The sequence below is a fragment of the Anas acuta genome, chromosome 3 (genome assembly GCF_963932015.1).
Source record: "Anas acuta chromosome 3, bAnaAcu1.1, whole genome shotgun sequence".
Taxonomy (NCBI): Eukaryota; Metazoa; Chordata; class Aves; order Anseriformes; family Anatidae; genus Anas; species Anas acuta.
The window spans coordinates 85,112,166-85,184,254 of record NC_088981.1 but is presented as its reverse complement, the minus strand read 5'-3'; positions in this window follow the sequence as shown (position 1 = coordinate 85,184,254).

Here is a 72,089-nt window from a genome sequence, read left to right as displayed (position 1 = left end):
TTTTTTAATATAGCAATGCTTGAGGTTTAAACATGTACTCTAGCTATTTGTCTAGGTGTTTTTACCATGCCAAACTTGCAGAATTTTCTCAGCTGTTAGCTGAGGAGAAGCACTGTGGAATGACAAAGAGTAAGATGTAGAGAGAGAAAGAAGGATTGAGAGATCAGAGGTCAGAGTGCATGTTGTATATATAATTTCCTTTTGGAATTATCTGAGAAGGAGAGGAACAAGAAGCCAGCACCTCTTATTATCTAGCAATCTCACTATTCAGATATAACATCTCTGAGGAGTACAAGTTTCAACAGTGCTTCCACCCACTTTTTGTATCACTCATTAGTCAGCAAGAGTAATCTCCTGACTTTGGTGCACTACATCTCCTCCTTCAGTATGATTCTAATAGGAAAATAAGCTTTTATTGACTCCCCAAGGCTAAGATTTTGTGCCCCCTTTACTAGTTAACTCTCTGAAATAAATAAGGAAGAGATACTAGCTGTTTTAAGTCAGGTTTATTTTATATGTAGAATTTCATTGTTCATGATACCATTGACAATACCTTAAAGGTCCAATCACCACTTCCACATGTCCTCCAGAGATTCACTGAGTTGTAACTGGGTATATGGACTGTGGTTCCAGAATAAAATTCTTGCAATTTTTTCAAAAGATGAAGTTAATGTATTCATTTTGATTTGGAGATAAGCAGTTGCTTGGGATCTGATAGATTTTGTGCAACTCTGGAATAAAATGAGTTTGAAAACAGTTAAGACAGGCATTCTAAAACCATCAAGCTTCATTAGACCTGTGGGTTTTGTGGGAAGGAACAACCAGGCAAAATAAACTTGGACTTAACTAGGAGTATAGAACTAAAAATATATGTTCCACAGAACTGTTTTAGATTTCTGCCATGTTTTCTTAGGTTCATAGCCCTAACTCTGCTGCTGCTTTTCTAATGTGAGCCAGTGCTCATGAAAAGGTAGACTAACTTTCCAGCCTCCATATACTCAGGGCATTGATTCATAATTTTTTGCTGAATGATGTCACCGTGTTTAGTACAGTGCTAACACATGAAGTTCTCTAATGCAGTGCAGAGAATTTCAATGTCTGGTACCATTAATGTTCATCCTGTTAAACCCGGTTACCAACACCCACTGCAGGATCATGACAAACTCCATCCTTAGGAGTTTGTGCAAATGGTATGGGTTTGCAGAAAATGAAGCATATTCTTCTCTGTCTTCCTGAGTCAGTCCTACAAGATAGTAATACAGAATCAGTATGTACCTAGCAATGTATATCTTGGGAATCCAGTCAGTATGGTGCATAGAAGTATTCAGAAGATAAGTAGAGGTGTCTTTGGCACTTATCCCAGAAAATCATCAATCTATGTTGTGGAGCACAATAAAAAGAGCAGAGAAAAAAAAAAGATTTCTTGCAATATATTGTTACCAATGTCCATTGTTCATCTGGCTGCATTCTAGGAATGAAATTTTTATAGGTAGATTTTTCATGCTGGAATTATGTCTTTTATTCTATGTCTCCCTGGATACATAAAGGGTGATTGGCATAGGTAAGACTTAATGGAATCTGGCAGTCTAAGCAGAAATTCAGTGACTTTATTGCTTATTCACCTCAAAATTGCTGCACCTGCCTTTTTTTTTTTTTTTTTTTTGGTGCAGAAATGTTTTCCTAGGATCATACAAGAAGTGCAAATATTATTTAAAATGGATCTTTCAGAAATGTAACAATCTGTGTCAGTTCATTTTTTGTTCCAACAAAATTCAGTAACAACAGCCATACAACAGCATTGTCTTTAATTAAAACTCACTTCACTCTTGTATACCTCCTACACTGAATTATTTTCTCCACTGTAAGGCCTTTATTCACATCCATTTTGCATAACTGAAATAAAATCCTTACACAGAGACTAAGAAATACCTTTTTTCATACAGAGTAAGTAGCAAAGATCTGCCTGCCTTCCTATAACGGCCTTTATCTGTGTTTTACCCAGCAGGCTTTTTGCAGTGGATGTCCTGGGACCCTACACAGAACCCCATAGCCAGCTTCACAGTCACTTCACTCCTTTTCTGACTATGCCCCATTATTTCATTATCTTCTCTACTTCTCTGTCTTGTTTTTCTCTCTCCTCAAGCTTCTTTTTCTTTTCTTGTTCTTTGTTCTGTCGTTTCATTTATCCACACTAGCAAAATCTCACACAAAGAAAAAAATCCCACCAACACCAATCATCCCCAACCCACAAAAAGCACCGAAGAAATAACATGATACATTTTCATTGTAAACTATACCACTTCACTGTGATTTTTGTAAGTATCAATTACTTAATATCTGTCTTTTCAGTTTTGTGAAATAGCATCCAGAATTGGCTCCCATATTAATATTCTTAAAACATGTATGAAAAGGATATTTTTAATGGGAACAAAATCTCATTTTACATTCATGAGATATTTGTTTAGACTTGTTCTTGGATGCATGATTAATTAGGTAAGGTAAATAACTAATTTATAAATTAAACATGTATGTAACTTTTTAATGTATGTAAGTAATTATTTAAATTGTACATGTATTCCTTTATTATTTCCAGGGAAACCATTATAATTAATGTTATTTTAAGAGCAAATGAGTGCAAAATTGCAGATGTCTTTGAAGGAACAGACTTCATTTAGGCAGGAGGTGGTAATTGAAATAATTGAACATCACATTTTAGTTAAGTTTGCCTCTGCTTCTTTCTTTTAACAGTCACAAAAGAATGTGGAATTAAGTCCTTTAAAATTTGAGATTATATGAATTTCCTGTCAGCATAGCTGAGACAAAGGTAAAAGAAGGAAGAGAGCTTGAAATGGTGCTTCCATGTTCTTCTTCACAGAACAACTTACGTGAGAACTACTCTTTTTAACAGGATTTTCCTCTTGTATATGTAAAAAGAGTGGCTACAGAGTGTCAGGAACTGTCAGCCCCCAAGACAACTCTCAAACCCCTTTGGTATGCCAGTACAGTTTTGATGTAATGATCTGGGGTAAAGAAATCATCTAAAATAGTGTTTTTACTCCCCTTCATTCCAGAGTGCAAACCTTTAGCAGTTGTTGGTATGGTTTGAAGCACTCCAGTAGCACTCTGCAGACTGGAAATAGCTGATCCAATGGTTCAGGGTCCTGCTGAGGGCTTGTAGTATGTGGGTGACCTCTCTTGCAGAAGAAGCAGAAGACATAACCAATTCAAATGAACTGTGACTGTGAGCTGTGCAGTCACTGTAGACCCCTACCTGATTGTGAACAAGTTGTGCTGTGGAGTGGAGAGGAAGTGGAGATGGGCTGTAGGTCAGCACACAGGGTTAGGAGAAAATGGGTTTTGGAATGAGGTGGGGTTTATGAAGGTGACAGCAAAATAAATAAAAAATGAGCCACGGGATCTCCCTTTGGGGTAGGGCTGAGATCCCACAGACTAATTTAACAAGAATAACTAACACATTTATGTTTGTTGCATAGGTTCCCAAATAGAAGCCTTCAGCTGGACAATACTCTTATCCATTCATCTTTTTCCTGTATTATGTGGGGTCTCCCTGACTTTCTCTACATGTGACATAAGGAGTAAACTGTCAGAATTTCACTTAAATAAAATTTGTATATTACAGATGTATACTACATCACATTATATAACAGTTTGTCTAGTACATACAGTGCAGTGTCCATGCAGTAGATTTAAGGTGTTGACAAGTTCTGCTCCCTTGGGAAAGATGAGTTGATTTAAAGTTATTAAGGTTTATAAGTGAAACATGAAATGGTACTCTACTGAGAAAAAAAATATGATTGATTTTGTGTAGCTTTTTGGTGGAGATGTTGCTCCAAAGACAAAAGAAAATACTTTTGATTAAAATGAGAATGAGTAGAGAAAGAATATTTTGCTGATTCTTACAGTTTGGGCTTTTAACCAAGAAAAAAAAGATTAAGAGAGAAATTTGAAACTTCTATGGATAATTATCAAGAAAACTCAATATACTCTTTCCTGACCATGCATGCTTGTCATTTTTATTTCTATTAGTTTATGTGGAAATGTGTAGCTTTTAGTAAAATATAACAATTCTAATAATAAAGAGACAGAAAAAAAAACCACCCATATTTTCATTTTAATTCTAGAAAGCACTAGTGCAAGAACTAGTGGAGTTGTATTGGGCTTTTCCAAGGTGGTTGCAGTTAAACTTATCTCACCTCTGTTTTCAATCTTTCTCGTCTGTGAAATGTGTGCAGTTCTGCACTCCTCCCTCTCTTCATTGCTGTATGAGGGCAATTTTCTCTCTGTCCTTTTGATCAGAAGAGTTAGAAAGTGATTAGTTACTGCTGGTGAAGTGGTAAATGCACATACATTGGTTGGGGGAGGAGATTCTCTTTGAAAGCAGTGCCTTTGTTTGGAGCTTATAGCGGATAACTATCATACCATGGCTAGGATGGATGTTAAAGTTCTTGAGTGTATGCCAACTTCAACAACAGCTTTGAAATACTACTCTTGTTTAGATAAAATCCTTATTTCCTTCAGCTAGTAAGTAATTCTAGAAGAAAAACCCACCTGTCTGCCTTGGTTCAGGTAGTTTTGCAGACAATAATGACTCAACTTCATTGCTGGAAGACTGCAGCAATAGCACACTCTAAAGCTGAACATACACGTGTCAGTCACATGTTTTGTTCAATATCATTTTTAGTTTGTCAATGTTATTTTTTGGTTTGTCAATCATGATCTCATAGCATAGTTTGAGAGATATTTCTGGTATGCTAAACCAAGACATTATTGAATGAAGACATGAGTATGCTAAAAAAAAAGAAACGGTTAAAATGGAGATATAAAAAGAATGGACAGATGTTAAGAGCGGGTCCACAAGTCTGCACAGCAATCATAAGTTTGTCTCAAGCTTTGGTTATATTCCTCTCAGTCTAACCTGATCTACTCTTGATGCTTCTGAAAGGCCAGATCTATAAAAGCATGGTTTGCTGAGTGTTTTCAGGATTTGATGGGTAGGATAACCATGATGATAAAGCTCACTGAAACAGTTCCAGGCATGGAACAGGAGTGCCTCATAACTAGTTTCATACGGAAAAAGCAACCTCAACCAATGTACAGGCAATATATCTGTAAGTTGCTTCAATGCTAAGCTTCTTTTTCTGTTAAAATCCTTCATCCATACATCAGAGTTGTGATGTCATCCCCTACATCAGAGTTGTGATGACCTACAACAATCATGCAGACCTGACACAGACCTGAGACCCCTTTGTCAAAGTGCTTTTAAACCAGTTTATACCATTCTGCTTCACCTGGGCTTTGGCTGATTTTGATAAGCAGGTTCACTTTAGTGGTGACAGATTTTCTTCTCTAGTTGGCAACTTAGAATATTATCTTTTACATAACAACATTTTGCCTATACTCAGCATTTATGAAATGCTTTAAACTTCTGGTTTAAAATCTAGCTTTGGATCTCACACAAAAATGAGTTAAAAAGCTGGAGAATATTCACCTGGCTGAATCAGGAAGATTCAACTGGTTATGGAGTAAGAGCTTGAATTTTCATTGTATTTTTTCATATTTGCTGAATAGTTTTTTTTTTTTTTTTAAGTTACAGGTTTTGCTACAGACTTTATTTTAATTTCATTCTATGGAAATGTAGAGGGAAAAATATCTCAAAAAATCTCTTGTGCTTTTCTTTGTTAAGGTCTGCAAAAGTATACTTCCATGAAACTCTACATAGACATAATGATGTGCTTGAAATTTCATGAATGCTTGAATATTCTGTGCACAAATTATACACATTAAATCAAACAAACAGCCCCCACATCCTTCCACACAATCACAGGTCCCTTCACACTCATTGGATAAATAAACAGAATTTTCCTCATTTATCAGAAGAATTAATTTGTATGTCTCATTTAAGATAAGAGTTACTTGGGCTGCAGGCATTATAACTAGAACAATACATATATTTACATCACAGCTTTCTCTTAGATTGTTAGAATTCAGTTATAATAGGGACTCATGGGAATCTAGAAATTGGTAGCTTCAGGCAATCCTGTAAAAATTTGTAAATTCCTCTTGTCACACAGTCTACCCAGATTCTCTGCATCTAGCCTTGCATGACCTTTAGCATATCTGGAGAGTTTAACTAAGTTGAACATCATCTCTAACTTACCTGCGCAGACCTCAAGTTGTCTGGTTCCTTTCCCTAGTTGGCAAATATAAAGCTTTATGTAAGTATGGGTAATTCAGTTTTAAAGTTCAGTAACATTATAGAATCATATAATTATCTAGGTTGGAAAAGACCTTCAAAATCACCAAATCCAACTGTCTACATCACCTACTGAGTCTCATCTCTAAACCATTTCCCTTAGTGCCACAACCACATATCTCTTAAATATCTCCAAGGAAGATGACTCCATCACTTCTCTGGGCAGCCCATTCCAATTCTCGACCACCCTCTCCATGAAGAAATTGTTCCCAAGATATAATCCAAACATCTTCATGTGAAACTTGAGACCATTTCCTTGTGTCCTATCACTTGTCTCTATCACTGATAAAAAATACAAACATCCATGCTGCAACCTTCTTTCAGACAGTTGAAAAGAGTGATTAGATCTCTCCTCAGCCTCTCTTTCAGACTAAACTCACAATTTCTTAAGACGTTCCCCATAAGCCTCTTTTTCTAGCCCCTTCACCAGCTTCACTCTGCTCACACATCTCTGCATATGCTCAAGCCACTTAATATAATTGTTGTGGTGAGATGCCAAAAACTGAACACAATATTTGAAGTCTAGTCTCACCAGTGTTGTGTTCGAGGGGAAAATCACTTCACTTTCCTAGTCCTGCTGGTCAGACTATTTCTGATGCAGGCCAGAATGGCATTGGCCTTCTTGGTCTTAGCCACCTGGACACACTGGTGGCTTATGTTTAGCTGGCTGTTCACCAGCACCCCCAGGTCTTTTTCTGCTGGGCAACTTTCTAGCCAGCCTTCCACAAGCCTATACCACTGTACGGGGGTGTTACAATCCAAGTACAGGACCCAGTATTTATTCTTGTTGAATCTCATGCAATTTGATGCAGCCCATCAATCTAGCTTATCCAGATTCCTCTGCAAAACCTTTCTATCCTCAAGCACATTGACACTTCTCCCTAACTTGGTATGATCTGCAAACTTACTGAGGGTGCACTCAAACACTTTACCAAGATTATTGATAAAAATATTAAACAAATCTGGCACCAGTACTTAGCCCTGGAGAATACAACTGATGACCAGCTGCCAACTGGATTGAACTGCATTCAGTATGCCTCTTTAACCCAGGCCATCCAGAGAGTTCTTCATCCAGACAGCTTCACACCAGTCCAAGCCATGAGCAGACAGTTTCTCCAGGAGAATATGGTGGGAAAGAGTATCAAAAGCCCTACTGAAATCCAGGTAAATAACATAAGCATCTTTTCCCTCATCTACTAAGCGGGTCTTCTTGTCATAAAAGGGGATAGGGTTAGTTAGGCAGGATCTGCCTTTCAAAAACCCATGCTAACTGCATCTGATCACTTGAGTGTCCTGTTATGTGCCATGTGATGGCAGTCAAGATGATCTACTCCGTAACCTTCTCTGGTACTAAGGTCAAACTGACAGGCCTGTAATTCCCTGGATTATACTCCACATACTCCAGAAATCTACCAGACTGTTTCTTCTCTTCTGTGATGTATTTCCAGCAGACATCTGGGAAGATGAAGTCCCCTGTGAGAACAACGGCTAGTGATCATCATGACATTTCTCCTTGTTCCTTATAGAATATTTCTACCCCTTCATCCTGATTAGGTGGGTTAGGTGGTCTCTAACAGATTCCCACCACAACATCAGCCTTATTGGCCTCTCCCCGGCTCTTTACCCAGAGACACTCAACTCTTTCATCACCATTATCCAGCTCCACAGTTACGGTTTTCCCTAATGCACAGAGCTACCCCACCTCCTATCCCTCCCTGCCTATCTCTCCTGAAGAGCCTGTAACCATCTATTCCAGCACTTTGGACAGGCAAGTTGTCCCACCATGTCTCACTGAGGCTAGTAATATCATAGCCCTGGGACTTAACTAAAACATCCAGTTCCCTTTATTTACTTCCCATGCAGTATGAGTTTGTGTAGGGGCAATTATGGTCCCCCCCCCCCCAGTGAAACAGTTTTATCAGATGAAGTGTCTGGAATTACTTTGTGGTGCTCTTCAGGTGTTCTCCCACTGATTTCTGATTCCTTTCCTGGCTCTGGGCCATCTATTGTTGGTGCTGGCATCAAACTGATAGGAATTGGGCAGTTCCCTTCCCCTGGCGACTTGGGCGTTCTGCCTCTTGCTAGTGGAAATGTAGGCTCAACAGTGCTTCAGATCTTTTAATTTCTGTGGTTTCTTTGCATGACTTGTAGCAACTTAAATGGCTAGAGGCAAAATACTCAGATCTTAATAGATTTAGCTGCAGTTAACATGAACAGTCGCTGCCTGTCTTTATAAATTGCTGATGCAAAAGAGATTCTTTTAGGCTACCGACGATGTTAATGAAAAAATTTGTAGGATTATGTTAATCAGAGGAAATAAGTCTGAAAGAAACTCTATGAAAGCATGAATCCACCCTTCTCTCCCAAATGAAGAATGACCGCATGCAAACAATTCTTGACCAATATTTGCTGAACCTAGAAAGACACTGAGTTTCAAGCTTTATATTTTGCTATAAATGCAATATACAGAATATGATATTTTTTCCTAACGAATAGTTTATTTTCCACAGATATGTAGAAGTTAAAAGACACATAAGCTTAGTTGTATAAAACCATTTGCAACATTTCCTTACAATGGGGGGCAATTTGAAACAAGTCTGAGCAGGATACCTAAAAGAGAATGCAGTTTTACAACCTTGCACTATCTGAAATGAAATATTATATGTTTGATATTTTTCTTTTTTTTTTTTTTTTGGGGGGTGGTGGTGGTGGTGGATATTTCAGCCAAAAATAATGCAGCCATTATTTCAACAACTTCCTTTTCTCTCTCTCTCTCTCCTTCACTCCTCACACACTACTAAAATATCATAGGAAATATATTTTATTTTGTCCATGCTATAATATTCTGAACTTATATTTTTAAAATTCTCTCACCTTCTCAGACATTTGGAGAATAGGTTCTCTTTTTGTCAGGGGGAATGTTTTCACTATCTCTGTGAGACCTTAAATTGGCAAATACTCAGTAGAGACTTTTTCAATTTCCACAGTTAAAACGGTAAAAAATAATAATAAAAAAAATCCTTATTTGTGTTCACACTGATTCTCTTCAGGACAAGTTCTAAATGATGCTCATCCCTGTACCCTCCTTATGGAATAACTGAATGTGGTTCATATAGCTCAGAAATGACTGTGCTGAATAATTGTTGCTCCTACAAAATACTTGAGTATGCTTCAGGTCAGTAATACAGAAGTTTCAGAAGCCTTTCCTCTTAATTGGTTTCTGGTGAGCCTAGCTTCCTAAAAGAGAGCACATAATCTGTTCTTACTGTAGGGAATAGGGTAAGACAAGAAAGGGGAAATGGAATAAATTCAAAGTGTGGTGAGACAGAAACTGGAGAAGAATCAGAAGAGAGAAAACTGGAGAAGGAACAGGAGAAAGTATTTAGTAATGAATTAGGGCAAGGAAACAAGATAATGAGTTTTGCTGTGCAAGGTAGGTGAGGAATTACAGAGCAGATCCTGCAGTTGGAATTGAAAGAGGAAGAAATGGGAAGCTGGGAGTCGGGTGTTCAAATGCAGAAAACAGGAATTGGAGTGAAAGAGTTGAAGAATGAGCTGGGATGACTAAGTACATCAGTACTTAGATTTGTACAGCAGGGTAAATAAGAAATAAAACAAAATGGTTAGGGATCACTTTAGTGAGACAGACTGGGAAAACCACCTGGAAGGAGCCTGAGAATGCTTTGAGAAAATCTATGACTTTGTCATATGTTTCAGATTCTGTCATTCAAAGTTAAAGCCACCAGCCCCTTTCATGGAAGTGTTTTGGGAAGATGGTTGAATGCCCATGAAGTCTTCACAAATCATATTAAAGACCACTTTATGAAAAACTGTGTGTAAATTTATGTTCTGCTTTTATAATGAGGTTTGAAGACTGTGCAGGAAATAGCAACCCTGTTAGTACAGCACAGTTCATCCTGCACATGAAATTAGACAGGTTTTGCAGTTAAAAAAAAAAAAAAAAAAAAAAAAAGTGCATGCCTCAGTTATTTCCCTCACAGTACACTCCATCCTGTACATCTGGACCCTATGACAGGTAGTTGACCACATGTGGTGGTTTTACTCAGGTGGGCAGCCAAGCTACACCTCAGCCGCTCTCTCACTCACCCCTCCTCAAAGGGTAAGGGGGAGAAAATATGATGCAAAAGGGCTCAAGGGTTGAGATAGAGATGGGGAGATCGCTCAACAATTTTCGTGACAGGCAAAACAGACTCAGAGTAGGAAGACAGTAAGATTTATTGCCTATTACTAACAAGCGAGAGAAGTGAGGAACAAAGGAATTAAACCAAAAATGCCTTCCCCCCATCTGCCCTCTTCCACCTCCTTCCCCTCAGCAGTGCTGGGGAATGGGGGAACGGGGACTGTGGTCAGTCTATAGGACTTTGTCTCCACCATTCCTTCCCAGTCACTCTCTTCCTCTGTGTTATGGGGTCCCTCCCACAGGATCCTGTCCTTCCTGAACTGATCCTGTGTAGGCTTCCCACAGGCAGCAACTCTTCAAAAACTGCTCCAGATATGGGTCCGTACCACAGGGTCCATCTGTCAGGAGCAAACTGCTCCAACCTGGATCCCCTACTGGAAGCAGCTCCTGCCAGACCCCTTGCTCCTGCTCTTGCTCCTCTCCATGGGCTACAGCTCCGGTCCTGGGGCCTGCTCCAGTTGGGGTCCTCCATAGGCCACAGCCTCTGTCAGTGCAGGTTCGCCTGCTCTGCCATGGTCTCCTTCATGGGCTTCAGTGTGGAACTGTGCTCCACTGTTGTACTCCATGGGCTGCAGGGGGACAGCCTGCTTCACCATGGTTCTCACCCCAGGCCACAGGGGACTTCTGCTGTGGTCTCTGGAGCACCTCTCCCCCTCCTTCTGCACAGATTTTGGTGCCCACAAGGCTGTTCCTCACTCCTTTCACTTGCCTAGCTGCTGTGTAGCAGTTTTTTTTCTTTTTTCTGCTCTCACAGAGGTGCAAACAACATTGCTCTTATTGGATCAGCTCTGGTCAGCAGCAGGGCTCTTACCTAACATGGGGCAGCTTATAGATTCTTCTCACGGAAGCCACCCCTATGGCCCCTGCTACCAAAACCTTACCACATAAACCCACTACACCATGGTGCTGTAACACTATGTGGCAATTCACCACCATGCACAACTCTTCCAGTGCTTCAACTGAAAGCTGCACAGACTGCCTCAGGTTCATGCAGTTAGGAAAACCTGATACGAAGCCACAGGACAATAGGAAGGTCCCATGTTGCTCTGAAAAGTACAGGACTTGCAGTGGGAGAGAATGTGGTATGAGCCAGCTGCGTGAGTCTGTGAGATTTGGTAGGCTTGCATGCAGAGAATGATTATGCAACAAAATGTTGTTGTAGATGATACATTCCTGGAGCGGAAGAGGGTATATTTGCTCTATCATTTCCTGTGTCTAAATTCTAACATTTGAATGGCAACTTTAATAATTCTCTTTTAACACATATTCTTTTGTGTACCATTAATTTGTAATTTTGCAGTCTAGCTGTAGTCTGAGACAATGCATTTGTTTAATTTGCTCCAAGAAGATAGGAACCTACTTATGACTAATCTAGTGTCTCGTGTCTTCTTCATGCAGTGAGAAGTTGTGGTTTAACTGCTGTAAGCACCACACAGCTGCTTGCTCACCTCTATGGGGAGTAGAGAATAGGAAGGGCAAAAATTTGGGTTAAACTGAGATCAATGAAATGAAATGAAATGAAATGAAATACAAGTGGGATGTTGTCACATATCTACAAAAATAATACCTTGAAAATCAGGTTCCTGTTCATTAATATCATGAAACAATGACCACAGTAGTTGGTGTGATTTACAGACTGCATGCAGCATTGGAGAGGGGAGGTCCAGAGCTAAAAGGAATACTGAGATTTGGGAAGGATGTGTTTTAGTAGTGGTCCCTGACTGACCTTACCTAGGGCCTAACTAGGCCAGTACTATCAGAGACATCAGCTATTCAAGGTAATTCTAATCACCCCTTGTTTTAATTGGAGTTATTATTTCATATTTTTCATACTTCTTGGATCACTGTGCTGAAGAGTATTGTACACTGTCCTATGCTGCACATTCAAGTACTTGTGAGGTTATGTGCACATCTGCTGAATTGTCTTTAAACAAATTTTAAGTAACACTTTTAATTTGTTGCTTCTGAGCACTGGGATTTTCATAAAATAAATAGAATTTTTTGGGTTGAAAGGGGCCTTTGACCATGATCTGTTCAAACCCCCTTGCCACGGGCAGGGACATCTCTCACTAGTTCAGGTTGCCCAAAGTCCCATCCAACATGACCTTGTCACTAAGTCACACCCACCTAGAAAACTACCATGGGGCATGGCAACTCCATTGAAAGTCAATGGAAGCTGTGTTCTTGAGCTCCTCAGAGCATGCCCATGCCACACAGTGGATCTCCGAAAGAGTCCATTCTTTCACAAATACTCACCAGCCTGGCTCCATCCCACCAAAGGAAGTTGGAGGACATACAACCATCTCACAGCAGTGGAATACTTAAGCATAGTTTAGTTGCTTATTAAGCACAGTTTATTTATTTATTCAAGAGTCACTGGGATACACCTTTGAGACTGATAGCTAAAATCATTTCACTGTGTCTGTATGGGCCATTTTGCCAAAATGGGAGTTTGGGGATATTTCAGGGATTGCACTGCCTTGTGTTATTGTGCATTCACAGATCTGCTTTGGCAGTCTCCTGTACTTTATTATCTGAAGTTTATCATGTGATAGGGTTTGTGATAGGCTTTGTTCAATAGTTAAAATATTGTCTATTAATTCATGCTGGTCAATATTTCATGTCCTTCAACACTTCAACAGAAAGAATAGAAGTGATTATCTTTCTGTAGCCTCTGTGGATCATACAATTGATTTGGAGCTGCACTGCAATCATTTGATAGTCCGGTGTATTGACCTGTGTGTGGAAATGCTTCTTGTTGTTTTTTTTTGGTTTAATATGGGTCTGCTAGCAAAAACAAGACAGGAGAGGGAAAAAAAGAATGGCTGAACATAAGATAAACATCTGCAAACCTCTGTAAGTTATTTCAAGTGCAAAGTTGAACTAATAACGGTAATATTTTCAGATCATCCTAGGCAGTACTGAGCCAACTTATTATTTGAAAGTAGTGAAATAGGCATGTCTTAATATTTAGCTTTGCAGGTGTATTTGCTCCAACTGACAAAATAACTGTGCTATTTCAGAAATATCTGGATTGACATTGCAACCGGGATATAGACGGTTTAAGTTGATTTTATATATTTGAGATATTTTAAAAAAATACTTTAATGCAAAACTCTTTGTGATTTTTGAATTGGATTATCCAAGTCTTCAAGAAGAAGAAATATTTCAGAAAAATGAGAGGCAGGCAGTACTTTTCAGCATTTGTAGCCAAAGATCCTCCTGTTGCTTTTTAATCATTTTTTCCATTGGAAAATTCAAAGCACATTGTCTCTCATTGTCTTTCCTGCATGTTATTCCACTTGCAAAAAATGCACCTTGGTGCATTCCACTAGGAGTGGCATTTTGCAAGTAAGCTATCTACTGGCTATAATATAGCTCTTACACTCTTTCTAATGCAATGTATGTCACACTTTTCTGCAAAATGTATTGGTGTCAAGAAGAGAGATTGAGAAAAATTTGCTGAGAAATATAAAGAAAGCTGGTAGGAAAAAACAGTCTACTGGGATAAGAAGGTTCAAATCCCATCAAAAAGAACAAAAATTTATTTGAACATGAGTCTCACATGGGTGTGAAAGTTCTGCTTTTGGCACCTTGGAGAGAAAGATATCACATCTTCGCCATCAATTCTGTGAATGCCTTTTAGGTCTATCCCATTAATTGCTAAGATACAGGTATTCAAAAAGAAAGAAATAAAGAAAAAAAAAATGGAAAAAAAAATACACTGTTTTCGTTCAGGGTAGGAGAAATATGATTTATCTTGAAATGATGAAGGAAAAAAAAAAAAAACACAAATTGTTTTATTTATTTTTTTTTTTTAAAGAAAATATTTACATATTTAATTCAAATGCATCTTTTTTTTTTTTTTCCCTGCCTGAATTTTTAGTCCAATTATTTAAATAAAAAATCATTTTTTGTAGAGCCAGAATCATAAATTTACTAGCAATTTCACAATGTGAAATGAAGAACAGGTAATACAGCAGATGGTCTAGAATGTTCTTGATCTCACAATTAGCAAGAAGAGAGAGATGAAGATGTAGCTTGAAAAGCGACAAGTTTTTTAATTTATTCTAATTTGTACTGTCATTGGTATGAGCTGTGTAAAGCAGGTGTTTCCCAGCAAGTCCATCCATAACAATATGTAATTTAATAAAGTATATAAGCTTAGAAAATAAAGCTTAGAAAAGTTCCTTTATTACTGCATTAACAAAAACACGTACCTCCATCACAGTTACAAATAGCATAAGATTATTATTATTTTTTAATTTATTTACCATTCTGAAGGATTCATAGCACTGAAAACATTAAATAACTAATATGGGAAAAACGTTTAAACCTGTTTAACACCGGAGCTTTACTGAATTTTTTATATATATATTTATATATATAAGCATCCTGACAATGCTAAATGACAGAACTGTATTAGTTTGTTTGTTTGCTCATCTCTCATTTTTTCTCTTCTGATAGAGCAGTTTATGTAACAGAGTCCTAGAACAAGTTTTAAAAACAGTTGTGAACTTTGTGCCAGTATCCACGGACCAATGTAATTGATATGGGTACAAATAATGGGATTTTAACTTTTAATGTAGTGGGATAAGATAGATAAAGACACATGTGATGACAGGTATAGTTGATGCCAGAAATTGTCCTCTTGGGTATAAACTTAAGGTCTGGATGGTGTTGGTTCTTAAAATTTATCTCTTATTGGAAGTAAATTTATTAAACCTAATGAAAGTTATATATTCAGCACTTATTTGAAGCTCACACTAATATAATTTTGTCTGCATTTATTTTAACTGAACTTGGGAATATTGCTTTTTGCCTACTCTCCCAAGGTTGGCATGAATAAGTTCCTCTTTTATTGCTATTCTTGTAGACCTGACAAATTAATCAAACTGGATATGCACAGAGGTGAAGTGAAGTGAAGTGAAGTGAAGAGCAAAATGCTGTTTTCCTTGAAAGCTTCTCCTTTTCAGGTCAACTGAAAATAACCTTCTTTCACTTAATCTCACTTCACTTAATCTTGCCCCATCTTGCCGAATGCTCCACATGACAGGTAAACAGGGAGCCTAGAGAGCCTCCTAATTTTGCGTGGCATGGCACTTCTTTTCTACTATGCTTAATCAATGCACCTCTCCTATGCAGCCTGTAGTTGTGTGGTTTTTGAGATTAGTTCTGGTTAAACCATATGTTAAGACAGAGACATTTTAGTATATGTGCTAGCAGATATGCAAATGCTTGTTTTTGCATTTGTTACTAAATTCATAGAATGAGTTGGGAAATGGGCAAGAAATGGAAGAAAATGAGGGAGATAGTGTGAAGAGCTCATTCCAATCATTATCTGTCAAAGCTGAAAGCTTGTAGCCACAAAAGGTAAATGGTATCGATAACACACTTCATGAAAAACAAACGGAATTCAAGGGTAAATGTGGATAACTAATGAATGAGGCCCAGTATATGCATGTAAGCTTTCCATATTATCTCCTCAAGTGTAATTATATGTGCAGTAGCATGATATGGATTCACACTTCTTCCTGAAATCATTTAAGTTTTTGAAATTGTGAGTAGTAAAGTATGGACATCAAAATATGTCCTCTTACATACTGAATAACTTAAGATGCTCTGTCATAAACTTAAGTAATTTTGGCAGTGTCTTTTTGAAAACAAAATAGTGAATGTGATACCTCCTACTTCAGCAAATAGGGCTGATTGTGATTTTTTTCCCCAATTTAGTTTGATTATATTTTCACATGCTGGGCCAGGTTACACTTCAACTTTGGCCTGATTGTTGAGCGTAATAGCTGCCTTTTGCTAGCAATGCAGCTGTGTATCTCTCTGATAGATCACTCACTTAAAATAAGGATGCACACGTGCACAAGAACATTACCAAAGTAGCATCTAATATCACCAGTGGCTAATAGGGTTTGCCTATTAACCATCTGTCTCTTTGTTACTACCTCATAGTGCTCTCCTGATGCAGTAAACTATTCAGATTTATTTTTTTCCTCTGAGGTTTATGCTTTCTTAAAGTGCTCCTTGTACTAGAAAAACTCTTTTCATATTATTCATACAGAACTTCCATTGCTTATATTATCTGTGCAGAAGCCAAAAGTGTGCAGAGTGTATTACAGAGTGAAAGACTTGCTGTGTAATTTTGACATCCTACAAGAAGTTAGAATGACAAATAATATGAGGTGCAAGGTAAAAATAAAGGAAAGTCAAGAGAAAAATATATTGATATTTACCTATCTTGATGATTTCAGAAACATTAGCTGAACTCACTTTCAGGAACTGAAGTAGGATTTTTCAGTCCTGAAGCCATCATATCTAGACTGTGAATGAAAAGAAACTGTCTAGCTGGTGACATCAAGAATGGTAAATATAAACTAGTGAATTATACTTTCTATCCACATTTCACTATTTTCAGAGATATTTTGTAAGATTGTAAATTTTGTTAGTTAACTCTATTTAATTCTTATTACTGGCTGGTCCTAGGCATAGCTTAGGACCCTACTGGACCAGGCCAGGTAAAGGAAAAAGGGAACCCTTGTCTCCAAAAGTATAGGATTTAACCACATGGCAAAAATGGGTGTACAGTAAATGGGGAGTATACTACATTAAGACAAAAGTACTCACTTAGAAGGGATTACTGTTATTACTATTATTATTATTATTATTATTGTTATTATTTACAGAGGATTAACAACCTGAATGTTCTCAAGCTTTTCGTAAGCATCTCAGACATGCAGGCACAACTCAAAATAAGGCAGCATGGTGGCTGTCTAGTACTTAATAGCTTCTACCCTGCACAGGGCAAACATCATAAGAACAAGTGTAGATTTGAAAAACAAACTATAAACAGTAGTGGAAGATGTTATTCCAGGATGGTCATAGCTGAGGCACTGTTTAGATTTCTTAAGAATCAAGCTAGACATTAGTTATCAGTCTGTTAGAACTCAGTCTGCCTCTGTGTGTCTTAAACATGTCCTCTAGGTCTTTGCTGTTCATAATTGCCTTTGGTGATTTGTTAATGATGCTCAGTTTATGTGCTTCTTGAAAAGACTTCAGGAACTAACCTTTCAGATCTGAATATGACAAACAGTTTCTGAATAGACTGTGGAAAACTTTGAAATGCAAAAATGCAATCAGATGCTGTCCTAGATGACATACACTTGGGAAACATATAGGTCAATAATCATATTTTTCTTGGAGACTCCCTTTATTTATTATTATTATTTGTTGGGAACTGGCATACAGGATGTGGACATGTGCCTGTGGAACAATTGTTCGATCTGAGCTTGCTTTAAGCAACCAGGGGTAGGCATTAGAAATCTCAGGGCCTGCTGTAGCTGAGCAAACCAAGCTCAGATCAAACAATTGTTCCATGGGCACATGTCCACATCCTGTATGCCAATTCCCAACAATTATTATTATTATTATTATTATTATTATTATTATTATTATTATTATTATTATTATTATTTTATACTGCAATTTGAGAAATACCTAGAGCTTTAGGAATTTTAAGAAAGAAGGGACATTTCTGTGCAAAATACAGCAAGTTCCAAAAAAGGTATGATTTCAAAAAGGCAAAAATTCTTGATAATCCATTTCTTTTCTAATATTTTTCCAATGATATTTTAGGCTTACAGCTGATATGTAAACCTTAGCCTGAACTTCATCATTCATTGTTTTCCAGTTGCTTGATCTCATTATGCTTTTTTATATTGTTATTGTAAGGAGCTATAAACCAGGAAATCTTTGTCATACAGATATTTGTAGACATTGGTCAATTCATATTTTTGCTTCCCGATTGATAAACTCTTAGCGTTTATTGACACTTTCACAGTTAGATTAATTTTCCATATTACAAGTTACTCTTCAGGACCTTCTTTGAATCTCTTTTATTTTTTATTTATTTTAAATTGTGCGCTACACAGCATGGCATAATATTGCAGTAATGATCTCTCTAATACTCTTTACAGAGATAAATGCCAGCTGTTCATTAATCTTAGTATTTGCTGTCTTAGGCATCCAGGAATCAGTTATTTTCTTATCTATAGCACTATGTTGGATGTTCACACTTAATTAGCTCATCTACTATGACCCTGAATCTTTCTTGGTATAAATGTGTTTCAGAATACAGTCTCCCATTTTTCATTTAAATTTTGCTTCTCTCTCTACAGATTTCATAGTCTGAACCAAACAGATTAATGCGCATATCAGCTCTATACAATTGTCACTGCTAATTTTCATGTTATTTTCAGACTACATATGTGTAGAATAAAGAATTTGTTTATGTATTACACGTCTTCATGGCTTATTGCAGCAGTAAGGGAAAATTTGTATCCATTAGTGACATGAAATGTAGATGAAAACAGGTGGATTAAATGTGTGTGTCTGAGGCAGCTAGTGCTTCTTGTTATTTCCCCTGATGAACTACATTAATGAACTAGAAACATGAATACATGAACTGAAGCTAAAACATTTACAGTCAAACATGCCAAGGTAACTGAAAATAAATACCAGTTTACATAACTATGCTGGATTGTAAACTGCGCGTGGTTAGGGGCTATTCCACCTTCCTGTCTAACATCAGCAACCAAGGTTCAGGCATAAGTGCATATCTTGTGGTACCAGCGTCTCTAGCCACTGACTTGAGTCCGCCTATGTTCACTAGTACAAACTGCAAACTATGTAGTTGTAATGTAAGTTAGTTGTAATGTAAGTAATAATGCAAGCCACATTATTTGCTGTAAGTTCTCTTTCTATCCAGAAAGTTTGCAGGATAACAGCACTTCCAATGCTTTGGTTCTGGATCTTGCCATTGAGTTGCGACGTAGCGTGCGAATGGTTTTTGTGAGGAAGTAGCTGATGGTAGAATATGTGCTAAGGGCATGGGATTATGCTTGCACTCTGTGAATAAAAATAAGGTGTTGACAATGCACCTGGCCTCAAATGCTCTCTGTTTGCATACAAAACACTTTTTTCCCCATTTAATTTGAAACACAGAGAGTACATACCTGAAAAATAATGCAGTATCTGCCAGGTGCAAAAATATGATTTCACTGGTCAAAGCTGTTAAGTCATTCAAGTAATAATGAAAGGGGCTCCACGATTTTCTTAATTAAAGACTGTTTAAGTGCTAGGATTAAAGATTAAGCATATGAAAGTGCTTAAAAATAATTACTTCAGAAGGCTGGCGAGAAAAGCTATGTATTTCCATGTGTCTGGATGCAAATGTTTCACACAGTCCATGTGACAGGGAGGCTGTACTGTTTGATACTCTGTGCTACAGTGTTTAGAATATTAAATAGTGAACATTAAAATGAGATTCAAATTTCAACTCACAAATAGTATTTTGGAAAAGTGCAGCTAGATAGAGCCTAAATTAGAACCCTGATGACCAACAGCAGTGATAATTAGTTGCAAATATATACAGACAGATTCAGCTTAAAATAAATGTACTATATAAAATTCAATGAATTCACAACACATTAAATTATTCATATATATACTTTCATGACATGATAAAGATCTCTTTAAAAAACAATGACCAAGTAATGCCTGACATTATTTTCAATTAGTGGACATAATTTAATTTGCAAGCCATATTAAAAGTTCTTTTTAGCCCCCTCATAGCTGATGTAACACTGATTCTTTGCAGCTATTTTTAAAAGATTGAAAATATTTTTATTTGCACTGATCACTAAAACATCACCATCTCATCTGGGGATTCTTGATGAACAGTGTGACGCTTTTAGTATTTAATATGCCATTTAGTATTTAATATTTCATTTTTTTCAATCAGATTTGCCCTTGGTAAAAAAAAGTGAAACAATTAGTCAAGCTATCCATGAAAAATAAGTTGTAGTTATCATTAGGAAGAGAGCTGAAAGTTGACCAGGGTTAATCATTTAAGTCCATTTCTGTATGATACTATGGCTGTATTCATATTGTGGTCTGACTAAGCATTCATAAAGTACACTAAGAACCACGTAAGGTTTGACAATAGATATGACTAAATTACTCAACAGGTCTGGCGCAAAGCAGTACCTAACTGGTTGTATGTGTTTGTGTTTTGACTGGTTAGATGCCAGGTGGGGTTACTTAGGTTAAACATGCAGCTGCATTAATATAACTAGAGTTATATATATATATATATTATAGCAATATATATATTTTATAGCAATACATGTAACTATTATATAGTTAATAACTGTTAACTATAATTAGCACTCAAACTCAAATCTTTGCAGGATATGTTACTCTGATTTGTGGCTATACCACCAGGGAGCTCAGTTCAACATGGCAATATTTGCTATATTCATCCTCTTACTCTAAGCCTGAATTACTTAAACCTGACAGCAACTCTGACTAGACTGCGACTGCTGCCATCTGTGACATGACTTGTCACAGATGTTATGGGACAGTTAGCAATGTTCTGTGGCCCACTGTGCAAAGCATGGAGGTGGTCCCAAAGGCTCTGCAATCCAAGTAGACAGGAGAGACATGGGTAAGGAAGTATATTACTGCTGTTTTACAGAATGAAGAAATGAGAGACAGAATAGTTGATTTGGTCATCAATATACAAAAATAACTCATCAGAGTTTTCATGTTGTCATGTCTGATTTTTTTTTTTAAATCATAGTAAGTATTGGAAATGTAAGTTAAGTTAATCACCGTAGCCAGTTCTTCTTTTTATAGAATCTATCCTCACAACTTTCTAACTTCTCTCAATTAAGGAAAGGATTTGTGAGAACTATAAGAACTTAAATATAAGCACATTTTTATATCTTAGATTTTTAGATATAGAGGAAAAAGTGTTAAATAGTTATCACACCTGTGTAGAAATGAAAAGATAAAGTTTTTGTTATTTTTTTTAATTAGATGTAACTAATATAATATGATGCTGAAAAGAAGCTAGAGAAATGTGGCTCTCCCCCCATAATGAGACATTCTAGCAGTGTATGGACTGTTGGTAGTCTCTCTTACCGATGGATTGCATTAACCAACATACATATCTGGTATATAATATACTTGCCTTACCTCAGATATCTCCCTTTTTCATTACTGTTAGAAAAGATCTTGTAGAATGCTAGTGTATACACAGGCTTCCCAAAGGAAAATGTTTTAAAACATATTCAATCTGTAAATGACCTATCTTGGGCTAAGCTGAAAACAATATTCTTCCTGCAATAATACACTTGAGTTTTCAGTGATTAACTCATCTTGTACTTTCTCATCTAGAACTTTATTCTCCTACCTACAGTCCCATTTGTCAGATATTTTCATGATGATGGTTGCATGCATATGTAAAATTATTTCTTCAGTGACTCAGTTCTAGAAGCAGTAGAGACAAGGATTTATCCTCTGAAGAAGATGTTTGTTTCTTGTGGTACCCTTTGTTTAGTAGCAGTGCCGTTTGGAGAGTCTAAAAAGGAATGATGGTGACAATTATTTTTCATGCCAAAGGGGTATAAGATATTGATCTGCCATCCTCTTAGCATATGAAAGTTGGCTGTGCTTTGCCAAACGAGAGAAGCACAAAATGGAGATGTGAATTGGCAACATATTATAATGCAGATATGTAATAAGTTTACAAATACTTTGTGTGGGATGGGCTGTGAAGCAATATTATAGACCTTGGTTATGACATTTCCTTTTATGAAATGAGGTAGCCTGTCCTAATAAGAGCATAAACGGAGAGAGAAGAAGAGCAACAATATATGAGAGGGCAAGTAATAAACAGTGGCATACTTTCAAACTCTAACATGGAGAGAGTTTGGAGTTTAAGAAATATAATTAGTTGAAAACTGTCTATACAGGAAGGAAATGGGAAGTTTTTAATGCTCTTTTAAAGGGACCTAATGCTGTTTGCAATGCTGGTAGGTGTTGCAGAGTATGGTAAAACTTAAGGAAGTAAAAGATGCATACACACTGCAGTTTATTCTATCATCTCTCTCTCTCTCTCTCTTTTTTTTTTTTTTTAAATTTATGGTTTTTGACATGATAATTCTTAGTTTTAAGAAGGTCTTTCTGGAAATTTGGTGATGGCTGCTCAACCAGATGAATGCCTTTTAAAATGACATGACAGCCTCGTGTGTTTTGCTGTTAGGATGCTAACAGCTCATGTTTCAGTCTGTGGACTAAAGCACTCCAACATGAATTACAGTGACAGTTGCCTTGTGTAGAAAAACATCACAAGCTAAAGATGTTGGTAAATAAAGAACGTGTCATTTTTGTAGCAGGAGCATATTTCAAGTGAACTGTGTTAGTGTGTTAGTGGCTGTGTTTTCTTCTATTAAATTTGAATTATTAAATATAAATCTGCTTGGCAACTATCAGCTGATATTCTTCATCAGCAGGAACTGTGCATATGGACAGAGAACAGTGAAAGAGAATTAAAATCCTCTGAACAGACTTAAGCTTGAGTTTTTCCATAGTTCTCAGAGGACATTGTCTTTTTTATAGAGCTCAGCAGGGATCAGAGAAGGAATATGGAGCTTTTAGAGAGAACCTGGAATTCAGGCTCACCTCTTACCAATGGAGTGCTGATTTTCCTTGGTTTTAGATGGCAGCTACTCTGATTATGTAGCTGACATATTTTCTGCTTTTAAATCCATAATATAAAACACAAAGTGGAGGAAGGTTCAATGGCAGTTTTAGGGAGCCAGTCAAATGATTTTGCTTTTTTTACCTTTCTGTTTTTGTTCAGTTTTTCTCTCTCTCTCTCTCTTTTTTTTTTTTTCTTTTTTCTTTTTTTTTTTTTTTTTCCTGGTTTGTTTGTTATCTATTTTACTTTCTTTTTCAAATACTGTGTTCACTCTTTCCTTTTTTAGTCTTTTCTGTTTCCTTGTTTCCTTGACTTCATTACGCCCGCTGACTCTGTACCGAGAAAAGCTTTCATGCCAGTGCTCTCAGTGTTTTGAAATCTAGAGATCTTGGTGTTGTCTTTTCCATTTGTACCACATAGAAAACAGTTTGATTTGCACTCTTAAGCACTGCTGTAATAAAAGTTTATTATCATTATATATAACATGGATTCCAGCAGATATCTTGTTCTGTGACTACAGGTTCTAGCAACTAAACATAAACTGATTATATTTAATAGGAGAGTGTAAGAGGGTGTAGAACTTTATCCCTGCTTTTGCCCCTGGATTGAAAGCAGAGGCTGAATACACCATGATCTGTTCTTTTCTTAGTCTTGTCACAAATATATTTTTTACATTGTGTTTTGTTCACTTTCTTCCCCCCCCCCCCCCCTTTATCTTGCAACTATTGATTTAATAAAAAAGAATCCCTGAGTGCAGATTAATGAGTTGGTATGATTTTGCCCTGTGGTAATAATAATAGTCATCTATAATTATAATTTAAATACATATAATTCCAATAAATATATAATTTATTTATAAGAATTTACAAATTAATTATAAATCAATTATTATTAATAATCAACAATAAATAACAATCAATAATAAAAATAATAATCGATAAATTAATTATATTACTTAAAAAATAAATCCTGATATAATTTATAATTATGATATGTTCATGCTTTATATTAATATAGTTCACAATTAATATTTTTAATTTATAATTAATAAAAATGTAATACATATTTTTATTACAGAAATAGTTGCATGGCTGTTGGAAAGAGTAATAAATATGACATAAATAGCAGGGTTAGGTCATTAACCACATTGGTTATGCCTCTGATATTTTATCTGCTTCATCACTCCTCTCTACTGTTCCATCTTGGCTAGGAAAATTCAGCTGCTCTAAGGCTCTAAGTAGCTTTAAATAGTTAGTCTACCTTTTAAAAATCAAACTCAATTTTCCAGCTAAGTAATTTTGCCTCAAAAACAAGCTGGTCTGAATACAGGAGGGTATTATTCAATCATGCACAAGTGACCACTTAAAGTCCTGTATCTATCAACCCTTCAGAGAGAAAAATGTGAACTTTATATGTCTAGAGAGCAGAATTTCCCAGATATCCAGTAGGGTCATACAACTTCCAGCTTCTGACTCTCTAAATCTGGAAGATGGGACAATAAGTGTATGGATTGCTTGTTTCTAATAAGAAAATATAAGTGTTTTTAAAAAGAAACATCTTAAATACATCTTTTGTACATTTTTCACTCTCAAAGCTCTTTCCTGTTAGAAAAGCCTAATGATTTTCATAAACCATTTTCTTTACAGAATGTTCTGGCATTATAGAAAAGCTTTTTTTTTTTTTTTTTTTTTAAATAAAAAATCGGAGACTTGTTGTATTAAAAATGGAAATGGAAAATACTGTATTAGAAGTCTTTTTAATCATCTTTGCATAATTTCTAAGGAGGTAGAGAACCTCTCAAAAAATTTGGTGATATTTAATCAAACCAAACAATTATTATATTTTTGCATTGATACTATATGTACCTTGAAAGTACATGTGTGTATTGTAACATATATACATATCTAAACAGGCCTGAATTAAGATTGGAAACATATCTGTATATGCTCAACTTTGCTTTTTGATAATGCATTTATATGTAATAAATTATCTTCTACATGCTAATCAAACTCTTCGGGAATAAGAATTGAATATTTTCTCATTAGCTTTATATTTTACCATATAAAATCGAAGTGTGTCACAAAGTATTAATATTCACAACTCTTCAGAAAATGAATGTACTTATGTTATAGACAGGTGACTTAGTCAAGAAGACTATGTATTCTGTGTAGTCATCTCCTGGTTTGTGGTTTCTAGGATCTGAATTTTGATTCATTACGTTTATTCACACTGAATTCAGGTGCTGCTGTGAATCATAAGAATTTTGAAAAGTCAGGGCTTAGGATCAATTTCAGCTGAAAACATTTTCAAAATGGTATAGGCTATCTCACTTCCTTCCATGGAACTGACCACTGGGTCAATGTAATAAGGTTGAGGAAGATGATGAGGAAGAAGTTGTACCTTGTACCTTCCTCAATGCTGAGGAAGAAGTTGTACCTTGTTAACTGACCTGGTGCTCCTAGATACACAGGAGATAGGAAAGTAACAGATGATACACAATGGGAAAGACATCACAAAATTAACTTTTTTGAGATGGAGTTCAGATCACTTCCTCTAATTCCTCTAAGGAAGTAAGGAAAATAGAACAAAATTCTGGTGCAGCTAGAGGTGCCTATTCTGGGGTGAGACGTAAGGAGGAGTGTAGATAGAGTAAGCTCTTCTACTGCAGTTGAAAACCTTGAAGCATCCTCCTAAGCATCTTTCCTCTGCTGATAAAAAGAGGTGAGAAAACTTTTGCCAGACTGAGGAGTCACAATATTTTGAAGGTGATGGACTAGAGAAAACACCATGAGATTTCTGGGCATTTCATTGCCATCTTAGTCACCCTATACAAACCCAGTATTCAATAAAAGTGAGTTCAGTCTAAACTTGAAATCACTTTTTTTAACCAAAAAATTAATCATTTTTCTGAACTACCACTACAGCATAGTTTCTCCTGTGTTTATTACAATGCACATTTAGTCACTTGTCTTTTTTTTTTTAATTATTTCTTAAGATTAATTAGAATTTTAAAGCCTTTTGTACACTTACTCCTTCACTGCTACAAAATTATAGTTTATAATGAATTATTGCTTTTTTTTTTTTTTTTTTTTTTTTTTTTTGTTACTGTAACTTCTCATAGTTTAACAGACAAATTTGGAACTCGGAAGTGTGTGCTAGCTTAACCATCACCTAGCTTAACCATCTAAAAGCTAAGTATTGTCTATTTACTTGGCAAGGCACCTCCTTTTGTCAAGATAGTAAGATATGATAGTTTGCCCCATCACTTTTTCACCTCAGTTGGAGAGTCATAGGAATCTGTCTCTTGATTAGTCGAGGCATTGGCTCTCAGCTTTTTTTGAAGCTTACACTTGTTGGTCCACCCCAACACAACAGTTTCAGCATCTATGAAATCACTACTCTCTACAAACCTCCCTCAAAAACCACTATGTCATTATATTATTAGGCTAAAAATGTGTATTTCAGTGATGACAACAGTGGCAGTAATATTCTTTATGGTCCTGGTCCTTTAACAAAGGTTAAAGAAGCATGTAGTTTTAGGACCTTATGAAAAATATTATCTAAATCATAACCCTTTTTCTACTCATGGCAAAATGACTATTGTGTGCGTTGAAATTCAAATAATTCAGTTCTGAATGCTGACAGTTCCTTACTTTATATTATTATTATTATTATTAGTAGTAGTAGTAGTAGTAGTAGTAGTAGTATTAATTAGCTTTTCTTGGATTCTGGTCTTATGAATTTGTGTTGTCCAGCAGAGAAAATTAACATATTTTTATTGTGGTTAAACAGTTGTTTCAGTCTTTGTACAATTCTGAAATGAAAATTTAGCAAAGCTCTCTTGTTCTTCAAAGGAAACAACGTTCAGCTCTATAAACAGGAAAGAGGGACACTCTTTGTAATGGAGGTATGTACTTCAATGTAATTCATGTTTTGGGAAAACATTATCAGAATACTCAAATATGATTTCCTAGATGTTCTTAAAATGTAATTATTTTATCTAAAGAAGTTTCTATTGCATTCTATTGTGTTCTTTCTTTCTACTGATGTGTCACATAGTATTACTTTCCTTGTTGCACACCAAACTGATAAAATCGTCTACTTGAAAAATTGTGAATAAGAAATCTGAGTCTTCTTGTTATTACCAAGAAAGAATAGAAAGCTACCTTCAAAAAGAAACCAAGTGATTGATTCTACTGTAACAAGGATTTTTAATTTAATATCCTTTTAATCACTGGATCTTTAATGACTAGCAGAAGATTCCCAGTTGGGGTATACATCTTGTTATCCTGCCCTTGGAAGTTATGAGAACAAGAATGTAATTTAAATATTTTTTCTGAGAAGAGAGAGCAGAAGAAAGCCTCACTGTAAATTAATTGCAAGTATTTCTTTGAATTTCAATACGTTACAGGAGCAATAATGAGTGCTTTTGAAAGCAGTGCAAATATATCATTATTTGTGTCTTTTTTGAAAGCTTTGTATGACTCATAATTTCCATCATTTGATTCATGCCAAAGAAACTCTAACACTCAAACACAAGAATGGCTACCATTTACCTCTCCATAGCAGAAACAAAGTGGGAGATTTCAAGCTAAGTTATTCTTATTGTTAAGTATTTCACAAAATGATTTTTTCCATTCTGGTCAGTGATAGAATGAAAATCTAGGAACTGACATTTTGATAGTGTCAAATACATAGTGATGTAGAGGACAGGCACTTTAGACACCATTTTCCAACTCCTGCCTTTCAAGTTCCTTCACCTGAGATAGAGAACACTTGCGCTATATTTCTGTGTAAGTCTCCATTTGAGCTGGAGTGTGTGACTGCCCGACCCCATCTTATCCACAGTTCTGAAAGCCCTCTGACAGAGTTGTATCAAACACTGATATCTCTGAAGGTTCCAAAGCTCCTCTGTCCTGTGTCCCAGACAGTTCTGCTTTATGACTTTGAACAGAAATTCCCCTGGTTTTGCCTCTTAGAGGCTGTCATCTGTTTGCCCTAGACTAGTAGCAAGCAAATCAAGGTAATTCAGCAACTCTGAAACTTGGAATAGTAGAATATGTTGCTTGGCTGAGGTGTATTGTAAGGACTTGTGTTTGCACAGAAGCAGAAACCAAAGCAATCCAATACAACAACCCCAAATAAAATTTGATAAAATTTGCCATTATTGCTAAGAGAAAGTCAATCCTAGCAGTAAACTTGTACAAACTCTCCACTCATTGGAAAAAAAGTTGAATGAAGTTAATCAAATTGTCACTTTGGGGAACATCTCCAATCATTCTTAACAGCTTTTTGTTTTAACACCAACAAATCTATATACCTGTTAAGTGATAGCAAGCGGTCTTTATGACTCCACAATGAAAGTAGGACATTATACTATTGATAAGCATGTACTTATTTATATTTATGGAAAAACAAAAACAAAACCAAAAACAACAAAAAAGGAAGGTAACCTTATTATTACAAATTAATTATTTTAAAGTCAAAACAATTTGTCTCATAAATATCATTTTAAAGTATCAGATCAACTTACTTGACTAATTCTCATTAGTCATAATACCTTTCAGTCCTAACAAAATGAAAAATAACAGAGTCCTTACCTTTCTGTCTAATGAACAATGATAAGTTATCTTCAATGTCAAAGAATGTCAAAGTCAAATCATTCTTATGTCATATTACCCAGGAGTGACTAGAAGAACCTCTAACTTCCTCAGATTAGATTTGACCAGAACGCCAAGACTTTGTTCTATTTAAAGCATGGAAATCTTTAGTTCTCCATGTATGTGTATCTTGAGCATGTTCAAGTTTTGTTAAAATACCTTCCTAAACTAGGGATGAACTAGCATGTATTTAAATGCTTCTTATTTATTTATCTATTTATTTAGTTATTTAATTATTTTATTCAGGATGGAATTGATGTGTGTTTTGCAGAGCTGTTGTCAGAGTACAAATTAATATTCATACGTAATGAAAAGAAATGATGTAGGTAACATCTCAATACATAGTCATGCAGGCTACAGTGTGTGGTGCTGCAGGGAGAAGTTCCCTGGCACATATGTATGCTATTACACCACTCTGGGTGAAGTGGACTTAGTTTCTGGGCTGAGACTGTACAAGGCTTTTAGTGACCTTCTGCCGCCCTCCCTCGTTTCCCCCCCTCGCCTTCCCCCCTTCCCCGAGATATGTGTGGATGGTGATCTCATTGTGGCTGGAGATGGGGCTACTAGCATTAAAAAAGAGTTCTAAAAGAATTTGTAAATAGCTTTAGGCAAACCAATAGCAGTTTGTCTTCAACAATATCTGTTTCATTTATGTGAAGGCTGTAAGTCTCATTTAACACTCTGTTATTGCCTTTGTGAGCCATAGTGCCCACTGAATTTATCCCTAGCTGATACTAATTTAAACAGATGAGTGCAGATGGATAGGAATCTGTAACTTGTTTCATTGTGCAAGTATTTTATCTTTGTTAAAAATTTATAATCAAATACAAGTTTATTTCTTGCTGAAAGTGCCTAGACTTCAGAGAAAACTTGATTTATTTTATTTTTTTTTCCCCTGGAAAATAAATATTTAATTAAAATAACTTAAAATAATCTTTCATTTTGATAGGAGGTTTTAATAAAATCAAATTAAATATTTAGAGTTCCAATTCTTAATGAAATTTAGAGAGAAGGAACTACTTCAGTTTTCCTTGTAGAGTTGTTTTGTGGTAATCCAGTGTTGTGGAGAATTTCCAGCTTAGTTCCTACAGGTCACTTCATGCCTGCCACAGAAGGGCTGTGAAGTTTTGAATTTAGTTGCTTTGTTTTAAAAACAAACAAACGAACAAACAAACAAAACAACAATAATAACAACAACAAACACTTTAATGGATTATCCTTTGGGACAAGTAGCATTTAAAAAGTGATATATTGATGATACTGCTTATTCAACTTCTGTATTCTATTTCTTATTATTAAAATTTGAAGACATTAAAAAGGTCCTTGAACTCTGTACTGTCATAACACACTCTTAAGTGTGTACTCTTAAAGGCAAAATATGCTTCACCTGTCTGTATTAACAAGGCCAGTTGTAGGAGTGGTAGAATATTGGTAACAGCCCTTATTGACTTCGAGTCAATTTAACATTTACCAAACTGAATTCACAGATGTTGGAATCAGAGGTCTCTGAGTACCGGCCTGGCACCATAAGGCACTGGTAGTGGTGAGGACCATGGAGACATAGTTCCAGTTTCTCCCCATTGCTCCTGTGGCTATGAAGTAATATAGCAGAAGTCACACAGATGTTGCTGGTGTTTGGTACCATTTCCACCAAGAGAAGCAAAGCCATTCACTGTAGTAAGAGAATGGGAAGTCTCAGCAGCAGCTGGTAAAGGAGAGGGGGAAGTGATTTGTTGCTAGGGCAAATAGCAAAGAATTACATGGGACCTGAAAATGACTTGTGACAAGAATCACTCTTGTGGAAGTAAGAGCTGTCTTGATTCATATCAAGCTGAAAATTAGGAAATTTTAATTTGTTATCCCACAGTTCATAGTGGAGGGAGTTGTGTCCTGACTGGACAGAGATGAAATTAATAATTTGTTACTAGTGAATGTAATAGTGGCAAGAAAATTTCAAAAGTTGTCAATGAAGTTTTACATTTGCATAGTATATTTCACAACCCAAGCATTTGTTGCCAAAATTATTAGTGCAACCATGCAACAACCATCATTTTCAGCCAAATAACTGCCATAAGCAATGGCTTTTGTTGTTGTTTTACTTTTATTGGAGGAAATCAAAGCATGTGAGGTTTGCCTAAGGTTAAACAAAATATGCTCATCTAGATTTTCAGTAATTCTTTTTAATGGAAAAATGTGTATGTGTGTATGTCACATTGTGACATACCTAAACACGTAACACTCTCTATTGTATTGAGCTACTTGTGGTATTTCTCAGCCTTGTAGCTGTCACAACTATTTTCAGCCGCCCCCAAGCTAAAAACATTTCTGTTGTGTTTTAAACTCGGTTTTCCAAGAACTGATAAGGCACATTTTACAACTCTGCATGATTTATGGAACAGAGTCAGCATAGGGATACCATGTGTAGTGGCATAGTACTTATCAATAAAATGTAACATTTGCATACTATTACAGAGGAGGCAGGAAAGGCCCAGGAATTAATACTATGTCGCAGGAGGTAAAGATTAGATAAAGCAAGAAATCAATTATCATTGCTATGATCAGCAATTAAACTGGAAATATTTATAGCATAAGAGAATTCTGTTTTAGAAAGATGGTGATCTGACATGAATATACATGGGTGCCTTAACTTTTGATTGTAGTAGTTTCACAGAATAACTGTGTATCTTGTGCATCTCTCTTTCTCTCACAAAAAAAAATAATAAATGAAAAAAGAAAGAAAGAAAGGAAAAAGTTTTGTAATATTCAAGACATTCATGTCATGCATGGAACAAAATTTTATACATAAAAGAATAAATGAAAGAATCTGAAGAAAGAAATAGTCTGCAACATTATTTGCCATTGACTCTCGGTGAAATATATTTTTTTTGTAGAAAGAAGAAGAACCATTTCCAGCATGTTTCTGTCATTCTGATAATGTCACATTTGCCTGAATAGGATATTATTAGGCACCCTCTAGTTTGATAAACATATTTGTGCTGTCAGATTGTGTCTAAAGGCAGTCACTCACTTCTCTGTTTTTAATCCCAAATTACACTTGACATTTATTATTAAACTCAAGGTGCCTCCATACAAAACCGATTCATTCTTTGTGATTGTGCACTTTCTACTGACTAATCAATAGATAAGCAATTTACATGGCCTGCAGCTTCTTGTTCCGTCACTGGCTTTTCAACAGAAATCACTGCCTTGTAAGCAACAAAGACCTTAAAAAGAATTGAAACAGTCATACATAATTAAGATTTTCTGCCTGTATATTTATGCTTTGATAGCAGCACAAAGAGCGAAAATTAAAATCTACAGGAATTTTGTCTCTTTCATTTAAAAAAAATGCTCTGTTTTCAGTTTATGTATTTTCATCAATGGACAAAATTTCTCTGCTATTCAGTTAGAAAGAGCTAGGAAAAGGAAGGAAAACAGTGGCACCCTTTGTGCTGGGTGCTGGGTTCCGGTTCTATAATGTTTGATTTTCATACAATGTGCTGAATTTAAACTGTAAATGATGGAAGTATGATACAATAATATATAAGGAAAGAAAGTCACATTATAATTGACTTTGCCTTCAAGTGAACGTGTTTTTGGGACTGCATTGGGATAAAGTATTTTAAATAATTAGATTTCAAGATTGCATTTTGCCTCTTGAGTTTTCAAAACACAGTTGATCCCTGAAAATATGTAGTGATAGTATAATTTTCCTTTGTACTTCTCTAGACAACTTAGAATTTACTCCTTGCTGAGGGTTTTGTGCTGGGATATTGGCTGAGATTCATTTGCTGCAGATGCAGGCAGTTGCCACCTTCCATCTCTAGTCTGTGGCCTATGGAAAATTACAAAATAGGAGTGCATCAAAATCCTAAAGATGTATCTTTGATAGGGTAAAGGAAGAGAGAGGAAAAATGATTTTGTCCATTGCCTGATATTTCCAGTTGCTGACAGAAGTCTAAAGGAAAGAAAAAATCTTTTATGCTGACAGGATTTAGTGAGGTTTGGAGAACACTCTATTGCAGTTAAAGTGTAATCTGTCATATTAATAATCTTATCTTTTCAAATAGCCCTATCACTTTTACAAAGCTGAAGGTAGGTGAGAGGTCCACCCACAATGTATTAGATTTCCCTCAGTAATACTTACATCCCTTTCCATTCATTAGCCTATTGATGAGGGCTTTCTGCATGTATTGTGGTGGAGCAGCAGCCAATTTTTTCTTTACCATGAGGGATGAAATAGTTTCAATATGTCAAAAAAGAGGGTTTTCTCATACCCCTTGAAATCAGTGTACACTGCTTAGCAGCTAGAAAGATTTGACCAAATCTGCATGAGATTAGTAGAGAATGGATGCTCTCACAAGCAATTGAGTAAAGGAACACTGCTTTGAATGGAAGATCTGTTTTTTTTTTTTTTTTTTTTTTTTTTAATTAAATGGCTCCTCTGTCCTTATTTGGGAAGGAGTTCAGATCTGTGAATCATGGGGTACCTCTAGGCCTGGAGAGAGACAAAGGGAAACACTTTCTTCTCTTATACTTAAAATTAGGTAGTTTTTGTGGCTTCCCTCCTGTGATAATTTTTAGAGGGCTCTTCATCACCTACAGGTTATCTACAGGTTCATCTACAAAGACAAAGTGTCTGGAGGCTGGACACTGCAGCAATGAGCACTGTACAACTTGCAGAAGTTCTTTTTGTAGACTCTACTCTTCTTCCACCATTGTTTTGCATTGCTGCCCAGTCTCATTCAGTGCTCCAATTCAGGACCCTTTAAAATAAAATAAAATAAAATAAAATAAAATAAAATAAATATTATTTATTATTATTATTATTTTATTAAAATCTTCAAAGATTTTCCTGCTTTGTAGTCTGTAGCCTTGAGACATTAGGTATGATATAACTTTCTCTTGGAGACCAAAGTCTCATGCTGAAAAATCATTTGTTACTATCTGTCAATCATGAGACTGATAAATCTTCCTACTTAAGTCAATTTAGAACTTTTCAATAGGTCGCTTGAGCTTAGAGCCTCTTTTCAAAAATTGCCTGAAAGGAAAAAAAAAAATAGATGAAATGCAGAAGACAAATAGCTCTTGTTTCAGTGGGTGTTTTTAAAGTAGGTTATGTCTGCCCCGGTTGCTGTCATGAAGCCACTGGGCATATGCTTCTTTGCATTTACATTGGCTATTTAGTGATTAACCTAGGGCTTGTACAGCTAGGTGCAGTGAAGATGAATCTGCGAAATTGTGCACTGAGACTCCAGTCTAACAAAGAATGTAAATGCTGGTTTAAGATAGGGCAGCAAACCTAAGTACCTTTTTGAATGGATTTTGTATTATTTATTTGAAACATTAAATTAATTTCTGAGTAAAGGAGAAGGTAAGTCATGTTGATCAGGAAACTAATGTTACTTGGATATCACTCAGTAAAATATATGATCCCCATTGCAGTCATGCTGAAGGTGATACATAATTAGGCACATCATTTTTATAACTGATATAGTTTATAACTCTTAGGACATGGAGAATACTATGCAATTGCAAGATGTATTTCCTCATAGAAACGGAATCATAGTGTGGTTCATAGAGAAGAAGGAGTACTATCTTTTCTTTGCACTTTGCCTCAGTTCAGAAGGCTAATGCTTTGTTGTCAAAGTGTTGCCCATTCCTATATCCTTTCCCTACTTCCCAGCTCTCAGCTTGACTGTGAAACTGAGTGCATGGAAACTTTTCAGTGAGTTTGTACTGTGGTACCCAATTTTCAAGCCATGGAGAGGGGAGTATGCCATACCTTGTGGCTTGCTTCAAGACTTCTCACTAGTCCCTTCCCAGGCAGGGACTACCCTCAGGTGACAACTGTGGCATGTGCACCTGAACTGGAGGGCTTGGAAGTGACTTTTAGATTCACAAAAGTTAAATATCATGGGATTAACCTTTCCAGCGGGGTGGTGGTGTATGCAGTCTGGCATGCTGTTGTTGCTGATGACTGTGATTCTCTGAACTGAGAATTTCTAGGAAATATCACCATTAAGTATGTGGCAAACCTTCACAGTTTGCTTATGAAGGTAAGGCAACATGGAGAGCAGTCAGCCCCAAGAGAGAGGACATACATCATCCACTCTCATTAGGACTCAGTGTTTGCTAAGTGTGAATAAAAGCATCAAAGCTTGGTTCTTCTCCTGCTGCATGCTGACATTGACTGTTGTCAAGATGAACTCAAAGGTTAGATGGCATTTCTGCCTGCTGTGCTGTATTGATTTTGTTCTTATGTTGTTAAAGTAATTAAAATTATGTCTGTGACAACAGTTTGTGAAGTCCCTCAGATACAGAAATGAACAGCCTTGTAAAAAAGAGACCAGAGAGAGAGAACTGCAAAGCCAGAGAGAAAATTATATTCATTTTCACAGATTGAATTATCTGAAACAATTGCTAGCAATTATAAAGAGCAATTCTGCATTTCAAATAACAGTAAGGGTACTGAGGTAAGATTAAATTTCTATTTATTTATTTATTTATTTATGAGAACTGCTTTATCTGCTTATAACTAAAAATTCTATTCGTAACTAAAAGACATTTCACATCCTGGACCATGGTATCTTGCAGTGTCAAGAAGCTAAGCAACTGAAAGGTAGCAGAGACAGTCTAATTGTAGGCTTTGTAGGAAGTGAATGGTTACATGTATATTATTTTGCAGATATCTTCTTAAATGATTAACTAATACCTTAGCTGTTATCATTACCTTTCAAAATTGACAGGCAGTTCAACTCCACTCTTAGAATGGCCATCTCCAGATTCTTCTGCCCTCAAAAAATAAATTTAACTGGAGGCAAAAGTTGAGGTTTTGTCCACTGCATATGATACCATGTTTGTCACGTTATATGTTAAATACACGTTACAGTTATCTCAGGCAGTTGCTGCAGTTGTTCAACAAGCCTAGTAAAAAAAATAAAATTATTACCATATTAATTGAAAAATCAAAAGCAACATACAGTTCAGTTTCCAAAATCAAATAAATATAAATTAAAAAGTACACTGATTTTTTTTTTTCATCATGAATGTGGATACTTCTCCTATACATAAAATATGTTTCAATTCCAATTTTTATGCTTAAAGTAAATATCTGTGTATTTTCTTTTAATGTAGTATACGGTATGCTACTTAAAAATATAGTATGTGCCAGTTAAAAAGTGAAAAATGTTTAACTGTCTAAATACTACATTGACATTTATTCGCTGAATTTAACAATTTTCTAGCACAAAGTTATCACTTTATAATGAGGATTATTCCTTGTGCTGTAGATCTTGCAACTTAGAATTCAGTTCAGTCTCTCTAGAATAGTAGTGAGACCTTTTTAAAGAGATAATTTTTGGTTTTTCCCTGGTTAGTAGAAACTTTATTTAAAAAGCAACGCACACACATATAGCGTGACCACAGTGAGTGTAAACATTCTGATTAACTAATAGGATACTAAGAGACAAACCAATTAGCATATAATCCCTGATGATACAAGAGGCTTCATTTTGAGTTTCTTTGTTCTTTGCTTACACATAAAAAACATGCATTATTAACTGAAAGCACAGACTGGCAAATTAGAAACAAATCCTATTATTATTATTTTTAGATTATTTTATTATTGCTGTTTCTAAATGTTCTTTATCATACAGATGAAAATAAATCAATATATTAAATATCAAATATTAAATGTGTGGTAATACTGTGGAATAAAAGGGCAATGCCAGGACAGGAGGAAGATAGATACCTGGCTATCATTAAGAGAAGATGTCTGAGAAGCAAGGATATGTCCAGAAGTGTTCAGGAGCAGCAAAACTCATCAGAGAAAGAGGAAAAAGATTTTACATGTTCATAGTTATTATAAAAAAGATTTGATATTTGAAATGCAATTAATCTGATAAATGAAATGAATTAATCCAATGATTCTTTTTTCTGACATAAAATCCTTAGTTAAGGAAACAGATTGACCCATAATGGTAATTTTCTCTGCTCTCATTTTGTCTTCCGTCTCATAGATAATCTTAAAAATAGCATTTCATTATAACTTGTTTCTTCAGTCCATGACAGTTGTGCATTACTTTCCTATGATAGTTCAACCTTTAAAAGCAACAACAACAAAACCCCTTATATTTTCCATGTTAACACATCGTGTTTCTGTGAGAATTTCCTCCCTATCACCTGCCCAATATTATCATATATATATATATATATATATTTAATATCTCTTTCCCTTCCCTTTGGTTTCCTTTGATTCAAGTTTACTGTTCTCAGGAAGCTTGCTAGTCTTACTAACTTACTTGTTTATAGAAAGGTGCAGATAAGCCATAAAATGCTGTCTCTTCTGAGAAGTTGGTGGTTTACCAATTGCACCAGGCTTTCTGGTCCAACTGGGCTGCAGGTGCAGGGAAAGTGGCTATACTTTAGGTCTATCTTTGAGTGCACCTTGAATAAGTTGGAACAGGTTTCTCTTGCAGGAAAATTCCTCTTGCTTTGAGGGGCATTCATCAGTTCCCAACTCCAGCAGTGCACAAAGCAAATGACAATTGGGGCAGATACTTGCCGTCTCCTAGGTTTATCCTTCTGTTGTCATCTTAGCTTGTGGCTTAAGGTCAAGTGCAAGCCTGGGATCTCTGGTCATGTGTTGGTTTTCAGACTGATTCAAATTTAGAGCAAGCCAAATGGTTTACCACCTGTAAATGTGTACTAGGCAAGAGAAAAAAAAAGAGTGGGAATCATCACAGATGGAACACTGAGCTGAACTCCAGCCTCACCCTATGGGTGCAGGGCATAGTAGATACAGCCAGCTGAAGCCAGGGAACGTGCTGAATGTGAGCCTGAACTGAAGCACTGTTGCAAAGGCAGGAGACAAACAGCACTTTCAGGATATTTATGATGTAAATGTCTGGATTCAGAAATTGTTCCTGTGTGATTGTATATTACTTGAACAATCTTAGGACCCCTGGGCAAAACTGAAATGTAAATAGCAATTATGTCTCACAGAAGGGTAAGTTGTATGGTGAAAAATAACTGTTATCTGTTCCAGCCTGTGCGCATTGCAGTGTCAGGAAAGATATGAACATGCCTTTCTGAGAACAAGATGGACTTTCTGCCAGGAAACATTTCCTAAGTGATGAGCTGAAGTCAGTACAAGCTTTAATTTAATATGAAATGCAGTGTTAGGAAATGTGTTGTTGTAATTATAGGATTTATCTCCTCTACTGTTCAGAGTTCTAATACCAACACCAGTTTCTATCTTGCTGTTGCAAGTCTCTGTTTTTATTTGTGCTTTACAATTTATCAGATGGCTGTAACCACTGCATGTTCAGTGGATCCATTTTAAGTGTCCTTCTTCCTCTATGTACCATTGTTCTATTTCAGTTCAAGCCACTTTCCATTACTGTAAAGCAATAGTCTATTTAACACACCAGTGATTAATACTGCTGCATTATAAGCTGCCTGTAAGATGATTCTGCAGCTGCATTGAGGTTCATCTTGGACACCATAACCTCACAACACTTCTCAATACTGACACTATTGGAAAGAAGAAATATGAATATGGTTATTTTCCTTATACTCTTGTTTTGTGAAATGTAACTGCTTAGACCCAACCTAAGGTAGACTGAAATGCAAGGCATTTTTTTTTTTCTAACCAAATTTGGCTTTTGTCTGTGCCTAGAATATGCATACAATTCTTTCTTCAGTTAGGATCAAGTAAATGGCTTCCTTCTTAGGTCCTTGTTTAACACTTGTTCATTCACCGGAATATAACTAATTTACGAAGAGGCCTATAGATAAGGCCTCTATAGATAAGAAGTTATAATAATTCTTTAGCACAAAAGTAAACAGCTTTGCTTTAGTTGCATTGCATTAGGAACAGGTCAATTGAAGAAGAATATGCAACAGAATATATTAACATGAGTTTATAATTTTATGGAATTATCATCTATCCTATATATAGCCTATATGAGAAGGGAAATAAACTCAAGACATCACTGGAGAGCCAAGGTTTTGGTGGTTCTAAAATGAACACTTTTTTAAAAAAATCACTTGCTTATTAACATTACAAATTTGATCATTACATAAAGTGCATCGTTTGCTAGCATAAAATGTATCTTATTGAATACCACTAAACATTTGAACATCACTGGAATATTAGTCTAAGTTTATAAAACTTTTATGGGAAGGACTTGTTAGATAAAGAAACAATACAGAAAATGGTAGTGGCACAGTGTCATAACTGCATCTTTTGTTTCAGAATTGCAGCTAACTCTAAAGTGAATAATCTCAGAATTGCATAGATCAATGTGTTAATAGATAAATCACAGACTGGAAAACAGAAAAAGTCAATCATTTAGCAGCTATCTACGAGAAGCAGGAAAAAATACCTGTTATTATTTAGGACATTAATCTGACTAACATGTTCAGGAAGGTTTACACTGACAGTATTTAGAATTTTGTAAAATTTAAAAAATATTATAAGTGAGATATTCAAGGCAAGAACTTTGTTGACAATCCCTACTGTGATGAAAATATTTTTTATCACAAAACTAACAATAAGTGATTCTTTAAGTGCAAATGACCAAGACAATTATATTTTTGAAAAGAGAAGAAATTAAGAACAAGCAATATTCATGCTTGAAGTTTTAAAGGTCAGTCTTTACAGAACAGAAAACAACTAGTCAAATTGTTTGTGAAAAGAATTTAAACAGAAAAATGGGGAAGACATTACTTGCTGAACCATTTTTGAGGGCATTTTCTGCCAATTTCCCCTCTATGTACCATTTATGTTACTCTATATTTGTTTATGAATAAACAAATGACATGGCTTCATCATCTGTCATATCATTACTAAAAATCAGCAATAAGATGGCTTTAACATTATGGCATATATAAATATGGACATTCTGATTGTTCTGGTCCACAATTATTTTTCAACAATCCTTTGCATTTTGCAAGTTTGAAGTCTAGTTTTTATTGCTATAAAGAAAATTTCAGCTAAGATGAATTAGTATTGTGAATAAGTATTTCAATCTAGTATCAATTTATTACTTACAATGAATTCTTTTTATCTACTCTAGTAATAATTGGTCATTAATACCCTGCCCCTACTTTGATTAATAGACAAATACTCTATGTAGTAATAAATGGCAATTAAATTTTATCAAAAGAACCAACCATATTTGCTTGGCAAGATTTATTCATCAATTTGTACAATTTACAAAACATGGTTCAGTTCGCTGTTGTTTGCTTCCTGATGGTTTATCTGAATATCTTATCCAATTTTTCGTTAGGCAAAGAAAAAATGTTTATTATAAAATGCTTTATCATCATTCCCCCTTGAAGGCTGGTACTACTTTTGCTTCCCTGAAGTCTTCCTCTGGGTTCTAGCTTATAAGATTAAATAAGATATTAAAATAATACTTATTATATATAAGTTATATAAAAAAGTAATAAGAAGAAACTGTATTAGGGGTGAGGTGGGAGCAGAAAGCTGACTGCAGGGTTGGCCTCTGTGTGAAGAGTCATGTATAGATTGATAGGACACGTGAGAATGGTTTTAAACTAAAAGAGCAGAGTTTTAGATTAGATAATTAGGAGGAAATTCTTCACTCAGAGGCTGGAGAGGCACTGAAACAGGTTGCCCAGAGAAGCTGTAGATGTCCCATCCATGGAAGGGTTTAAGGCCAGGTTGGATGAAGCCCTGGGCAACCTGGTCTAGTGGGAGGTGTCCCCGCCCATGTCAGGGGGGTTGGAAATAGATGATCTTTAAGTTCCCTTCCAAGCCATACCCAAATCATAGAATCTGTGGTTCTATGATTCTATGGTGAGAAAAAATCGTTAGATTGCAATGGTCATTATAGACTTCAGAAAATAAAGGAAAGCACCTCCAAAATTAATTTGAAAGAATACTGGATCAAGAATCACAGTAGATTTTGAATATGATGTCAATATATGTCATCAACAAGCAAGTTAAGTGAGAAGGTAGCATGTTTCTGAGCAGAAAAAAAAATCTCGTAGAACTTACTACCTGAAGGGAAATTAGAGGTGATTTGCACTTGGTCATCTAAATGTTTTACAGTGAAGGCAAGGTAAGAATGCGTTATGACCTGCTTTATTTCTGGTAAAAGTAAAATAGGAAAAAAAAACAAACAAACAAAAAAAAAACAAAACAAAACAAACAGCAACAACAAAAAAATGATTATGCTCAATTTATGCCAAGAGGCTGCAAAAGTTGTAAAGCAACGCGTGTATAAATTGATTGGAATAACATGACAAATTCAAAGCGTTTGTGGAGAAGACGGGAAAATCGTGTTCAAACTGCCCATTGATTTCACTGGGAGTAAGATTTCATTTCATTCTGTGAATAGGTTGCTGAAGAACCATACTGGAGAAACAGAACAAAGCTTTTTTAGGTGATACTTGTGTGAGTTGCAAAGATGAAATTTCTCACAAACAAATGGATGAATGCTTTGAGACAGATAATGAAATTGTAAATTAATTAGCCCATTTTGGTGTTTTCTTTCCTAGTAGGCAGGCAGAACTTGTGGAAAAAATAAATAAATGATATCCTTGTGCATCTTGTGTTAGCAAATAATAATTAGCTCACATTCCTTGTGTAACTGAAATGTCAAGATGCAAGACTGGAAGCTGTTTATTCACGTGTGTAAAAGCTTTCTTCAGAAAACAACCTATAAACAATGTACTTTAACCATTCTTTAAAGATAATGAATGACAAAAATACCTCTTAGTTCTTTTTCATAGACAGAAGGGCTACCTGCAAATTTTTTAAAGGTGGCACCTATGGCAAATGGGTAGGTGTGGATAATGCTGGAGTCAAGCAGTCTCAGATAAAGGGCAAGCCATGGAAGAGACAAGCTGGAGCTAAAGCCTTGCCTGCAGTGAACAGGCCTGCTTTCAGTTGCATTGCAGTTGAGCTTAGATAAGATAATAAAGAAGCTTACCCAGCAGGGGACTCTGTTATCACTTTCATACAAACTCTTCCACTTTCTCTGAAATGCATGTGCTTACTCTACTGTCTTTGCCCTTCTGATTTCAGTGATCAAATCTACTTTCTACAATTGCTTGAAAATCAATCAGCAATTGCTGAAATTGCCTGCTGCATGGGTGGAAAAATACAGTAAACCTCAATGTCTTAAGAGAAAATCTTTCCCTGTACTCCTGCCAGTTCCCTTGAGAAAGCAGTTGATATCAATGCTGCCACCTCCAGGGAAAATCTACACCACAAAATGAAGAATGGTACAAAGACTCCAGGCTAACAGAGATCTTTGCTGTGCAAATACTGTCTATTCACATCTGTGGAGAGCTCAGGTCAGACAATGACACATCTGAGCTAACAAATCCTAAACAATACACACTGTTATAGTTAGTTCTATTATGCTCCTTGGCAAAGAGCTTTGTCAGAAAGCAGAGAATTTGCTTACTGATTTATTCCTCTATTTGGAAATTGATCCTGAGAACTCCTTTGAACATAATATGTTTTGAAAGGCTTCCTGACATCAAGGCTGTCGTTCTAAAAGTAGTCGTGGACTATGTGCCATGTCTCAGAGCTTCAAGACCAGTGTTGATAACCCTGGTCATTCTTGCTTTTTAAAATGCATGTCTTTTGGGGGATTACCCAGTGAGAACTTTACCTCTGCTGGTGCCTGATAGAGGGTGGCTCGCTCTTTCATCAGAAAAGAGGTCACAACATTAGCAATTTAGTCCATGCAGCACATCATAACATGTTTGGAGACTTTTGCTTGCATTTGTACTAAATGAGACGACAAAGGAGATGTAGTAGTGCCGTTCTATGACTCTCCACACAAGATGAATTGCTAGTATGCTCCTTGGCATAATTGCAGCCTGTGACAACTCATATGTTCAAAGTGAATATCCAGGAATTGCTTGGAGTGTATTGTAGAGCAGGGGGTGTTTCTAATGAAACCATCATGTTTCAGGATGGGAAAAAGTTTAGCTGCAGGCATAGAAGCTGTGTGATGACAATTGGCCTCAGCACAAGATGGTGGTCACAAGTTCATTTTATTTACTACCATGTACATGTATGTCAGTTTTATGCAACAGTTCTAGCATTGCCTAGAGATGAGTTAGACAACAGTCATCTTTGGAGTAAGACTGTTTTATACAATTAGTCACCCATGTGGAAAAAAAATCTCTTATTTTTGCTTCTTAACATTGAATTTGTATTCCCATTTGTTCCACAAGGATTCTTCCAAAATTAGTAATCCTTCCTAAGTTTTTCAGTAATACAGTCAAGTGTTTATTTTAAAGTTTCCATGGACACTCAAGCAAATCCTAAATATAATGGTGTCAGATTGCATTGAAACTAATGGGGTTTTCCTGTTCCCCATGTTTTATAGTAAACTTTAATAAGGATAATATATGTATGCCTAGATCCTGGAAAAGGATTTGGAAAACTAAATTAGGCTGTGATTCTCTCCATTCCAAAATCCCTGCAGCTGAAAGAAAGTGGAGTTTGATAGCAGCTCTATACTTTATAGTACTGGGGAACTTTGAAGTTTCTTTTCAACTGAAGTTGCCAATTGTGACAAATTATGTTCAGTTTTATGAGCAGTGGCCACTGGAGACTGAACTAAATTGGATTTGCCTTCAAATCCCACAGTCCATGGCTTTTTAGGACAAGCTGCTACTCACATGATGGTAACCATAAATATGGTTATTTATGATACCATAGAAATATACTTTGATAAACAAAAGTAGTTCCATGTAGAAAAACAAAAACAGGATGTTGAGAAAAACCATAAATACTGACAGTTGCTTTTATAATATACATATTTTCTAAATAATCATATTAATAATTACATAGAGCTTCACTTAATTCTGACAATATTGCAAAGTCTGATATTCAGATGGTGTGAATTCATTAATCTGGTGATCAATATTAACCCATGTCCTTCCAGCTGAATTAAAAATTCAGAGTAAGTATCCTGAAGAAAATCAAACTCCTAGAAAACAGGGAAGTAATGTTGCAAAAAAGCTGTTTATTCCTTTTCTTCACTTTTTTTTTTTTTTTTTTTTCCTCCACTTCTTTCCCTTCCTTCACTTTTAATTCCTTTTCAGCTAAAATTCAGGGATTGTTTCTGTTAGGAGGAAGAACTGATGAGAAGGCTCACCTCTCTTTGATGCGGATTTGCTTATTTATAAAAAAAACTTGATGTATCCTTTCTCTGAACACAGCGGATTTCATTTTCTTACTGCTCCAAGTATCTTCAGATAGCATTCTGACCAAGATCTCTGTTTCTGTTTCTATTTCACAGTTTTGCCCTTTCCTCTGCTTTGTTGCTCCCCAAACCTCTCTCCCTCTTCCCCCCCGCCCCTCCCCCCCCCCCCCCCCCCCCCTTTGTTTTGAATTTGTCTGTGCTTTCTGCCATTTCTGTGCACTTCTGTCAGATGCAGGTGCAGTGAAGATAAGCCTTCAGGAACTTTAGCTTTAAAACTTCAGGAACTTTGGCAAGTTTCTGTTTGGCCTATCCATGCAAAGCCCGACTTTGCAAAGTCTTTGAAACCAGAGGGGGTGATTTTCACATGGGGTGCAAAAGGCACATTCTTGATGAAAAAGCTCATCCCTGCCAAATTTCATGGATCTTTTGCAGAGTCAGGGGCCAGTAGAACTTCTACCAGAAAAGATAAATGCTTTCAATATTTAAACAAAAAATATTTTCTTCTGGCTTGGTTCCCAGCTGAACTATTCTCCTAGAATTTTTCCATTAAAGTGTGATCTCAGGCAGACATCTGGCCTAGAAAATTTCTGCCCATTTAGCTTGGCAAGGTTAAGAAAATAAGCAAGCAAGGTGTTGTAATGGGAAGTGTCTGACAACATTACTAATGGATGGTACCAACCGATATGCATAAGGGTCACTAAAATTTCTTTAATGTATGCATATACAAATGAAAATCAGTGCCAGATTCCGAAATGGACTAATCACCTGGTTTGTAGGCACTTGTGGGCAAGCCTAATGGGGAACCTTGCTCTTTGAATTAGCCTAAGTGAGAGCTTTTACCACTGTGTGCAATGCCTGTTGGTACAGGGTTTTTCAGCAGGCTGCTGAGGGCACTGTGCTAACAAACCTCTCTAAATGTCTCATTCAGTGTTGTTAAGAAGACATCAGGCTTAATACCCTAAAGGAATATTTTTCCTCCAAGGAAGTGTTACTTCCCTTTGAGACCTAAAAATGTGCTAAGTAATGCTACTGCAACCTGTGGAAACCTGCTCTTCATGTGGTTCTTGGTTTCCTTTGATAGCACAGTCTGTGCAGCTGGTTCTCAATTCTCCTGTTCTGTCACAAACTTGTCTCCTTCACTGTAACCCTGGCAGCAAAATTAAACATGTTACACTTCATAACCAAATGTCTAGCTATAAAGGAGTCAAATTGTTTTGTCAGTTCAGTTGAATCTGAACTTTGCTTCAGCAAATGTGACAATGGGTGAGTAAATTAGCTTCCTGTATGGCTGTTTTTTTTTTTTTTTTTGGTTTTGTTTTTTAAGAAAAAGGGAAGGGAGTGAAAACAAAAGAAGCCTCTTAAACAACTTCAGAGAAATGAAGTGATAGTTTTCATGTAGCTGTTTTGATTAAATGGTCTTGCAGTACCTGGGACCCCATTAACTGGGCTAATTTTTTTTTCCCTCTTCTCGGTGTGATGGTGTCATTTCTTGCCCCTCTGTCCCCTTCCCTCCCCTTCAGTTTGGTGTTTTCTTGATCAAATGGTAGCTGTTGCACCCAAGCCCTTGCTCAGGCAGATAATGACCGCAAGCCAAGTGCTGGAGAAACTGACAGACAGATGTCTAACAAACAACAACAACAAAACAGTCTTCCTGTTAGTCCTCATATTACCCCATAAATAGAGAGCAGCTCAAGAGCCCTTCTGCATGGCAGCTGGCTGAATGACAGGATCAACATGGCTGAGTGCCGGGTACTGCACTTTAAATCATAGAATCATTAAGGTTGGAAAAGATCTACAAGATAATCAGGTCCAACCAACACCCTACTACCAATGTCACCCTCTAAACCATGTCCCTAAGCACCATGTCCAACATTTCCTCGAACACCTCTAGGGATGGTGACGCCACCACTTTCCCGGGCAACCCATTCTAATGCCTGACTGCTCTTTCTGAGAAGAAATGTCTTCTAATTTCCAACCTAAACTTTTCCTTGAACCACTTAGTCCTCTAGTAGGACCACTCTAGTCCTATCAGTAGTTATCTGTGAGAAGAGGCTAATCCCTAGCTCCACACAACTTCCTTTAAGGTGGTAAAAATTATTGTCGAGGGCTGACTCTCAATAGATTGCAGCAAGGGAGCTGCTCTGCTATATATAAAACCCTGACCCAGAATCAGGTTATCTGTGGATGATTTAGCATTGGGTTCCCCACGAACATGTGGTATATGGCAGGGGAGAGGTAGTGCCACATCCATCTGCACTCCAGTCCAGACCACGAGCAGCACTCCACACCAGCTGCCGGAGAGGCCGGCTATTGCAAGCCCACCAAGGCTCCTTGGTGCTGCAGTATCATTATGTTAGGGGGTATTCTGAGTTAGAAGCATTCAGTCATAATCCCACAGATAGTAGCCTTGCTCCAATGGCTCCTCAGCCAAGCACATACACCAAATGTCTGAACTTGTGGTTCCTCTCGTACTGAGCAGGATTACTACTGCAACACCACATCATCGGTAGTGTAAAACTAACCTGTCTCACCATAATAACCCCATGCAATGATACAGGCTTTTGGGACAGAGTGGCTGAAAGCTGTGTAAAGGAAAAGGATCTGGGGGTATTGGCTGATACTCACCTGAACACGAGCTAGCAGTGTGCCCAGGTGGCCAAGAAGGCCAACGGCATCCTGGCTTGTGTCAGGAATAGTGTAGCCAGCAGAACCAGAGTGGTGATCGTCCCCCTGTACTCAGCTCTGGTGAGGCTGCATCTTGAGTTCTGTGTTCATCTTTGCATCCCTCACTTCAGGAAAGACATTGAAGCCCTGGAGTGTGTCTAGAGAAGGGCTACAAAGCTGGTGAAAGGCCTGGAGCACAAGTCTTGTGAGGAGCGGCTGAAGGAACTGGGACTGTTTAGTCTGCAGAAGAGGAGGCTCAGTGAAGATCTTATTACTCTCTTACAACTACCTGAAAGGAAGGTGTGGGGAGCTGGGGTAGATGTCTTCTCGCAGATAACTAGTGATAGGACAGAGGGAATGGCCTCAAGTTGCTCAAGGGAAAGTTTAGGTTGGAAATCAGGAGTAATTTCTTCTCAGAAAGAATGGTCAGACGTTGGAACAGATTGCCCAGGGGGGTGGTGGAGTCACCGTCCCTGGGGGTGTTTAAGGAAAAGTTGGACATGGTGCCTAGGAACATGGTCTAATGGGTGATATTGGTGGCAGGTATATGGTTGGACCAATGATCTTGGAGGTCTTTTCCAACCTAATTTATTCTATTCTATTCTGTTCTATTCTGATCTGTTCTGGTCTAATCTCCCAATTAACAGGGATGCCTCTCAAGGTCACACCTGCTGCCAAGACTCCTTCCTGCTTGTGAGAGATTCCTTGCCCCAACAGATCCTCAGTAAGTAATTTATAGCTTGCTAAACTTTGAAAGCTTCACTACGATTATGTCTTAGATTGTATCTAGGTTCCTTACCCCTTTGGTTCAAGGAGTTTACAAAGCAAGGGGGTCCACTCTGAACCTTGTGATTCAATGGGAGGGTATCCCTGACATATCTGACTTACCCTGTTCTCTATGCAGTAAATAATCAAGTATATCTTGCTGTCTTGAATCTTTTTAAGTCTCTGTCTTACTTATTATTAAGCTTTGTTAGATCAATACATTATATCAATATATATATTGCTTCTCTTTTACGAGTCAAGTATATAATTTCATCCACAACACTGGCTTAAAAGCTGTTTAGAAGTGCTGAGTACAGTAATAGCCTTTTCTCCTAACTGCCTCTGGGCTTTTTAGTGGAAAATGATTTGATATAACTAAGTCAAAGGCATTACAGTGTATCTTCATTGGAAAACAGCGAATTCAGGTAAGATATCTTGAATTAATTAAGCCTGGTGTAAATTCTACTGTATTTTGTTCTCAGTGTAAATTTTAAGTGGCTGCTTTTTAATAATAAAATCAATTTTGTAATAACCAGGTATGGTTTTGAGTGAAAGATATTTCAGTTTTCTGTAAAAAAAACACACTGTATTTCCTGATTATTCTCTGATGATACCTGTATTTGTAAGAAAAGTTGTTCTGATTTTCTTTTTTCCTGAAAATATCTTTCTAAATTTGCTCTACAAAACATTATTTTACTCTTTTTTTTTTTTTTTTTTTTTTTTTTTTTTTTTTTTTTTTGTGTGTGTGCATACCTGTTTTTCAGCAAAATTCTGGTCTCATGTCTATGCTTATATTATTTTATATTTTCTGGTTATAGTTGCCCTATCTTTGTTATATATATTTAATGTCAGTTAAATCTATTTCAGGCACATTGCAATTGAGACTCATAGGGTTAACTACTTGTTTGAGATTCTATGTAAGTATTTAAAAATTGTAAACAGTGGAATAAAACAAAACAGTAATAAAGCCAAACTAAAAAGTGGAGACAGGGTTTCTGTTTAAGGCATCTTAGTGAAAAGCAGAAGGCTTGAGTCCAAATCCCAGCATTATCTCAGATTTACTGGATGACCTTGAACATGTCACCAAGGCCCTGATTTAACACAAAGGGCTATAGACCTTCATTTTAGCAGTAATGCCATCCTGAACAGGAGTGGGATTACTTGTACATGTGCTTAAGGGTTTTGCTAAACAATGGCCTTAATCTCTCCATGCATTAGTTCCTTGCCTATACAACAAGCATGTATAGCACTACCTCTAGCTCACTCTACCCTCTTGTTAAGGTTTCCATTATTTTATGGCCTGGATTGTTTTATGCTATGGGTTTGTGACTGCAACACTGTAGCACAGCATGCTGGAACTGTATTTAGAGTCAGGGTCTCTAGACGCTTTTGCAATAAAAAGAATAAATAACGACCCTGTGTTGGGTCACCACAGACACTTGCCAAGAAGCTGGGCTTAAAAATATTTGCAAAATTGCAGCATTTGCCCTGAAGTGCTCACCTATTGTCTTCTCTGTCACTGCTACAGTAATATTTTTGGATATAAAATGCGCTTGCGCAATTGCTCAGTGCTCACCTGTTGCTACAACCAGCCCAACAGTAATGGAAACACATTAAGAGCTTGTCTCAGTGCACAGTGCACCCAGTATTGGCATGAAGCATCAGTTCAAAAGAAGAATCATAGAATCATAGAATATCCTGAGTTGGAAGGGACCCTTAAGGATCATCAAGTCCAACTCTTGACACTGCACAGGTCTACCCAAAAGTTCAGACCATGTGACTAAGTGCACAGTCCAATCTCTTCTTAAATTCAGACAGGCTCGGTGCAGTGACCACTTCCCTGGGGAGCCTGTTCCAGTGTGCAACCACCCTCTCTGTGAAGAACCCCCTCCTGATGTCAAGCCTAAATTTCCCCTGCCTCAGCTTAACCCTGTTCCCGCGGCTCCTGTCACTGGTGTTAATGGAGAAAAGGTCTCCTGCCTCTCGACACCCCCTTACGAGGAAGTTGTAGACTGCGATGAGGTCTCCCCTCAGCCTCCTCTTCTCCAGGCTGAACAGGCCCAGTGCCCTCAGCCGTTCCTCGTACGTCTTCCCCTCCAGGCCTTTCACCATCTTCGTAGCCCTCCTCTGGACACTCTCCAACAGTTTCATGTCCTTTTTATACTGTGGTGCCCAGAACTGCACACAGTACTCGAGGTGAGGCCTCACCAGCGCAGAGTAGAGCAGGACAATCACCTCCCTTGACCTACTAGCGATGCCGTGCTTGATGCAGAATGTTTTTAGTTCTCCAAAGGGGTTTATGTGTTGTTTCTGATGACTCAAGAATAGAAATATGATTTACAACATTGGCATAGCTATCTAAGAATGTGAAATGCTCAACTGTGTAGTAAAGTAGTGAATTTAGAGCCTGTTACTTCCCCTGTGGTAACATCATGTGTTCACGCACTGGTTCTCTGAGTAATGTAAGATAGTCCTCACTAAAATACTGCATATAAGTAATTAATACATTTAAAAAATATATATTTTAATGTGTTTACAACTAAAACTAAACAACGTATAAATATGCATACTAATAGCCTATGATGTATATCAACCCAAAATTTATAGGATTTTTTTCTTTTAGACTTCATTATTGATTAGTGGATTGGCAGTGTTTTATTGGTAAGCATGAAAAGATGAAATAAGGTGCAATGTATAGTCACTGAGACATCTTTTTGGTGAAGCCTTTATGTTGAAAATTTCAAGTAATTAACCTACAGCCTTCTCAGTGGAAGGGCTTGGTTTAAATTAATTGCTCAGTGACATTCTTTTTCTTTCATTAATTTTCAAATCATTGACACCTTCCATTTGATAATGCAAAAATGAAAAAAAAGAAGTCTTTGATTTTTTTTAAATATTCAGATATACATTATTTTATACAAAATAAAATAATCAAAGTAAGTAGGAAAAAAGCAAGTTGTTGACCCAAACCTGTATATCAGATTTTATTGGTAAACATTTCAGGAAAATATGTTTAGATGCTGGATTTAATGTACAGAGGATCGTCCTTATGGTCTTTCTATCTGTAACCTTTTATTCGTAAACTTTTATTCGTAACCCACCTAAGGACACTAAAAAAGCTTAGCTTTTCCAGTATAAGAGCTTCTTCAATAGGAATTGAAAATAAACCTACAAATAACAAGTACAAGTCAATTGCCTTAACCAAATCCTCAAGTAACATTAGTGTAAGAAAAGGAAAAGATGTTACTAAAAAGACAGAAGTATAAAAAAAACTCAAGATTTATATCCGAGAGGCACCTGTGACAGAGAACAAGAAAGCTGCTAGATCTCTCTTGTGTTTCTCTATCTGAACATGATCCTTAGGTGAAATGGTGTGTTTGAATTTCAATCTTGAAGGATGAGTATTTTTTTTTTTTTTAAACACACATATATAGAGAGTCCCATTTGGCCCATTGGGAAAACATAACTAACGAAACCAATAGATTAACATCAGAATAGGAATAAATTTTCTTGTCCAAAGTTTTGAATTCATTCATTTTGTCATGAAAATAATGCTTCTTAAAGCAAATATGAATCAAGCCTGTCACATTTCAGATATTGTAGGGAACTTAACTACAGGATTAAAAGTCTCTTATCCTTAACATTAATGATCTACTGAAGAGGGATCAAACTGGAAAGCTAGTTTGCTGATATAAAGTGATAAACTGATATAACTTTTAACTAAATTAATACAAATAATATCCATCCTTTCTTGTTGCATCAATTCTACATGCCCTAACATTTCCTACCATACCCTGTAGCTGTGTTCTTGTTAACATACTCTAATATGGTAATATGTTTAAACATAGCATGTTTAGTATGTTAACTGCTTTAGTATTCATGTACTGGAGAAATTTACCAACAAAATCAGCTCCTGATTTGCTGGTTTGGTAAAGCAGTGTGTCAAGTGAGTTTTTTTGCTTCTCCCCATTGCCCTGTTTCAATTTTAGTTTAACGTTATAAAATATCACAACATCAGTTACGTAGCTGCCCTGTGCATCTTCCTGTCCCATTTAATGAGGGAAAGGAACAATATGCAGTAGTCAAGTAAGTGCTGTATCTCCCCTTTGTAGCTAGTCCAGATAAGACAGAAAAGCAGTGCTTTATTCTCATCTTCTGATGGGGTACTCCAGTGACAGAGCTTTGTATTTATCACCAAAAGCTCTGTATTTCAGGCATAGTTCTGATTCACACACTATTGAAAATTATGTCTTTTAATTTGTCCTTGAGCAGGCCCAAATTAAAAGTGAACTAAAATTTCTCTGTTATAAGCATTTCAGAGTCTGAACCCAGCAACCTTCAAGCCTCCACACAAAAATCTCAAATTTAAGCTAAATACGCAACTACACCAGATGGTAGTTAAAATAAGATGCTATTCTATGCGTGGACTACTCAGAAAAGAGGAATGAGAAAGATTTTAAACCCCTATCTTACAATTACATTATGATGGTGGGAGATTAATTACAAAATTTTCGAAGGACTCGCTAAACTGCACTTAAATGGTGGTCTCAAGAGAAATGCAGAAGTGCCTGCACATGGCTTTGAGGTTGCCTAATGCAGCTACCACTCTGCTGGGGCATGTAATACCTGTAGTGAGCTGAAGGGCAGACAGCCTCAGGCCATGGCAGGACGAATGCTTCCACAGGTGGCTATAACAAGGTTGATCAATTTGTTCTTGAGTGTCACAGACGGCAGTCCAGAATAAGTGATATTTCTTCCCATTCCCTGAAAATACTTCATTTATGGAAGAAACTTAATAAAGCAAAGAGAGGCCTCAGCAATAATTTCACACAGTGGAAGTACATCTGCTCAGAGAAGAGAACAGTTCTTCAGAGACAGAATATCTGAGAAAATTATTCTTAATTTCTTTGGATTAGTTGGGCCTAGAAATGAAGCTAATCTGTGTTGTACTGACAGGTTAACTCTAAGTAGATGAATGCAGAATTTCAACACTAATGGTGTCAACTAACTAAGATTTTCAAAGACAGTTTTAATCGAGAAAGTGAACAAATGAAATCACACTTCTTTACAAATAGATGTGAGTGGATGTAGTGTCATTTTTTGCTAGTTCACAGACATTTAATTTCTTGAAGAGGAAGAAGCTTTATTTTTTTTTTTTTTTTCTTCTGTATGCTGAGCAGCAAATTCCTAATGCTGACTGATAAACGTGTACAGAATGCCACAGTCTTCAAAAGCTCACCCAAAAGGTGTTTGGCCTCCTAAATCTGTGGCTAGTATGGTTCTTCCAAAACCCATTAAGATTTCTAAAACATGTTGCGGACAACATGAGTAACTGAAATAATATAGTTTCATGCAAAATGGAGTTCATAAAATGTATTTTGTTTGTATATGTGATTGTGATGTCCAGAAATTTAGGAACACATGCATTTTAAAAGCTCTTGCATTAACAGTTTCAGTATTAGCAGGAAATGATACTTTTAACAAAACAAATGTTAAATCACTGTTAGTAGATTTATTTATTTATTTCAATTTAATGGGTTGTTCTGTGTTGCTATTTCTGTGCAGATTAACTGCTTCATGTGATGTATTTAAACAGTACAAAATTTCTTCCTTTCTCTAAAATATACTCAATATCTCATGGTTACTGCCAGTTGCATGTTGTACATTAACTCTCATGTACAGCAGTGCATTTAAAACTATGTAAAGCAGTGTCTACCTCTGCATGGAGACCTCAAAAAACTGTGTGTTTCTGCAATAATTTGAAGTCCTCTTCTTATGAAGAGTGCATATTGCTCTGTAAATATATTTCACATTAAGGATTCTAACAGAGCTTGATGGTAGTACAGAGATGAGTCAGTGAATTTTGTGTGAGAATTTTCTGCTTAGATTTATGTAGAATGGGATGGCTTTGAATTGCAAAGAAGGCTTGATCCTGAAATGAAAAAAAATCTGTTTCTACATATTTAATAGAAGATAACTGAAATGGAAGTGCATTGAGTGACTTGGAAGCAGACCCAACTAGAATGTTAGATCAGCTTGCCCATGGCTCAGTTTGGGATTTACCCTATTTTGCGCAGGAAGTTGGGCTGAGTGATCTCCATCCAGAGATCCCCCCCAGCCTATACAATTCAGTGGTATAAATAGCAAGTTATGATAGTTAAAGCATGAAACACGTATTAAAAACATTTGTTGCCTCTGTGGTTGTCAGCTCTGCACTTCTGTGGGTGCTAGGATTCCCTGGGTAACAGGAAGACATAGATAGTGGGCTGCAATGTGAAGCTACAATGTGGGCTGTGTTACTCTGCTGCCCTGCAAGTGCCCCTGCAAAGTCACTCAGGAGTCTCTGCATCTTGCTCCAGGCAGATGCAAGGACCCATCATCTGCTTGTTCTTGCATTTGAGCAAATATACCCCTCTGGAAGATGGAGTGTAGTGGGTATGCAGCTCTGCCCAGAGCAGCTTGGATGTAGAAGGATGTTCCAGCTCCAACCCAGTGCCAGCCTTGCAAAATGGTATCTGGCTCTCTGGAGAGATGCTTATAGGCTTGCCTACATACTGTTCTCTCTGTTAGTTCTTGGAACAGCATGAAGACAAATTGTGTCATCCCATGCACAGCACAGAGCCAGTGTTGGTCTTTGACATTTATTAGCATTGGCTTTGTTCAGGGCAGACACAGAGATACTCCTCATTAAGCACAACTGGCCAGGAAAGGAAGATGTTTTCAGTACAGAGATGGAGTCTGTAGAGAGCCAAGCTGTGTGTCATTGTTTTCTTGGCATGATGGATCCGTGTTGCAGATGAACTGCCCATGATACTTAGGTAACTGCATACCTCAGCTATTGATTTTATGTTTGGGACAGAGGGAGCCCAGGCTTAAACCCAAGCTCCCTATTCATCTACACTGTCCACACATTGGCTAATCCTCTGGTTCAAGCCTAGATCCATCTGACTTCATCTTCAGGCTTGGAGCATGCAAATGGCCTGCTTCACATCAAATTGTGGAGACTGTAGGCATTACTATCCCAATTAGTTTGAACAATAGAAGTTGGCAAAGTTGAGTATAAATATCAAGGTAACACAAACTTTAACATTTCAGAATTATCTGTAAATGTTAAGCTGTTTTTAAGCCTGGATTTATCATTGTGACAGCCAGCAGAGTTAAAAGATTTATTTATTTGTTTATTTATTTATTTATTTATTGGTCATTGAATTGCAATGTTTGGCGCTGGTAAAAATGATTTATTTATTTATTTATTTTCAGCCATTGCTCTTCCTCAGTTTAGTTAGCTGGTCTCTTAAAGTTATAAAACTAACTTGGAGAGGTAGAAACTTTCAAATACATGAAGGAAATGAAGTAAGAGAGGTAGGTTCTATTAGGTTTACAGTCTTGAAGTGCATGTAAACCAGAAGCAATGTCACATTTCTTAATTATGGAAAATACATCCCTTGTTAGCAAACAAGCTTTTGTTCCTAAATTTGATCTGATCAATGAAAAAAACACTTTTATGGGTAAAAATTTAACTCCAGTTTCAGCCTAAAATGGAACTCATTATAAATCATAAATTGAACAGTTGTCTAAAATAAAATTGTTGAAGTTGTTGATAATTTTTAAACATGGGGCTCTACAAATATAAGAATTTAAATGAATCTATGTTACACAATCTCATAATTATATTGGCATACTTGCAGTGAAAAGTGAAAAAAAGATTTAAAATAATTATTTAAATGAAAATATTATTCCTGATTTTTAAAATGTAGTTGGAATCAAGATAATACTAATCAATCTATTCTGTTTCCTTGTATAGATAGAGAGCTTTTTCATTTGTCACTTCTGTAGATTTTTCATGTTGCAACAGAGATAGAATTTTAAAACATGTAATTCTTAATGTCTGCAAAACTTAGAACTCAGAAAAAAATAGTTTACTGTTAAAAATCATTTAGGTTTCAAAGAGCCAGCCGTCTTTTAAATTTGCATTTATTGGATTTCACTGCATTTGAATGCTAATGTCTGAGAAGTCTAACTACAAAAGCTTGTTTGCTTCTAGCTGTTTTATTGCCAGATGCTCAAAAATAATAAAAAATATCAAAATCAAAAATAATAAATCTCTTGAAAAGTGTTATAATTATATTAATCCTGAATATTCTGAAAGTGATTAAATTTAGCAAAATATAAGGATGTTGTAAAATAAAATACCTTCACAAGCATAAATTTAGCATGAATATTACCTAGGGAAAATACTATTTAATAACATAAAATTAAGGATATATGTATGTAGATTTGAATTTCAAAAAAATAGTAAAAAATAAAATCTTAATATTAGCACAATATTTATAATAAATACTCTGAGATTTTGATCTGAATCTGGAGATTTTAGTGCCTATTTTTGTCTTCAAGATTCAATTGACGCGTAAATATAGGGTGTAATCCCTCTTGTGCTCTCTGTTGAGTCAATAATTATTCTGTACTGTTGTTCAGCAAAGTGTCTAGCTTTCTCTGTAGAGAAAGCTGTATGAAAGAGCTCTCAAATCCTGTAATTATTGAACTTCACACCAGACTGATAATTGGAATCAGAATGAATCTACAAGGAGTATTTGCAATAGTAAATGTATGTTGGGAGCTTATTTGCTCCTGTTCGTAAGCAGGCACTGTAAGACAGAGCTGATCCAAAGGTTCTAAGAAGTGTAAGAGAAATTGATTTTATTTTTTTTTAATTTATTTTTTTCACCCCATGGATGATAAAGAGAGGTTTTCTTTGTCCTCATCACTAGTGGCAGCACAATGAATTTTTGTTGTTGTTAATAGCATGAGTTAAGGAAGGTTGAAGGGGAAGGTGAGTGAGGCAGAGCAAAGCTGGTGCCCAGATTACAGGAGAAAAGCTTTCTCTGGGCTGTCTGCTGGTAGAGGCAGACACACACACTTTGTATCTGTCTAGGGCAGACCATCTTATTATGACAGCTTTAAATGTCTCTCCAGAAGAAATTCATTCAGACTGCTGCAATAAAGATGTGCATATACATCAAAAAAGGTTGCAAGGAATTTACTATGCATTTGTTTAAACTGTTCTGAAAGGGGGGAAGAAAATTGCTGACAATTTTAAGGGTTGTAGTTAAAGTTATGCTAACTGCAATTTTCCAACATTGGTTCATAAACATGTCATATTTTTGTGAAGTACAGTTGCCAGAGCTGTTCAACATGTTGTGTAGTATTCTACATGAATTCCAAAGGGGAATAAATAGGAGAGAGAAATTTTTTACCTATTTTTGTTTCCTATTATTTCCTAGATGATAAATATGTCAAATCATTTTCAAGAAAAGAAGATGGGAGATGATGCCCAAAATTTCACATTGGGATGTAGATAGGTGACAAGCAAAGCAAGTGATAGCAAAAATATTTAGCAATCTCTTCTTCCCTTTGCCAAATTATTGCTCTTTTTCCCCTATTGATTTTCTGTCCAGTCACTGTTGCTGTCCTGATCTGCAAGAACTAGAATTCCTTGTTTGACATAAATATGTCTGAAATGCTCAACATTAGCAGTGATGAAAAAAATATCAATCAATCAATCAAACAAACAACAACAACAACAACAAAATATATATATAATAGGAAGGAATGTTCTTTTTATTATTAGCATTCGAGCATTAGTTGGAAAAGATGAAAGTTTCTTTTTCTCTATTTAGGGAAGTATCAACAGTTAAAAAATACAAATTGATCTACAATGGAAAAAGCAGCTCTGAGGAGTTGAAAGTTGAAAGAAGTTGAAACAGCAACCTCTTAAGTTGCTGTTTCCCAGACTTAGGAACCCTTGGGAAAGGGCAATGTAGAGTACATGCGCTATTAATCAGACTGTTGAAAGTACATCACTGAGTAAAGAAATCTTCCAAGCATCTTAGACCCAGAACAATTACTGAGCACATAATAAAACTGTCACAGAGATCATTAAAATACAAGTATAAAACAGTATGTTTTTTTATAATACAATCTGATATATCTTCTGAAACTAAAGATGACTATTGTTGTGATAAAGTAACTTGTACGTGTCCTGATTTGAATATGTATTTAACTTAAAAAAAATGAATTATTATTATTTATTTTTTTAAAGAGAAATTTTTAAAAAGAGAAATATAGAGTATTTATGAATAAAAGTATAATGAAATGTGGTATTCAGAAAAGAGGTTACATTTCAAAAATTTCAGAACTAAACCTTGAACTTTGAAGTTAGGGTATAATGCATAGGTTTTAATTTATAGGCTTATGAAGTGTCAGGGTATGTATCAGTTTTAACAACAGGAAGAGCTATCATACTGTGATGATCATTAGAAAGGAAATAAAGCTAAATAGAATTTAATCTTAGCCTCTCTTGACATGAAGACTTTAAAAACAGAGAATACACATCTTCTGGAGGCTGTACATAAGGACCCCCAATTTTAAAAACGTGCATTCCATTTCTTATTTAATATGTCTAGCTTTATTTAATATCTTAAGTTTGAGTTGTATTTTTTCTTTTGCTCCTGTCTGCCTAAACAGGTGTAATTGCTCCTCTAAAACATTCTTATTGACCGAAGCTACTTTATCAGCTAACGAATCATCAAAGCACTAGACCACCTTCTTAACATAAAAGATCTTGAAATCAATTGGCCTTTAATTAAATAGATGATTACGGGCTTCATTAAACTGGGACCTTGAGTTGTCACATCTTGAATATATTGCATGTTTTTTGTTACCTATTCACACTGTAGCTTTACCTTATCATAGAAATGATCAGCTGAGATTCTTTGGTCTCCTGTATCACTGCTACAAATAAATAACTAAATTCCTTCTCTCTATCCCACTTAAAGAATTTCTTTATTTCCAAAGTTTAATGGTTGATTTCTATTGAGTGCAATTTTTAAAACTATGGACAGCACTGCATTTGTCCAAATGATATCTGTGCTTCTTCAGGTCAGAATCATTCAGAGTAAGCTGAACATTTCTTGAGTATTATCAGTGAGAAGCCAGTTTCTGGGATCATGGTAGCTTTCATTTTTGTGTTACTTTGTGTGCCTTTTGTTCTACAGTGTGTTGGAAAACCCTGCTAATGTGGAGAAAGCCCCAGTATTGAAAGAAAAGTGTTGCTTTTAAACAGAGTTTAGAAAGTGAAGAATTGATGTGAAAAGGCCTGAATGTGAGCAAGAAATTTGAATACCTAAAAATAAGCTCCCAATACCATTTTAGAAGACGTAACTGAGAGATCTACTTGGAACTAATAAGCTACCAACCCTGTGGAAGGCCCATGTCTTTCTTGTATAGTAGGTTGCATCCAGGTAGACCTTGAGGAATCTTAAATGGCCCTAGACCCATGACACAAGAACTTCTTCTTTATACTAGTCACACCCAGATATGCCAGAGCTTTCCAAATAGTTTTGCTGTCTTCTGTCATTAAACTCACACATGAGAACCCAGGCAATGTCCAAGTTCAGAAAAATGGGTTAATACTTTTACTTCCTCATGATATTGGCTTTATTTATGTAATATGCTTTCAAATAATCTCATATCAACAATTAGTCATCTATCAAAATCTCAAGTTTTCCTCAAGGAAAATATTCACAATAGTATACGAGCCTTCACCTGAAGCTCTCAAATTTGACAAGTTTACTACATTTGTTCATATGTAAACTCAATTATAGTAAAGGTCTTTATATGACCTTGATGTCTCTTAAATAACAACTGGCTTCAAAGCATTATTGATGTGTTAGAAAGATTAAAGCTGACACAAGAACCTGTTTAAACAATTGAATCAAATATTGAAAGCGTTTTATAGACTAAAAGTTCTGTGATGACTACTTCTGTGCAAGTAGCCCTTTGTTTTGAGTTTAGCCAAATGTTGTACTCAATGACCTTTAGCATCTGTATTTGTTTAGAGGTGACTATTTCCAGCAGCTACCCAGCCCTGTGCTTACACTTTTTCTATCCTGTGAGTCCTAATATGTTACTCGTTGGTGATGCTGGTTGCCTGTTGCTACTATTTTATAGTTTCAGTTTCTGTTTCATTACTTCTGTATTTAAACCCAAGAACTGTGCTTGCTAACTATGAGCTCTACTCTTCTACCTCCACGTGAATTCTGTGAGTAATGTGCAGCTGAAAATTTTTGTACTGTATGTCACACATTTTCCATACACTGTTTTTACATCTTCTACCATAGGCTAGAATTAATAAAACTTCAACCAGGAACAGTGAGTTACTGTTCAATACTTAGAATTACTTCAGATCAGTAGATAAGGTGTAGAAAACTCTTGTGCCTGGTTGTCACATACCTATATGTGGTATAGGAGAAGAACACAATTAAAAATAACAGAAGCCATGGGTACAGATGTACCTCATATTCCACTTGTCTTTTTCCTGTCTGTCCATCATCTGCTTCTGTAACAATATATGAGTTAAGAGTTTGTTGACTCTTAGATGAACTTTACAATATCAAATTAAAACAATGTATTGTCTTTGACTATGTAATTTCCCCTTGACTGAGGGAATGACTGGCCAAAGTGAAGAATCACGTCAATAGGACCTATGTACTTCCAGTATACATTCCATAGTTATTTACAGATTATCTCAATGAAACAGAAAACATGCATCTGCAAAACTGTCCTTCACTAAAGGCCCACTGAGCATATTTTTGATATTCATAACTTGGACATGATGAACTGCAAAGAAACTGCCAACTCATTTTAACAGTCCAGAGGACATCTAGAAAGCAGTGAAGATTAGCTGTCACCATCTCTGTTGTTACAATGTGATTAGCTGGAGTGAAGTGGTTCCTTGTTCTCTTTGCAGTCCCATGAAGAGATTACCTTCCAAGGAGTCTGTTCCATTGGAAGCTGACATTTGCATTAAGTCTTTCTGTCAGGTGGTGCCAGATAACATCTCCTGCTTGAGTCTTTGCTGTTGTTTTTAATTATTATTACCTTTTTATTTATTTTTTGTCATCCACATGCCACCCTCAGATTGTGCAGAAATAAAAGTTTTTGTTCAGGTTTAGGAAGAAAAAACAAAGTGACCTAAGTGTAACTGATACAGTGTAGTCTCCCTAAGTCTGTAATCACATGAAGCAATTTGAGGATGGAAATTTACTATGCGTGCATCATCTCATTGGGTCACTATAAAAGAATCAAAGTAGAAACCACGGTTTCTTGCAGATGGACAGTGGGGTCCATCCCAACCAGCTCTTTCTTTGTCTTTCTTTCTAGTAGTACCATGCAATAGGAGCATAATGTGATAGGAGTTACTAAAATAATGTACAGAGTTCTTACATTATGTAATATGTCTCAGTAGATTTGTACATTTTTAATAGCACTTAAATGTGCTACCTAATTCTTACACATTTGTGTTTGCATGGTAACTGTCAGTTGCAATCTTGCTGGTCTTCCCAAACTCAGGGAGATGAGCATATATTAGCTTGGGCTGAATACAGAAGGCACACACAGGAGATCTTTACAAGGTCCTTTATATAGTAATGGTCAATGTTTATGTTTTCTCTGATGTCCTTGGCTTGAAAATATGACTTTGGTCATATTTGTAATAGTTTATTAAGACCATAAGCTATTATGGTCTTCTTTTGTATAATATAATTCTCTTAAATCTTTGTTGTGTCATGGGTGCAGGTACACAGGCCTCTATCCCCTGCCATGATTTATTAAGAAATATTCTTTTGAGCATTCTATTTTTAATCTGAAGATTAAAAGCATTACAACCGGCACTGCTGCAAACATTAACTATGTTAATGTCAGATCACTTTGATGGAGCATGGAATGAAGACTGCAGTGATAGCTAGAAGGGCATAAGGAATTAGGAAGAAATGAAAGAAAATAAAAAGGGGGTTTGGGGGGAAAGGAAGGAGAGAGAAGGAGAGAAGGAGCTAAACAGTGATTCTAAAACACCACCACATTTTCCCCTACAAATAGTACTACAAGTTTCTGAATAAATATTGCACCATAATTTAAAAGAAAAAGTGTAGGTTTGTTACCTCTGAACTGATATTACTTTATCCTGCTACATCAGTGGGAGCTGTGTTGCAGTTTGAGGTGAAGGTGTATTTTTCCCTGTTTGAAAACTGTAATGAAAAATATAAAGTGATAATTGAGTTCAATTTCCCTGCATTAAAAATGAACTGCAAATATATAGTAGGACTCTACCAATCTACTCACTTTAGTTTAAACTCAGTTCCAGCTTGCTATACATTTTCCTATACTATTAAACTATCTTCAGAGGATAAATTTCTTATCTCCAAAGCATTCTAGGAGATTTGGAACTTCCTACTGTACCTAAATATGCCTATTCTGAGAAATACTTGCCTGCATATCAAGGCTGCATAGGTTCTTGCTGTAGGATCTTTTTATGTTTAACTGCAGTATGCTGGGAAAACTGTTACTGTAAAAGTCAAAGAAACTCTCTAAGATGCAATTAGGAATTTTAGAAAGCAGGCGTTCTTCAATTGCACGGCCTGATACACAGGGGATCACTCCACCTAGTATGCATGATGAATTGTTCAAGCTACAGAGAGTTATATGCAGTCAGAACGTACATATTCATTAAATTCACAAGAAACAATTAACATATTCATATTATTCACCAGAACTAATTAAAATATGTAAATATACCTGGCACATGCATAATTGTTTCTACTGGTGGTCTTTCGGAGTTCTCTGGTGGTCATCAATAATCTTCTTCACAGTGTTTGGTGGTTGAACCCAGTTCTTGTGCATGCTCAGATCATCTGCTTCTTATCTTATTGTTTCCGTTTAGGCATGTATACTAATCTCAGTCATTTACACATCCAAGGATATATGCATACCATGAGTTTCTCACCAAATCTTCTGACACATCCTCAAGGCCCGGGTCATCTAGTCCTCACTATGAGATACAAGTCTGTATGTTCTTACAAATAAAGATGATTAATTAGTGAGTAAGGTAGCAGCAGGGATACAAGGTTTCTAAACTTCCTTCTATTTAACAAAACATAGTAAAGGTTTGACCTATCTGCTTGTAAAACATTTCAGATTTGACTACATTGCTCTATCAGGGAGAAAACCTACTGTTCTTTTGCTTCCATATCAAACAAGGTCTACAAGTAGAAACATCACAACTTGTGGTTACCTTCATGTGGGTAAAATTGATTTAATGCCACTTCTGAAAGGTTGTCACAGAATATTTCTTCTTTTGTGTGGAACTGTTTGCTCTTTGGGTATTGTTCCAATTGCAGTGCATCATGCACTTCTTTGCTAGAGAATATTACTTTTCTATACTCGTTTCAGATGGAGCCACTATTTTTGAATAGTTATTTAAAGTACATAGTGGTGGGCTTTGAAGTCATCAGGATGTCTTTTTGCCTGACCTATGAATCAGTAAATACTAAACCAATCATAACAGGGAATTTGACACTGTGAGTTCACTGAGAGTTTGGTTTCCTTTTACCACTTTTTGTTTTTATAGATTTTTTTTTTCTTTTTTTTTTTCTGTAGACTTATGAGGAGATGCAGATGCTACTCTTTTTACACAAATAGTGAGTTGTTTACCGTAAACTGACTAAAAATGTCTCGTAAAGAAATGAGAACACAACTCTTATGCATACACACCAGTGCTTCCTGTGTTACTCAGTGATTTAAGAATTTGGAAGATAATTCAGCTTTTAATCTAAGAGTAAAGTAATATTCTTTATTTGTTTTTAACTCATTAAGTACCCACCTATACCACAGGTTTATAGGAAGATTTCATAAGTATTAATTACTCCACTCCACTGCAGTGGTGCTTTTAATACTAAGCATTTTTTGTGAACTATGTTATTTAAAAAAAGTCTCTCCTCTCCCCTCCCTCTATTACTACTTTGCTGCTGGCTGAGGGTTCTCAGATTAGGATTTAGAGATGGTGAAGTCTGAATTATTATGTCAAAGAGACCAGAACAAAATTGTTTTCTTTCCTACAGAACAGATAATATGCTTGGTTAGATCCAGCTGAACTGCCCTTTTGTATCTGGGTTGAAAATCTAATTTAATTCCTGCAGAAACTGACTCTCTCTGTGTACCAGTAAATTGAATGCTACATGGGCCAGAATGTCCTGGGCATTGGGGTGTGATTGCACATGCTGCAAAAGGCATTAAACAATCTCTTAGCATACTTTTGGCCCCACTAGCTAGGGACTCCCCACAAATTTTTGGCATAATCTGTGAGTAAGCATGGGTGAAGAACCATTGCTATTTAGTAGTTTGGATCCATCTGGAAGATGATAACATTTCCCAACCTGGTACGCCCCTCTGATTATTATCCTCTTCTGATAGTCCAGGCGGGCAGTGACGACATTGAAGACAGAAGCCTGAAGGCAATCAAAAGAGATTTTAGGGGGCTGGGACGGTTAGTGGACGGAGCGGGAGTGCAGGTAGTGTTTTCGTCCATCCCTACGGTGACAGGGAGGGGTACGCAGAGGACCAGGAAAGCCCACCTGTTAAACGTGTGGCTCCGGGGCTGGTGCCAACGCAGAGATCTTGGGTTTTTCGACCATGGGGCAGTTTATTCAGCACCTGGTCTGATGGCCGTAGACAGGTCCCTATCCTTTAGGGGAAAAAGGATCCTTGGCCAGGAGCTGGCGGGGCTCATTGATAGGGCTTTAAACTAGGTAAGAAGGGGGATGGGGGTGAAGCAAGGATTGTTGGAGCTGTGCCAGGGGGAACAATGGCAAGGCCGGGGAATAAGGTAATGGCCCAGCTGAAGTGCATCTACACCAATAGCATGGGTAACAAACAGGAGGAGCTGGAAGCCATCGTGCAGCGGGCAGGCTACGACTTGGTTGCCATCACGGAAACGTGGTGGGACCAGTCTCATGACTGGAGTGCTGCGATGCCTGGCTATAGGCTCTTCAGAAGGGACAGGCAGCACAGAAGGGGTGGCGGTGTGGCTCTCTATATTAGAGAGTCTTTCGATGTTGTAGAACTCGAGGCTAGGAATGACAAGATCGAGTCCCTTTGGGTTAGGATCGGCAGGGACAACAAGTCTAGTGTCCTGGTCAGTGTCTGCTATAGACCGCCAAACCAGGATGAGGAGACGGATGAGGAGTTCTACAGGCAGCTGACAGAAGTTGCGAAATCTTCAGCGCTTGTACTCGTGGGGGACTTCAACTTCCCTGACATATCCTGGAAGCACAACACAGCCCAGAGAAAGCAGTCTAGGAGGTTTCTGGAGAAAGTGGAAGATAGCTTCCTGACGCAGCTGATTAGTGAACCTACCAGGGGTGGTGCCCCGCTAGACCTTCTCTTCACAAACAGAGAAGGACTGGTGGAGGATGTGATTGTCGGGAGCTGTCTTGGGCAGAGTGACCACGAAATGGTGGAGTTCACTATTCTTGGTGAGGCCAGGAAGGGAACCAGTAAAACCACTGTATTGGACTTTCGGAGGGCTGACTTTGGGCTGCTCAGGACACTAGTTGGTGGAATCCCTTGGGAGGCGGTTCTGAAGGGCAGAGGGGTCCAGGAAGGCTGGGTGCTCTTCAAGAGGCAAATCCTAATGGCGCAGGAGCGGTCTGTTCCCATGTGCCCAAAGATGAGCCAGCGGGGAAGAAGACCAGCCTGGCTCAACAGAGAACTGTGGCTTGAGCTTAGGAGAAAAAAGAGGGTTTATAATCTTTGGAAAAGTGGATAGGCCACTAGGGAGGACTATAAGGATGTAGCGAGGCTGTGCAGGGACAAAATTAGGAAGGCCAAAGCTCATCTGGAGCTCAATCTGGCTACTGCCGTTAAAGATAACAAAAAATGCTTTTATAAATACATCAACACAAAAAGGAGGACAAAGGAGAATCTCCATCCTTTACTGGATGCGGGGGGAAACTTAGTTACAAGAGATGAGGAAAAGGCGGAGGTGCTCAATGCCTTCTTTGCCTCAGTCTTTAGCGGCAATACCGGTTGTTCTCTGGATACCCAGTACCCTGAGCTGGTGGAAGGGGATGGGGAGCAGGATGTGGCCCTCACCATCCACGAAGAACTGGTTGGTGACCTGCTACGGCACTTGGATGTGCACAAGTCGATGGGGCCAGATGGGATCCACCCAAGGGTACTGAGAGAACTGGCAGAGGTGCTGGCCAAGCCACTATCCATCATTTATCAGCAGTCCTGGCTATCGGGGGAGGTCCCAGCTGACTGGAGGCTAGCGAATGTGACGCCCATCTACAAGAAGGGCCGGAGGGCTGACCCGGGGAACTACAGGCCTGTCAGTTTGACCTCAGTACCAGGGAAGCTCATGGAGCAGATCCTCTTGGGAGTCATCATGCGGCACTTGAAGGGCAAGCAGGCGATCAGGCCCAGTCAGCATGGGTTTATGAAAGGCAGGTCCTGCTTGACGAACCTGATCTCCTTCTATGACAAAGTGACGCGCTGGGTAGACGAGGGAAAGGCTGTGGATGTGGTCTACCTTGACTTCAGCAAGGCTTTTGACACCGTCTCCCACAGCATTCTCCTCAAGAAACTGGCTGCTCTTGGCTTGGACTGGTGCACGCTTCGTTGGGTTAGAAACTGTCTGGATAGCCGGGCCCAAAGAGTCGTGGTAAATGGAGTCAAGTCCAGTTGGAGGCCAGTCATTAGTGGCGTCCCCCAGGGCTCAGTGCTGGGGCCGGTCCTCTTCAACATCTTCATCAATGATCTGGATGACGGCATTGAGTGCACCCTCAGTAAGTTTACAGATGACACCAAGTTAGGTGTGTGTGTCGATCTGCTCGAGGGTAGGAAGGCTCTGCAGGAGGATCTGGATAGGCTGCACCGATGGGCTGAGGTCAACTGCATGAAGTTTAAGGCATTGGAACAGGCTGCCCAGGGAGGTGGTGGAGTCACCATCCCTGGAAGTCTTCAAAAGACGTTTAGATGTACAGCTTAGGGATATGGTTTAGTGGGGACTGTTCGTGTTAGGTTAGAGGTTGGACTCGATGATCTTGAGGTCTCTTCCAACCTAGAAATTCTGTGATTCTGTGATTCTGTGATTTAATTGTATGGACATAGGCCACCTGGCTTTAGGACCCAGACTGTTTCCTAACCTCATTGTTGAATGGTTTGGGAGTAGTATACAATTTACTAGTTGTATATGGGACAAACATGAAACAGAAACAAATGTAAACTGTTCATGGAGGAAGGAAAGATTTCTGTGGAGTCTGTCAGTTTGTGTCAGAGGCAATCCTGAGCAAGAAAAAACAGGTAGACTTATGAACTTGGATCCAGGCTAATATGACAATAAATATGCAACCACAGCTATTTAACGTGGCTTTTGTCACATGAAGGTCTCTCAGCTCTTGTCTTCAAAACTGATCTCTTTGTACACCATAGTATAAGCTCTTGGGACAACTTGGGTTGAAATCCATTGCCTGAATATATCTGTGCAGACCTTTGTCGCTACAACTCCAGAAATATGCAAATATCCCAAAGCCCTTTGTTGTACTTGCTTTTTCTGTGTCTTAGAAACTCCATGGTATCCTAAATAAAAGGTCATTGCATAACATTATACACAGCTGAACCATGTCCTTCACATCCTCTACTCATGTATGAGATTGTTGTGTTCTCAGAAAAACACTGGACAAATGCAGTCTGGGTGTACTTATAAGGATAGGAAATTCAACTCAGATTTTAAAACATAACAGGGAAAAGTTTTTCTTCTCAATATGTTTTGGACACTCACAAACAAGTGTTGCATATAATATTCAACTCTTGTGCCAGAAAGAATCAGAGTGCGTTGGTGTGTTCGGCCTTTTACATTTCCCTTTGCTTGGCTAAATATACCACTTTAGCCCACATAACTCAGTAGGGAACTTGCTAGCTTCCAAAAAAAAAAAGTGGAAAACTGTGCTAAATGCTAATTTCCCAGTGTAGCTAAGAACATACACCCTATTTTGGAACTTACATTTGTGAAAGAAGAAAGAAAGCTGTATTCAGCAATGTAGATGAGGCACATTGTGAAAGTGAGGCTGGGTTTTAGCAACTGGTACCAGAACTTTGGATAAACTGTATAATCGGAAGATACTATGAATCTCATTTTTAACACAAAAGCCAAGAAGAACCCTCTCTCCTTTAGCATAGAGCCTCCCGTTCCCCAGTCCACAAATGCGTATACATATTTTGAAAGAATTGCCACAGGCAATTATTAAGAATTTTAGGATATGAACTAGGGACAAGAAAGCTCTCAGCAATGTCCCCATGCCTTGCATTAGCAGATAAAAACTCCAGATAACATACCATTATCAAGTTAATGTATACTCTCACCATCACTGACTGGAGACCTATGAAGGCATGCAATTACCACTGTGTTCACAGCTTGTGTTTGAAGTGTGTAATTATCTTTCCAACCTTCTACATAAATGTGTTTCACAGTACTTTAAGGTGTCTAATGAACAATTCCTAACATATATAAAATTCAACAACTATAAGAACAATTCCATAAAATAATTTGATTTTGTTTGTATGTTGAGAAACTTTAATCTAAAAACAGAAGAAAAAGACTTCTAATCTTTCATTAAATGTAAAATTTCAGAATCTTTCTGATATTTTACAGATATGAACACCAAATGTATAAAAATGAATTAAAGGCCAGGTGAGTCCTGTGTGTGTAGTATTGTAGTATTTTCAAAATTTCTCCAGAGAGAGAAAAAATTTTTCTGGTAAAATATGACCTATGAGCTTTCTAAACACTTAGATAAACATGGCTTGCTTTTTATGCTTATAAATCAATCAATCTACAAATAAATAAATAAATCAATTCAAGGTTTTAGTTTGAAAACTTTTACCTTTGTCAGTGTATTTTGGCTTTGGAGGGACAGTCAAAATACAAAGCAAAAATTGCACATATAAGAAAACCATGTTCTTGCGTGATATCCATATTTTGACTGAAGAGTCTGAAAGGGATTTGAAAAAAATACCAACTTTTCTGTATTCGTTCAAGCCATACCTCCACATTTATTAGTGATTTGTCCAGAAGATTCCCCAGTGTTGCATTCATAATATTATTTAGGGATAAAAATTAAACTTAGTTTCATATATAAAACCTTTTACTCTCTGTAATTCAACTAACTTAGCAGAATTTTTTAAAATTTAACTTGTCCTGTATGTATTTTTTTATATCATAACTTGCATTTAGGAGTGGGTTGTAATATCATTAACCAAGGTGATTATTATCTTACTTTTTGTACATTCCTACTGCAGTTCCTAGGATTGTTTTTGAAGGAGGACGTTGTTTGAAAACAAAATAAAACAAACAAACAAAAGAGGCAAAATCCATTGCTTTTGTCAAAATATACAGAATTCATCCTATTTATGCAAATGAGCTGAACTTCTATTCATAGGACATATGAAAAGAGTGTTGTAACTTTATGCTCACCATCCTGAGCATGATAGATTCAAAATCAACAAATTAACTTACAAGATAAACTGATGTTAAAATTGTGGTTGACTTTTATATGTTACAATGGTTACCATGAGAACTCAGAAATTATATCTTTTGAAGAAGCCATTTGAATTTTGCATATTTATGTCTACAAATGGATTTTGAATGGATTGAAACACTTCAATCACTTCAGTTCTGTTCATTGCACAAAAGAGCTTATTAACTTGTTAGGTATATTTTTTTTTCTCACTTGAAATCTGTTGTTTTGTTCTGTGGTTAACCTTGCATTGAATTTTGTATTTTACAAAAAAGGTGCAATTATTATTTCACTTTTCATAACTAACAGACTAACAAGTACATCTCTAGGACTGTGTGAAATATTGCTATGTTACCTTATGAGAAATATTCATAATAGTAAAGATCAACTGCCTGAAAATTCATAGAAGAATATAACGGTTATAAACATGAAAATGAAAATTAAAACAAATGTGACTAAACTGTGTAACACCCAGCATATTGGAACACCTTGTGATGTTCTTAATTCTGGCTATGATACAAATGTCACCAAAAAAAAGTTCTTTCTCCCTTCTTCCTTCCACCAGTCTGAGTTTAGGGTAATTTTAAACCAGTAGTTTTCTCTGATTCTATATAGTATTTGGGGAATACTTACAACTAGGCTCAAAACTGTATGAAATATTTTTGATCTCACTTTAAATTTCAGTCTCAAACATGTTGTGAGTTGACTGCTTCATGAAGTGATCAAAAGGTCTGTAACCATTCCCAAATAGGCTGGTGTCCACTTAGAGGAAGCAGACTGCAGATTTTGCCTTAGAAGCACTCAAGCCAAAAGTCCACAAGAGACTGCTGTGCTAAAGCAAATGAAACCCAGTTGTTTTGAAACTCTGGAGATCTGGGTTTCCTTCTTTGAAAATTGAGTGATGGACACTCCTCCCTGCCTAAAGCCAAACTGCGGTTGCATGACTATGCTAAAATGCCAAATTGCTAGGAGACACCAACATGAAATTCTAGTGAAACACACTTTTTTTTTTTTTTTTTTTTTGTGTCAAAACCTACAACTATAACCCTTTGCATTCCAAATACAATATTTTTTAATCAGTTGCTCACCAAATTGTACCTTGTATGAAAATGATGTGGCCAGATACAGTATTATTTTTTTCTAAACTAAATTTACAGACCCTGTATTCCTAACCAGAAGCATGCTTTAGTTTTAGACTGGGTTTCAGAACTACTGAAGGTCAGGTCTATTTCTAATTTATCCACAAATATGCAGAAGAAAAGTAGCATCCTCCAAAGCACTAAACATTCCAAACCACTTAAAAATACCTAGGTATTTTGGCAATGCTGATGAAGAGCTAGTACCAAAGAAGAAGTACTAAGACAGTTAATGTCAATGGAGAGTGGCTAATATTTGAAAATAAGACTTTATTAATTTAAAAAGTAAAGTCTGATAAAGTATTTAACTTAGTATGGTATGTAACACTACCAGTTTGGTTACTTGAGGAAATGAAGCAACCATCCATAAAATGCAACAATTTTACAAAGAGCAGTGGCCATTGGTAAGTGCATGCAACTTATACTTAACAATATTTTAAATGTCCTCTATTGTTTAGAATAACACTTTACAGTGTTTCTAAAATCAAATAAAGTGGTGATACAAGCACCGTGCCATCAGTATTTCCCTCCCTCAAAGTTTCAACTCACTATAAACTATGCTTTTAATTATATTCTTATTATATAGGGCTAATTACAAAATATACACTTAAATTTTGTTATGAGCAATTAAGTAATTGTGAACTGTGCACACATAATTTGAATGTTTATATAAAGAAAATGCAGGCTGGAAAATTTGTGCATGGGGCTTGATATATTTTGAGCATATAATCCAGAACTGGATCTCATTAGTGTATTCTGCTTATTTGCATGCAAAAAATATAAGTGGTGGCAAAACCATTATGTAAATGAATTAAAAAAATGCTGACCTATTAGAAGTTTTTGCCGGTTTTGTGCAGTCCAGCAACATTACAGGAGTTTGGTGCAGTCCAGGAGAGGTGCATTTACAAGCCTTTTGAACAGTGGTCAAGCTAGAATGGCCAGGATACTTTATCTTGAACAGTTTTATTTGGGGAAAAAAAAAAAAAAAAAGTTTTTAAACAGTACATCCATATTAATGACATCTTCTACTTGAAAATGTTTTCCCAGTTGCCTTGGTTTTTGATCTTGCACTTGGCAAAAAATAAATAAATAAATAAATAAATAAATAACTCCAAGTAAGAGTAAGGTCATTTCTGAAAAAATAGAAATTTTGAGCTAGAAATAGATGGACATTTTCAATGGCATGAGTGGCATTTCCCATGCGGGAATGGGAAATAGATCAAACCTTTGTTGAGCCCACAAGAGCTGTAGTGATATAATGGTGAGTTAGCTGAACAGGGGGAAACTTAGTCCTGTGCACCCAGTCCCTATCAGAGGAAAAGAGCACCATGTGTAATGGACATTAATTCACTGTGTGTGACACGTCAATAGTCTAATGTCTTTTAATTCTGTTTTTGCTGTGCTGATTCATTTTACTTTGGAAATAAAGGAGAAATTACAATAGGAGATTCATAAACTCAGAAATCCTTCACTACATGGCTTTCCATCAGTCTATTGATCTTTTTTCCTCATCATTTTCTCCCTAGAACAATTTTCTCTGAGCCACAATGAATGAAAGAACCTGCAGTACAACTCCTTCCCCTTTTTCTCCAGCCGCCGAAAGCATCCATCATTGGGAAAACATGGCGACTTCACAGACTTCCTAGGGGGGGTCATTTTAGACAAGGTGCATACAAGATGCATACAAGAGTCAAGACAAAAAGTCAGTATTTGCTTTGTCCTTTCTAAACAACCCTTTTTCCATTTTCTCCTCTACTGCAAACATTCTGAGCATTATTACACACTGCACATTTACTGAAATGCTGATCAAACCTTATTGTGCATGAAATTCACTCACAGCTTATTAGGTGACCAACTGAGTGTGCAACTCCATTCTTTGACTGCACATCCCATAGAAAAGGTCTGTGGTCTGAGATAGCATGTGTTCAGTTTTGATGACTTCCATCAAAAAAAGGCTGTCTCTCTTACAGTGGTGGATTATAGCAAACTGCCCTCAATCACCATCAATCCTTTATCTTATTCTGCTCCAACTCCTGCCCAGCTGTCACAGCTGATGTTCTGTAGCCTGGCAGCCACCAAGTGCCAGCTGAAGAACTGCCTTTAGGATTAGTTTCTAGCAGAAACAGGAGTCTTTAATTTCAGGTCCTGCCCCCAAGCTCCTGCCGAGCACTAGATAACAAAAGGTGAAGCTGCCTGTTCCCATTTTGCTAGACTGTG